The sequence below is a fragment of the Rhagoletis zephyria genome, unplaced genomic scaffold, assembly GCF_001687245.7.
Source record: "Rhagoletis zephyria isolate East Lansing unplaced genomic scaffold, Rhagoletis_zephyria_1.1 Rzeph_scaffold_00017, whole genome shotgun sequence".
NCBI lineage: Eukaryota > Metazoa > Arthropoda > Insecta > Diptera > Tephritidae > Rhagoletis > Rhagoletis zephyria.
Window position 1 is genome coordinate 1 of NW_016157101.1, and position 71,941 is coordinate 71,941.

At 37.4% G+C, this 71,941-nt stretch overlaps 1 protein-coding gene and 1 long non-coding RNA gene across 2 annotated transcripts; both read right to left on the reverse strand.

Annotated features, from left to right (window-relative positions):
• Window positions 1–14,159: 14,159 nt before the first annotated feature.
• LOC108360747 (uncharacterized) lies at window positions 14,160–37,197 on the reverse strand. The gene is made up of 3 exons (XR_001847175.1): window positions 37,074–37,197; window positions 27,924–27,931; window positions 14,160–14,171 (listed from the first exon to the last, which is right to left on the reverse strand). It is a non-coding gene; the product is annotated as an uncharacterized LOC108360747 (long non-coding RNA).
• A 4,070-nt stretch (window positions 37,198–41,267) lies between these two features.
• LOC108360738 (uncharacterized) lies at window positions 41,268–41,975 on the reverse strand. The gene has a single exon (XM_017613161.1). The coding sequence runs from the start codon at window positions 41,884–41,886 to the stop codon at window positions 41,476–41,478; it is 411 nt and encodes a 136-aa protein (XP_017468650.1). The 5' UTR covers window positions 41,887–41,975; the 3' UTR covers window positions 41,268–41,475.
• Between the last annotated feature and the right edge of the window lie 29,966 nt (window positions 41,976–71,941).

Consider the following 71,941-nt stretch of genomic DNA (forward strand, 5'->3'; position numbering starts at 1 on the left):
AATTAATATACCCTTGTGCACAAGTGCGCTCGGGTATAAAAATAGTTACGATGCCAAATAAAACCACAAACAATCGTAAATTAAAAGTTACATGAGTAAAATAACTTTATACGAGTGCCACACACACACACACACACANTCCTGATCATTTATGTATACATTTGTCTATATCTATCTCGATTCGTTTTGGCTGTTACAAACAACCGTTATGTGAACAAAATTAATATACCCTTGTGCACAAGTGCGCTCGGGTATAAAAATAGTTACGATGCCAAATAAAACCACAAACAATCGTAAATTAAAAGTTACATGAGTAAAATAACTTTATACGAGTGCCACACACACACACACACACACACGACGCTAACACTACTAACACTTCTGAAAAGGGTACTGTAGGCAGCTATGTTTTTTTTTCATTCAAATATTAAGAGCTACTTATTTCGAAGTTACGAATAAAACTGTTTAGGCGAATTACCTTAAAAAATGCACACTGTTTCGCAAAAGCTCTTATACATATTCAGTATTTTGCTGGTAATGAAATTTATGATTTCCATAAAGCGAGTATATTTTTTATCATTCGTTAACAAACAGTTCCTCAAACTTTGGACTTGACGATGATTTTTCAAAATAAGTTTATATCGCCACAGATTTACATTTCTGCAATAGCCACATGTTAATATAGGTATGTACCATAAGTATGTGGGCAACAAACAAACCTCCAACCTGTCCCAAACCATTTGCATTTCCACCCTCAGCTTGACCACTACATCCCTTGAATCCCGTGTACTTTTAAACGATGTTCACAAAAATATTATTCTGAATATTCTAAAAATAGCATCTGAAGTTTTTTTTTTTTATGTCTGTGGCATCATGCTGTGCCACCCCCTCCGCCCAATCGGCTTTGACGAAAATCCCGCAGACAAAAATGTTGCATAATCGAACGTGGTGTGGCACATGCCGGCAGACATACTCTTTTTGAAATACCCACATGCATATGTACCCAGTGGTAAAATGGGGAATGCATTACGAAAAGATTAACAACAACTTTTGAACTAAAAAATCGGGTAATGTTTAGCGGTGGTGCTTTCTACATTACCAAACATGCCATTTTCCCACTGGGTATATACTCGGACATATCTACCTCTACGGTGGTTTTTCGTGGTGGTTGCTGAGGCACGTGATGCTACATTTACTATCGCTGCTATTGCTGCTTCTGTCCACCGCTTTTGTTGTGGTGGCATTTGTAGCAAAGCGCATTTCTAATAATATTTTTACTCCCCATATCGCATTGCTGTTGCGCGTCGTCCTTTGGCATTTCTCCTCCCCTTTTTGGCAGATGAATGGAATGCGATAAATTTTTTCCGCGTACACTCGAATTCAAACACATGCAGATTGTTTACGTACATACTTAGATATCTGTGCATCGCAGATAATGAATAGCTCACGAAATCGATAACAGCATGCAAAATATTTATAGCTTACTTTAGCATGCGATTTTATTGAAGTTTTTTTTTTATGTCTTTACTGCGAACGCAAAATCATCGTTCAGACCTTTTAGATATGTGCCTTTCAATCGGCCAATGACCTCTTTGTTTTGTTGATGAAGAATTTGTTGACTCTAAGCCAAGCTCTCGCTTCTGGCACTGTTTTTGAAAGGAAAAATGTCAATCCTGTTGTGCTGTTATTCTGGGTCCGCAAACATTCCCAATTCACAAAAAAAAAATCTTTCAGTAAGCCCCGACTAGAAAGGAATTTGATTCTAAACAGGTGGAAAACTCGCATTTAATTTTTAGTAATTCTTTTCATTCGAGACCTCTACAGTAAAAAAAAGTGCAAAAGACTGTCAGCAAAAAATTATTAAAAATCAACGCCGCACAGTATTCTATTTTCGAGAATATGGACAAAATAATATATCTCGAGAACGTGCAGAGGTGCTGGCTGTTATTTGTTTGCTTCCAGCCGGTTCAGGTTCGAATGCCGTTTATTAATAACGAAAAAGCATCTGTGAAGTGCAGAACCAAATCAAACGACGAAGAAACTTGATTCAAGTTGAACATTTGAAGACACATTTATAAAGCGGCTGTAGCTGAGTGTGTCAGCTGTTATTTGTTAACTTCCCGAAGATGCGCGTTCAAATCTCGTCTGAGGCAACATGTTAAAATTATAACACAACCGTTCGTTTTGTATTTCCGAATTATGAACAAGTATCTGTGAAGTGCAGAACATAAACGTATTCAAACGAAAAAATCGGCAACCAAAAAATTGTTTAATGTAAACAAAAGTGTGTTTAATATTACCAAATCATTGTTGGATATGGCAAAATATCAACCAAGGCATTGTTAGTATTAAACGAAAATCACTTTCCTTTTTCAAGTTTGAATTTGGTGATATTGACCAATTTGCTGTTGATCTTTTTCTCAGTGCAGGGCCATAAGAACCGAAAAACACATATAATTTTTTTTAAGTTACTAGAGTCATTTTTAAGTAAAAAAAGAAAATAATCAAAGATTACATACGTATATATACATAACTATATACGATATCTCGCTGCTTAGATATCAGTTTATATCCCCTGAGATAAATGACCGAAGCGCTTCTGGCATTTCCTGTTCTTACAAAATCCAGAGTCGCGAAACTGATATTAATCGAATCAAGGTCTTTGGCCTTTGTTCTTTATCTGGATTGGATGTGGTAATATGGATACTAAGATCGTTACCAGCGATTCAAAAACCCTTGCGACCCTGTTCTACCTACATATTCGGACGAGAAATATCGCTCGCGAGCTTTATAGCGGTAACCACCTTTACCCGCTCACTACTTCTTCCCAGCTCCCCAATTAAATTGTACCACCTCCTTCAGCTGACTCGAAAACTAATTTGCAGATGATTTCGAACCCTACTCATCAGTTGCCGTCGCTTTCGTAAGGAAATCAATCAGAATATATTAAAATAACTAGCGGTTACCCTTCGTTCACAAGATGACTGAACCACGCTCCATGATTGTGACGAAGAGCTGATATAGCCTTGCCAACGCAGATTAGCGTTGAGTGGTATACTGCTGGAATTCAATAGGGTACAAGTTAAAATAGCGCCATATGCTGACTATGTAGTACTAGCACTTACTGCGGTTCCCATCTGGAAGGGAATAAAATAGATGTCTAGTTGCTGTTAGCGAAGCTAGCTGTATCTACACTGACTGGTCTAGGATGGATTGCGGTGTAGGGAGTGGAGCCTGCTCCGAAGCGCTTTCTATCGCGGCTGGTAAACTACGCCGGCATATCTCAAGTGTTGGGTATCCGTGTTGAATACCAAACAATAGCGCTACAAGGACAAAGTTGAGCTGCTATGTATTTGTTCTGATAGCCGGCCAGCAATTTTTAGCTAGGCTTCGCTTTTCGCTATTGACTTTTGTCAATATACATACATCGACCCTGTAGGTAATTTTTGGCCACATAAGCACGGAATGGTACAAGATATCGGACGAATTTGCCAGGAAAGGATCTTTTTGGGATAGTTCTGTAGCAGGGGATCGGGATATCTTAGGCAAATGTGAACTTAAATACAAATATGCTTTTTCTGAAATATAAAAAGGAAAGTTGGTTAGATATTCAGAATTTTCAGGTAAGGATTAAGCTTCGGTCTGACTATTGCAGAACAAGACCTAGAGTAGACGGAAGTGGTTAGGATTGTAGCAGCTATCACAGGTAATTAGTCGTTAGGAAAACAAGCTTATAAAACCAAAACTTCCCCACAACAGAATATCAGGTAGTTGCAAAATGACTCCTCAGAGGCAACTTAGGAAGCACTACAACCAACCAACAAATGCTATAGTTTAAGCACATCATAAGGTTCTGTCAAACGTGGCAAGTAAGTTAGTTTTCCAAGTACATACTTTTTTTTATAAAAATAAAATTCAATTCTAAGTGAAAATGGCCAACAAGTGGTCTTTAAAGAAAGGTTATAAATTTTGACAAATATAGTTACATATGTAACAAAAAACTAAATCCGAGCTCACACAAGTTTCTTATATCACTCGAAAAATCACTTAAACAGATGAAAAACATCAAAAGGATGAGCCACCACATTGTTGCTAGAGTCCAGTTAAGAAGTTGGATTACTATCTCAATCCTAAAAAACGCGTTCAGTATTTTAATATAAGAAAAGGATAAAATATCATAAGCCGAATTTACCCACAGTACCCGGTAAACTCTCGCATTTTCGAAAAAGTCCTGTGGGGCACCCTTGTAAATTTGTATAGACCAGATCACTCTGGTCACCCTTCACAGGAGTTCAACATTTAACATGTTTTTCTCACGTAAAATATACCCATGGATTTAATTGATTTACCAGACAGCTATAAACAAGATTTTTGATCTTTGTTGTTTTTGTAAGCTGCGTCAAATCTATTCGGTTCGACAGTTTTACCTCTTATTTCACTCACTTTCAGTTCAATTTCAACTAAGTGGTATGAATACGCACGAATAAATCGCCACGTCTAGCGTGCAGTGAAATAAGTGATTCTATTCCGAAACAAAAAAAAAAAAAAAATAGTTACGATGCCAAATAAAACCACAAACAATCGTAAAATAAAAGTTACAAGAGTAAAATAACTTTATACGAGTGCCACACACACACACACACACGACGCTAAGCCTTATAAATCACAAATCGACAAATGAAAAGCAAATCGCCGCCCGCCAGGAAAATCAAGCTCAGCACAAAAGTACTAAATTCGCGCGAACATGTAGCGAAAAGGGTTAAATTAACGCGAAGGGTGGAGAGGGGTGTGTGCCGCCACGCAGACAGGAAACCAAAAATCAACACTCCATTCAACCCAAAACTAAATTGTCAAATTGCAGCAAATAATCGCAGTTGTGCGAATCACCGCAGGGATTTGCTTGCGGAGCATTAAATGGCAAACAAATCGATGGGCGTTGAAAGTAAAAACAATTTCTCAAATAACAGAAATCACACGAAACTACTCGTGGCAGGATTTGTGAGCTACAACGGATTGCAGGCTAACTTCTGTGGTAGGATAAAACTGTCCGCAGGGCACAGCAGCACGAAGCATGTGGGTATGCAAGCCGCCGAGGAGGAGCACCCTTCACGTGATTTCCTTTTCGTTAAATTGTTAGTCGAAAATACGCTTGCCAGCTGCTGACAAGTGTCAACAACTTTTTAAATAAATCAACGGGGTTTCTTTTATTTTTTTTTGTGTGTGTGTTTTTTTGCACGCTACTGTAAGTGTTTGTATTTTTATTTTTTTTGTGTTTATTGTAACTTTTGTTTTAAGCGCAGAGCCCTGACGCACTGGCATATGTGGCATGCAATGACTTTAGGTTGTCATAGTGATTGTTATGAACTGACATTGGGGGAAAAACAATAATGTGTGCGTGTATATTAAGGGGAGGGTAGAGAGATACAGGGAAAGCGCAAGAAATCCCAGCGTGCATAATTGAGACATTAACTCGCGCTGCATGTGCCACAAGGGGTCCATCTCTTGATATTGTCAAGACGAGGGAAGCTGTCGTTGCGGAAGAGAATGGGAGCGGACGTGAGTGAATGTGCTCGAACCTTAGGGTGCGTCATTTGTATTTATGGAGATATGTATATTCTTCAGTTATATCTAACAGCATTTTTGAATCTTTGAATACTTTTTAGTATTCGTTTTATATCCCTAAAGCCCCTTGCTGAAAAGAGAGAAGTTAGTTTCTTGACAAATATCTGGAAATTGCATCTAAAGCAGTATCGATTAGATATAGCTATTCTTCTGTGCGAGTGTAAACCAAAACATATAGAAAACTTTAAAAGTTTTTTAAGCTTATACCGCGGAATTTGTTTTGATCGTTACTGATCTAAAGCAGTCCCGCGAAAGAAGCTTTCTACAGCTTTTCAAAGCTTTCGTTGCCTTATCTAAGCTTTCTAAACCTTTTAAATCCTTCTATACCTTTTAAAGCTTTCTATACCTTTTAAAGCTTTCCAGACCTTTTAAAGCTTTATATGCCTTTTAAAACTTTCTATAACTTTTTAAAGCTTTCTATGCCTTTTCAACGCTTTATATAACTTTTGAAGCTTTCCATACTTTTTAAAGCTTTATATGCCTTTTTTTAAAGCTTTTTATACTTTTCCCAACGCCTTTTATAGCTTTTTAAAGCTTTCTGTAGCAGTGCTTTGGCACGAACTTCCATCATCGCCTATCAAGTTTGGTTTGGAGGCAAAGCAGTTTCAGAGATATCTTATCTTCAGTGTAATTTTTCCTATAGTTTATACATATATAGAAGCGATCAGAGCAAAAGTTTTTCAGCGTTAGTAGATCGACTTTGCTACAAACCTTAAAAATGCACTGAAGCTCACAATTACTGCCGGGGTTCAGGGCTAAAACTGTACTTACGAGCCTATAATAGTTTGTTGGTTGGCTGGTTAATTGCACTCTACAGTAATTATTATAGTACAGCGAAAGTTAGAAAAAGCTTTTACCCTGTGTGCGTCCAAATAAAAACTTTAGAAAGCTTAAAAGGCATCTCTCAGGAGATAGGTGTTGGTTATGACTATATTAGTGCCACAAATATAGTCTAAAACGGTGATGGACATCGCTTTGCACGCGGGCAGGGCTTTTTGGAGCTAATCTTAACTTATGTTAAGTACTTTTAGGTAGTTCACGAAAGCTTATTATCTTCAACTAGCGACGAGCTTTTATAAGCTCTCTCTGGAACTGCTTCTTAGAATCCTCGAAGAAAGATTGCAGACCAGATTTCTAGTAACTTTAAAGTCTAATCCTTGCCTGTCTATTTGAAATCATTAAAAAGATCAAGAATTTGATTTGAAATCACACTATTGGTTGGTCTAAATGGGATCTCGTTGAATAAATTCATTAAACGACCAAGATGATTATAGAACAGGTAAGAATAGGATTTGGGAGAACCGCCTTGCCCATGCTTTTTTATAAATGTGCTTTATTAAACCAACGTATAAAAACTTTCCTCAAACTGCGACTGTTTTACTATCTTCATGACCACAGTGACTTAGATTAAATTATTGGCCATACCACTCGTTGGGTGGCAAGACCGATCTGACCAAGAACCAATCAAAAGATTGTCACCCTTGAACATTGCTTAAGGAAGAAAGAAAGCAGAAGGATATATGTGGTTGTTCGGATGCATCGCCTACTTACTTAAAATCTGTGGTCACACAATATCCTCAAAGCTTCGTGAAGAAGACTAACTGCCATGCTCCGACGAAAATTCAGACAAAAATATGAGTGATGTTTGTATATTTATTTTAAGACGCACCCTAATGATGAAACCCCAAACGATGCGTACACACACTTGAAGGGTAACCGCGGTAGTGTTGAGTGGCCGGAGTGAAATGCTCTTTGTAGTTGTTTTTTTTACACACATTCTGCATGTATTTTATTTTCACTTTTTATTATATTCGCACACATAAAAAAGATTTAAATTCATTAAGTTAGCGGTAGCTACTTTAATGCCACAAAGCAAAATGCCACACTTGTTGTGTCATTGTATGGGTGGGGTGGGGTGGGTTGGGGGGGTCAGAAAGGAAACTCAGTATGTAATAAAAAACGAGTGTAGACAGATTTCAATAAAATGAAAATGAAAGCAAAGCGAGGGCAAAAGCTAAAGGGAAATGCTCAATTTATGCAAATTCTATGCAAATCTGTAGAGCAGCTTGATTTGCAAAAAAAAAGTACGACGAACACCAGCAGCGCCCGCGTCAGCGACAAAGTCATAGTCACTTGTAACGGTAATGGTAACAGCCATCAATAACGGCAACAAAAATAAAATGTGTAATAAAAAGTGTATGTATGTATGTATGTAGAATGATTATGCGTATGTTACATACATCAGTTTCGCACCCAGACACACTGGGAAGTAGCCGACGCGCTATAATGTACATAATGTAATAATGGGGGCGTTGCTGCTTAAGACCCCAATTTTTTCTCACCCTTCCGCCGCATGCAGTTCCTAAATTGCTTTTGGCAGAGAAGGCAGTGAGATTTACAGACAGCTAGACAGACGTGGCCATTAACCCAATGCTCGTTTATGCTCGTCGTTCTAGTCAGTGTCAGTTTCCATATGGAACTTATGCAAAGTGTCAGCACCGATTTATCACGCATCACTCGCACTGGTGGCAAGTACATACCCTGTGCCATTTAACGCATTGCGGAAGTACTTTAATGCGCTGTTTTGGCTCCTCATCGCATAGAAATTTTCTGCGCCCCGTGTTGGTCTTAAGAGCACTGAAAATTGTGTAAAATTTTTTGTGCATTTTTGCTTTCATATTTATAACAATTAAAAATTCGGTAAAGACTCGAGTTTTTAGTTAATAATTTTATAATGCTTTTATTCAAATAGTGGAAAATCTTAAAGCTTGGTTGTGATATAATTTGGAGGCTTAACATTTTTAACATTAAATGGAGTTCAGACACAAAAAATATGGAACTCTTTTAAAGTGGAAGTAGTTTCAAGGCCCTTGATCCTAAAAAAATTTCAAAACGGACGAAACAACCCGCAATACGAACTTATGGGTAGTTAAACATAGTTTTTAGTTTTCTTCTCTTACGCCAGGATTTTTTTAAAGGCTTCGAAATTTCAATGGTATTGTGAATTAAAAAGATTATCTAAAAGATTCAGTGCAATGTACAATACCAATATGGGTACCAAATGAAAGAGAAAATTTTGTAAAACTAAAAGAAAATTAAAGTTTTTTGGTTCACAGGGACGATTGGGTATTGAAAATGCTCCTTTAATTAATTTTATTATTTTAAGTTAATAAAGTTGAAGGACGAAATTAGAGAATGCGTTTGGATGTATATTAGTCCTGCGTATATAATTTTTTCAAAAATAAATATTAGAAATTTTCAAGGATATTCAAGGATAAACTTTGAAAAGGACATTATCATTACCTATTCGTCATAAGCACCGAAAATATGTATCTTTTCTTCTTAATTTAATTCCTGTTATTAATCATATCATATCCTTTAAATATATATGTATACATCTTCGAGTTCCGAATTCGGTACTATTTGCAGCAGGACGAACTATTCAGAAGTCATACTTATCCTTGTTGCAACTCATCCGTGGTACTCATAAGCCTTGAAGCTTTTTTTCTTCACAGAGTGTCCTTAGCTTAAGTGCATTGCGTCTGGTCAAATAACGTATGCGGCGGCATGCACGTATTTTGCGCTCTTTTATCGATCCATGCGTTCTTTTATCGATCCATGCGTTCTCGAAAAAATGTTACTGCAACTGTATTATGCATCAAGAAAGAAGTGGACGCATACTGCTTTTATTGACTGCTCAAAAATTGGATTGTGACGTAGGGCCGAGGATTTCTTCAACTGACCTCCAAATTGAAAAGTCTATTCGTCTACTAGATTCCACGAGTGTTTTTCTGGTAGAAGTCTTCGCTAGCAGAGAGGCGTGTATGCCGATCTGAGTTCGTATTTGCATGCAGATAGAGGAACGCCGGTGCCACGCACAAAGTTAACTGACTTTAGGCTGGTACCCAACCTCTACTACTCCGCAAATTCAAGAGATTTTGTTAAGCCCAAGAACATATTCGTTATAATTCGTTCAGTATTTTCCTTAATTCGATTGCCGTTTTGAGAAGATTTTGTTCCACTCTACATCACCGTATTTGTGCTAAACTTTGTGCTGTCGGTAAAAATGGCAGTAATCCATGGATTCATTTCTGTAGGCCTCTTCTATTAGCTCACATTTGGGATACTGGTGAAAAACCTATTAAGCAATATATGTATATGTATTTAAGTATAGTGTATAATTCAGCTCTCGAAATGCTTGAAGCATAACTTTGAGAAGCAGGCGCTGAAGACCACCAGCGACTGGGCTAAGGAAGTGACACTCCAACTAGGAGTCAGATTTAAATTAAAGGGCACCACTTAATGTGGAAGTGTGGGTAGCGAAGGCCTCAATGGAATTGTATGCACGTAAAAGAATGTTGGTACGCATTTTGGGCCTTTCTCCTGGTCTTACACATTGATCCCATTCCAAAATGAAGGGAAGAGTGGTAGTTGCGTTTTGCTGTTCTGAACCGGAAATTTGCAGGTCTTTTAAGCTACTGGATCGCTGTAGTATTTTCCAGGCTGAAATTTTGGCAATAAGGAAACCGTCAGATATATCGAAGGAAATAAATTCGCAGGTAGCCACTCGAAGACCATTGCAGACTTTAATGCAGCAATAGGAAGGCTAGCCATGGCCAAAACCATCCACCTGTATTGGGTCCTAACAAAGAAAGTATGAAAGATAAGGGCAGATACCTCACTAGCGGCGGAAGTACCGATTCATAGGGATGTAGGGTTGAAAGGGCTATTTTGAGATCGTACGATTTCTTATTACCAACAGGAGGAGCAGACTCAAGGGTTTTGGTATGACTGCTAACGGGGCTCTGCTTGCCTGGAGCACATGCCTTCAAACTACATACATAGATCTAGTGGAAGACAAAAAGTCTACGAGCTAAATTATCACGAGTAAACAGTGGAGCATCTGATTTGAGTGTGTGGGTGCATCTTTCAGCAGGCAAAGGCTCTTGGTGAAGTCCATCTCCAAGACCTACAATCAGTAACCGGCCGATGGCCAAAGTGTGTAATTCGATTCGTCAAACGCGAGGCAATCGAGCAGGTTCTGCAATTCGCTTCCGAGTGAATTTCAACCGCTGCCAATTTGAATTCAAAGCGAACTTGACTCAAATTCAGTCGGAAGTGAATTGAAGAATCTGCCGGAATCTTCTTTAACGTTGCCCAAGGTTTGTGAGCAGCGATGCAATTCCTGTAGATGTATCTGGAAACATTACGAACGTTCTCTTGGTCTATGAGAGCAATTTAGTGCCCAGCCAGCATACACTACCCTAATCTAACTTTTGGAAAACTTTTCGAGCCTTACTCCGAATTTCACTTGGCATTGTTACATTCAAAACTTTGTCATTGATGAAATGAAGTGTGGAAATGAGCTTACCAATGATTTCTTATTAACGTTATGAAAAATGTATTTTGAATGCCCAACTTTGTCATACAAAGTTTTTGTAATTTAGTGCCCAGTAAAAATCTACCATTAATAAAAAATTATTATTAAGGAAATGGAAAAGTTGAAAATTTTGAAAATCATGCTTTTTTGTTGCAAATCCTCCACCTCGTTAAAAAGAAAAAAAAAAACACAAAAATATAAGCCCTACTTAGTACCTGCAAGTAGCCATAATTCATCATGCATCACCACCACATAGCGTCAAAGTCGCTGTCAGCGCCAACATCAAATGACTAAAAAAGCTGGACACGCGACTAACGAATTAATGTGGGCAGCTGCTAAGGGTAGCTCGCAGGACAAAGGACCGGGCCATCCTCATGTAATGCGGAAAAATGGCAGCAAAACGAAATCAATTGCATTTGCAACACATTTTTCTAAACTGTACTTACAACATAAATATGTATGCATGTATGTATTTAAATTCAAAGCTTTAAGTTCTTCGGCCAAGTGGTAGGTAGCAACTACTATATGAAGGAGGATAGAGACAACTGCGCGCGCTGATTTGCAAAGTCACTGCTGATCGGAGCGGTGGCGGTGGTGGCAGCTTCCATGTGGCACGTGTCTGCACTTTTGTAACCAACGAAGCAGCAATCAGTCCATTTAATACGTTAAAACGTGCACACGTCGGCGGCTTACATACATACATACATACATACATATGTTTATGTATAGTAGGTGGATGCGGCTGCAGCTGTGGCCAACAACCGCAAACGTGGCATGTGAAGCTGCAGCAAACAACCCTGTTCGACCTAACCGAAACCGAAAAATGAGTACTTGTAACCATAAATGAAAAGAAGCATCAAAATGAATGGAAGGAAGTCGTAGCCAAAAGCGTGGAACACATAGCTCTGTCCGCAGCTAGTCAATGTGTAGCGCTCGCTACCACCAGCGCACTCCCTTCGCATATACAAATCACTGATGACGACGACTGTATGTAGTTGCCCCAATTCGCATCGCGGGAGTCTCCGTACAGTGTTTTTTTTTTTAATATTTGCAAAGTTTTTCGTAATAAATTTGTTTCGTTAATGTTTAAAAGAAATATATTGCATCAAATGGCATATAAATTAATATTTCAAAGTTTTTAAAAAATTTCGGAAAATTCGAAAAAATTTCACCAAATTTTTCAATTTTTACACGAAATTTTCAACTTTTACACAAAATTTTCGACTTTTACACAAAATTTTAAAAAATTTGTTTGAGTATGCAGTTTTGTTGATTTTTGAGAATTGTTTTTTCTCACGCTCTTTTTAATTTTTTCACATACAAAAAACCTATCACGCACGCATTCGTTATAAGGAGACAATGCGCAACATCATCTGGAAAAAAATCTCAAAAATCAACGCTAGGTTATAGCCCCTTAAAACTTGCACTTTATTATATGAAATTGAAGGAACTACGAAACTGCATCAAAAAAAAAAATGCACAACATTTTGTGCAAAAGTTGAAAATTTTGGTGAAAATTTATCGAATTTTCCACAAGTTTGTAAAAGCTCGAAAACATTAGTTGATATGCCATTTGAAGCAGAATGAACTAAATTTCTTTGAAAAATTTACGAAAAAAATTATGAAAAACATTCCAAATATTAAAAAAAAACACTGTACGGGGACTTATTCTCCTGGGTGTATGTAATTGTATGCGGGAGCATAGAAGCCTAGTGAAGTGAAATCTTTAGTGCAGCTCCGATTATGACTGCTGCTATGAATGTGTTGTCGGTGAGTGATAATAAAAGCACTGAATAGTGGGCGGGCAAGTTGCCTAGGGCTCTCGTCTTGTTCAGCGCTTTTTAGCACTTACTGACAGTTAAACGCATTTACTGATTTTTACGACCGCCATTACTACACCGACATTCACATCATTTGTTTTTTTTTTTTTACACAACCATTTCAAATGTTAGCTGGTTGATTCTTCAGGTGGCTCTTTATATTTTAAGCATTGTGCACGCTCCTTCATTGGGGGCCAACCTGCATATGCAGTACCTTGCCACACAGCAGCGAGCATTTAATAACGCGTATAAAAGCCATAATCTGCTTAGATCTGCTCGTAGTTTGTTTTCTCCATAAAACATGAAGGTGATGGTATTTAGTAGTCTTCTGAATGGTTAACTTCAGTTTTGGCGGTACCTCGCAAATACGAAATTTCAGTATGTATTTATTTATTTGTTTATGGTTTGCGCTCTTTCGAAGTCAATAGCGCATAGAGGACGCCATTTTGCTTCCTTTGAAGTCGTCTCAATTTTTGGGTATTTGCAAATCTAATCTATTCTAAGCTTTATGTAACTCCAGAGCTTACGTTATTATTTCAAATGCCTTTTTGGTGTATAATTCCTTTTATTTTGAATAATATATGTCATTGTTTCTTTATGACCTTAAAATATGCTTGCTAACACTTCCCTGACGCAGCCACGCATTTTAACAAGGCGCTTCCTTTGTGAAAAGCGCAAATTTTGTTTTTAATTTCAATGCATATCAGAAGTTCGACATACATACATATGTAAGCCCCTTTCCTGCCTAACCTTTGACAAATATTGACTTTGAGGTCTCGCAATCACTTCTTTGACTTCATAGCTCATCTGTTGCGGCTCAGTAAATTATCAGACAGTTCGGATCCATTTCTAACAATCTGATATAATATCTCGTTTAATAATTCAATTCCTTTGATGCCACGCGAGAGCAATGTAAATAAATAATATAAAAAAAAACTTTTTAATATACAACGCTTTTATAAATGGACTAAAAAGTAGAAAGTAATATTTCTCAGTCTCATAGAATTTGTTTTGATAACTTTTGATTTTAAAATTTTAGCAAAAGTCGTTATAACCAATTTATGAGATTGAAAATGAAAAGCGTGGGGCGCATATAATAGCCACCTGAATTGATATGAAGGGTGATATATGTTCATATGTATGTGGATATATGAATAACGACCGCTTAAAATCGATCTCAAATTTGTACTTTCGCTGAAGAAATTTTAGGTCTATGTTATGTAGTTTGCCTATTGTCAATTAAATCGAATTTGTATTGCATGCGCCCCACGCTTTTCATTTTCAATCTCATAAATTGGTTATAACGACATTTGCTAAAATTTCAAAAGCAAAAGTTATCAAAACAAATTCTATGGGACTGAGAAATATTACTTTCTACTTTTTAGTCCATTTATAAAAGCGTTGTATATTAAAAAGTTTTTTTTATATTATTTATTTTCTACTTTTTAGTCCTGTCTGAATAAAATTTTGCAATAGATATTAAAATAATTCAACGATATTAATAGAAAGGTGCACACACATGCATTTACATATGTATGTACATACAAACGAGCACCAATTAATTTTATTTAAAGAAATGGCGTGTCGTCTATTTCCGCTGTAGCGAACGTAGTACATAGGGCGACATCTAGATGTCATCTACCTCGCCCTATTCACTACAGATGTCGCCCTATGCACTAGACTTTTTTATAGGAACCTTGCAAAGCAAAGGTTTTATGGTGTCGGACACACAACATTGAAAGTTTCTGGATCCACAACATTGAAAGTTTCTGGAGCCACAACATTGCAAGTTGATAAAAGCGTTGTAAAATGGCTCAAGTGGCGCCAGCAACGCATATCATTTCATAGGTTTTGATTGAAATTCTTATACTAAGGATTGAATCCAGGGCTGTCTGACTTTCAACGTAGATAGCCCCCCTTTCAGATGTAACCATACCCATGTGTAAAAGCTTAGTGCCTTTTTTATACTATAAATCTCTGACAAGAAGATATCGNACCCATGTGTAAAAGCTTAGTGCCTTTTTTATACTATAAATCTCTGACAATCTCTGCCGATATCGCACCGGTTCTATAGTCGAGGCCAACTGCGTAGCTGTTACTTTAGCCTTCTCGATCCTAATGAATGCCTTCTTGTCTGTCATTGAAATCGGTGCTCTATATTAACTTGGATTCGAGAACAAGTTAATGTATCTACCTCTGAAAGAGTTATCCTATTCAATTTTAGCCAACAAATTTCAGTAATGAAAAGCTCCGTTTGAAAAAAGCAGGCATTCATAGTAACCATCGAAGGCTTTAATACGCAAGGCTACGCAGATGATCTGGTAATCTGCATAACAGGGCTTGATGACAAAACTATCACCAACCGCATGAAACAAGCCCTACGCATCACACACAAATGGTGTGAGGATAAAAGCCTAACTATCAATCCTACGAAGACTATTATTGTTCCATTCACAATTTGAGCGGCACAGAAATAGAAATTTCCAGTGAAGCTAAATATCTGGGAGTAACTCTTGATAAAACACTTCACTGGAATGCATATTTAGACACTGTTATCAGCAAGGCGATGAAGGCCTTCTTTGCCCGTTCACGACTTTTTGGTAAAACATGGGCCCTTACCTCCAAAATGACCTACTAGTCATTTAACACTGTCGTTAAGCCAATAGTAACCTATGCTCCCTTAGCATGGTGGACTAAGGCTACACAAAGAGGTGCAAGCAATAAGCTATGTAAATTGCACAGAATAGTTTGCATTGGCATAACAGGAGCTATGAAGACCTGCCCGGCCGATGCACTCAGCGCCCTGGTTGGAATACCTCCCTTTCCTATTTTAATAGAAAGGGAGGCTACCACAGCGGCACTGAGAATCCTGAACACCTCCGACCTGAAAATCGGAGATATGACGGGTCACATGAAGGTCCTAATGAAATTCGCTAATGACCCCATACTACAAATGCGCGATGCAATGGTTCCAAAACTAGAAATCTCTAGGAAATTTGAGGTACACATTGCAGATCGAGCTCTCTGGAATACAGGGAACCCATACACCAAACCTAATGGAGAGGTTTGGTACACTGATGGATCTAAGCTTGAAAATGTTAAACTGGGGCTGGCATTTTTGGGCCGAACTTTAAAAAATCGATACCAATGGGTAGCTACCCCACCATCTTTCAGGCGGAGATTCATGCAATAGAAATTTGTGGCAGAGAATGTCTTAGAAGGGGAACGTCATCGAAATATATCTGCATTATGTCGGACAGTCAGGCAGCCCTACTGGCCCTGAAGTCCCACAAAATAAGTTCTCAGCTAGTATATGATTGCCGCAATGTCCTAAATGCTCTTGGTGACAAGAATACAGTTTTACTAGGAATGGGTACCAGGGCATGAGGGACATGATGGCAATGAGGATGCTGACTGCCTAGCGAAACAGGGAGCTGCCGCAGTATTTTATGGTCCGGAACCATTTTGTGGGCTCACCAAAGCACATATAAAGGGGACCATAAATAACTGGGTAGACAAAATGTTCAACAGGCATTGGATGGAATGTCCAGGGCAAAGACAAGCCAAACGATTTATCTGTCCTTCAAACGAAGTTTCAAAGAAACTAATCAATTTAGGCAGAGAGGACCTCTGTTCTTTTCGTTACCACCTCAGTAGAATCAATCTTTCAGAAACAAACGTCTGTCGCTTCTGTGAGCTGGACGAAGAAACGCCAGAACACATTCTCTGTGAATGTGATGCTCTCGCTAGGCGCAGACTAGCCCACTTTGGTGGCGCTACCCTTAATCCATTTGAAATTTGGAACAAAACGCCCTTGGAGGTACTAGGCTACATTAAGAGCCTTCCCATATAGGCCGGGGGCCACGAACAAAAGACCACTTTAGAGGTCGCGGTGCATATGGCACATAATAATAATAATAATAACCATCGAATACTTTAAGAGGTTTTATCTGGTTAGAAATAGCCTATAATATTTGCTTTTTACGTTTTAGGGATTCATACAGAGATATTTGTAATTAGCCTCAAAGTTCCCGAACAATTCTACATAGAAATTGGATAGTGGTATCCCATGAACATTTTTGCTGTAAACCAGAGTTATTTTACAATAAAAGCTAGTCAGTGGGGTGCCCTTACAACTGCCTTTAACTGCAAGTACACACCGCGCTACTAATAGGTCGTTTCAACAAACGCTGCCTTTGATTTTTCGTCGGTGGGTAACTGCTGCGCCCTTACGCTTGTTGCATGAAAATTCAGAAACTACACACGAGATTGTTCATCAACTGACCTACATACATACCTCAATCACTATATACTCGTGTATGTAGATATGTATGTACTCGCTTAACCTTAATACAATTTTCCTAAGCACAAAAGTTCATGAATTCTTAGTTAAAGTTCGCTATACATATAGACATATAATAGTTTCTAAAGAAATTCGTGTAATGCTCATCAAAAATTTAGGTTGCACATGACATAATTTCGCTTCACCAAAGAAGGTCCAAACATAAATTGCAACAGAGTTTTGTGTTGTACATACGAGAAAGTACATCCCGAGGAAAACGAAAAAAAAAAAATATTCTTGCAAACCTACCTTATGCAAGAATTTACAGTAAAAATCATTTGAATTTTTCATGCCTTGGCAGAAATTTGCTGATACCTTTACCCGTTTGCTCTTTCAATTCATTTAGTGTGCCAGAATTTCGTATTTGATTGCAACTTGATGATGCTGGTTTATCCCTGCTGCCTGTGACGTTGTAGGTGTCTATGCAGACTCCTTGTCTTTTCGCCATTTTTTCTTTAATTTATTTTGTGCTATGCTGAGAGAACGTGTGCCATGTTTCCCTTTAGTTATAATAACGTTCATAATTTATGAGCTTTGTAGTGGAGCAAACTATTTGTCACGTTTTCGGTTGTTTCTTTTTTTTGGATTTCTCGGGTATTGTTGCTTTTGCTATTGTAGCTATCACTTGGTGTATGCGAGCAAAACCAGCGTTGTAGCACTTGCAATGACAGTTCTATGTGAAAATGATACACCTACACCTGCAGCAAATATTTTATTTAGATTTTTTAAATTTGTAGTTATTTTTTTACTGATATTTTTTTTCTCTTCTGATATTCTTATCCCTAGTTTTATCCTCCTAACCTTTTTAGTAGCACACGAATAAAAGCTCTTTATAATTGTCACATTCTGATATGAGGATGAAAAAGAAAGCGCGGCGTGCTACATCTGGGAGAGCAATTGTGTAAGGGAGAGTTAAAGAAAATAGCTTAAAATTCGCTGATTTTTTACCATTTTTTCACGGGTTCACTGGTACAAGTTGCAGTTAAACAAAAAATGTGTGTGAATTCATTTTATTTATATTATTGCTATTTATTTTATATTATCCTATTTTAATTATATGCAGCAATATTCAAACTTGCTTCCATATCTTTAAATACTCTTTGCAAGTGCATATTTAAATTGAAATGCAAATTAAAATTGATTGATTGAAATGTGTACATAAATTCTTTGCAAATGCTTTATAAGTTTTCTGATTGACAGCCTTTGATACTCGTACATACATATATGTATATGTATTTGTGTAAAGCAAAATCTCAATTAGAATTTCATATTTTTGAACAATTTGCAAATTTGCACAAGCGTTAACGAGAGTTTGCATAATTTTTAGTTAGCATACCTAAGCCCAGGTAAATATTTGTGTATAAATTGTATTTCAACTTTGATGTTTAATACTAAAGTCAAACTTCATCAAGTGGCTAAAATCGTCTGCCAATATCAAAATGCGAAAATATTCCATTGAATTTTGATTGCCTTTATACATACATACATACGTCCTTATGAACATTTGTATTGAAAAGAAAACGCTTGAGAAATTCAAGTTTTGCAATTTAGAGATATTTCAGTTAGAGTTACTTTATGAAGCAAAGCATGGAAATGTTTTTAAAATTATTTTTTTTCTTAAAAATCTTTTTTAACTAGTTAACTTTTATACCAAACTAAAAGGTAAATACAAATGCAAATATGATTATGGTAATGAAATATATTATCTTAAAGATTGTACAGAAAATTAATTAAAACATAATAGTTTCCGAAACTTGCAAGTCATATTAGTGCCAACGAACTATTTGTAGAAATTTGTATTTCTGAATAGCAAACATTTTGCAGCAAAAAAACTTGTCAATAACCTCAAAGCCGAGATTGCCATAGCTGTTATACAAGAAGCGGCTGTCAACAATTTGAATGGCCATCCTACTGGCCGGCTCAACGCTTTAGTGACGACTACATTTTATCCCGGCTGAAAAATAATATGAGGCAAAACTATTTAAGCGACATTTTGTAAATATCACCTAACAAGTAAGACTACTTTCGTAAGACTACTTTCAACCTTTCAATGCCAGGCATAACTATCCTATACTATTTTTACTTCATATCACATTGGATTAGACTAGATAAGCTTAGATTGAATGATTAATTTTGAGGAATTGGCAGATCAAGTACCTGCCGCCACGAATGACATCTATAACAAACCTGTATGTGGTTACAGGTCTTTTATAGAATTTCTATTGCGTCCGATTTTTCGATGAGCTTAGGTAGAAAGTTCTTGATCATGGCAATGTTCACCGTCAACAGTTTCTCAGTGGCCAGTTAAAAAGTTTGTTACCGGTTTTACATCGTGTCTAGTAAAGTGAAGGAGACTACATTTTATCCTCCACTTTATCTGGCATCTTTCATATTTGTTCAGCAATTTTTTGTTTCCTCATTTATCCAATTAAGAATTGAATAAAAAAGTTACTTAACGCGAAAATAGTAAGGGAATCGTAACTACTTTAAAAATATATACTATTAAAATTTTACAGAAGCAGGTTTATGTTACCCAGAATACGGTTTAGCGCGTTATTAGACCATTTAAAACTGACCTACATGTTAAATAATCAAAAGAAAGCTTCCAATTATAAGAATGATCGCGAAAAGAAAATTGGGACAACACTAGTACCTCAGGAAAAAAGGGAACTAATGTTGACTGCTGATGGACTTCTGTGCATAGAACTAAGAAAAAGCCGGGCTGAAGACCTACAAGGGGCAAAAAGTTTCAGATAAAAAATACTGTAAAAAGAAGCCGCAAAAAATAAATAAAATTGCTGACACCAAAATTTATAATGGACGTCAAGACCGACGTTTTAGCGATCATTTCTCAGCTCCTTGGACAGGAAATGTGTACAACCGATTCCCTAGGTAATGTCGTTGAAAACTTCAAGGGTTCATAGGAATAACGTAAATTTGGTGCCAAATTACCAAATTATCTCCAACCAGGATTGAATGAGAGATGCTGAGCTTTCGTTAAAAGTGAAATGAAGGTAACACTGTCACCGAAACTCCAACGTACGGGGTTCCAGAAGAATTTAAACTTTTTATTCAAATTCTTTGTTTTTATTTTTTTTAAATTAATTTTATTTATTTTTTTTAATTAATAACCGAGATTGATGGCAGACCAACGAAAAAACTCGGACCTTAGTACATATGAGTCAGTAAGCAGCCACTTTCTCGTCGAGGTTCGGTATCCTAATGAGGAAATTTGGATGCGCGCACAGGTCAAATGAATCAACAAGTCTACATATAAGGGCCAATTCTTCTTCTCCTTTATTTGCACTGTAACTGTCTAAGCGATTTTGGCCAAGTCGAAAACAGCACTCCACCCAATTCAGGCACTAAAAAAGGTCCGTTGTTAAAATCACCGGAAGTAGTCAAATCGGTATTTTTTTTTTGTTATACTACTGACTGATTAAGCTCCGTTGGGTCTGAACTTAGTTAGCCTTAGAACGTATTTTCGTTTCAGGGAAACCTAGCACTCGGATGAATGTGAAAAAAAGAAAAATATAAAATAAATAAATTTCGGCCATTTTTAAATGGTTAATGGAGCACGATGGAGCAGAATTACTATTTCAGATCTTAATAAATTCGCATTGTAGTTCTTACTGGAATGTGGTTTTCATGAAATCAAGGTCGAATAAAATATGTAGTATGAGTAATTTTTCTGCTTTCTGTTCTTTTCTACTTACCCTTCTTAAGTCAAAATGAAACTACTCTAAAGGTAGTCGAAAAAAGTACACTTTTGCAACACAATAAAATCCAGCTTATTTTTCCAGTCTGTTTTCAATGTGGGTGCCGGTGTCCCCTGAGCCTTGCACAATAATCGAGTTGTTAGCCTCAAGTGTTCTCTGCATGCCTGAACGGAGGGGTGAATCATTTTGATTTTAAAACCCCTCTGTAGGCTCAAAATTAAACTCCAGAGTGTGGTCGTATGTGTATATAAAAAAATGTACGCACTGTGCGAAGTAAATCACTGTCACAGAATGTGGTTCATCAAAAAAAAAAAATCTAAGAATGCATAAGTCGTAAATGCATATTTTTGTGCATAAGTGCCCAACCAATTTGGGGACTAGAAAGAACTTGGAGAAAAAAGTCAAGCTTACCACTCATGGCATGGCTTGCCTATGCACGAGTGCACTTCCACTTGAGCTATGAGTACTTAACTTTTATTTTTTATTTTTAATTTTATGATTTAAAATATTTCTACATTCAATGCTTGCCATTTTTCTCAATTTAAAATATTTTTTTTTTTNAAAATGAAACTACTCTAAAGGTAGTCGAAAAAAGTACACTTTTGCAACACAATAAAATCCAGCTTATTTTTCCAGTCTGTTTTCAATGTGGGTGCCGGTGTCCCCTGAGCCTTGCACAATAATCGAGTTGTTAGCCTCAAGTGTTCTCTGCATGCCTGAACGGAGGGGTGAATCATTTTGATTTTAAAACCCCTCTGTAGGCTCAAAATTAAACTCCAGAGTGTGGTCGTATGTGTATATAAAAAAATGTACGCACTGTGCGAAGTAAATCACTCTCACAGAAAGCGGTTCATAAAAAAAAAATCTAAGAATGCATAAGTCGTAAATGCATATTTTTGTGCATNGTCACAGAATGTGGTTCATCAAAAAAAAAAAATCTAAGAATGCATAAGTCGTAAATGCATATTTTTGTGCATAAGTGCCCAACCAATTTGGGGAGAAATGTCAAGCTTACCACTCATGGCATGGCTTGCCTATGCACGAGTGCACTTCCACTTGAGCTATGAGTACTTAACTTTTTTATTTTTATTTTTAATTTTATGATTTAAAATATTTCTACATTCAATGCTTGCCATTTTTCTCAATTTAAAATATTTTTTTTTTTTAATTTTATTTTTACCACTTGCATTCCACCATGATTCGCATGCCACATCACTAGCTTTTCAAGTGGGCAGCAATACAATGCATTAATTTTGTATGTATGTATGTATATTTTTTTCATACTCGTACTCCTGCATCTTTTATTACTCTGTGAATTTTACGCAAATCTCCACGTGAAGATCACAATTTGCGCATAACTTCACATTGCAGTAGAGCTAAAAGCTTTGCACCACCGCCTGCACCACCCACCTATCCACCCACTTAGGTACGCGTAGCAGCTGCATTGGCATCTTTTGGACGTACAGCATAGCATGCGACATTCATTGCTTCACCGCAACCTCGAGCCAAGATTCAAGTGCACAGCATAGCCAGCGTCATGCTTGGCTAGATTTGCTCAACCACGGAAATGCAGACAAAAATCTCGGAAGCATACAATGGTTGTGCAAAACGGCAATCGAGCTGCAGACAACCTAGAAATNGCCACAACCTCGAGCCAAGATTTTCAAGTGCACAGCGTCATGCTTGGCTAGATTTGCTCAACCACGGAAATGCAGACAAAAATCTCGGAATCATACAATGGTTGTGCAAAACGGCAATCGAGCTGCAGACAACCTAGAAATATTTCGCATATGCTGCTGGTGCAGTTTAAAAGTATGCAAAAAAAAAACAATTACACGTACATACCTAAATATGTATGTATTCGTACATATAATGAAATGAACAAAAACAAAAAAAGTTAGAGAAAAGAAGAATTAAAATGAAATGCGTATACTACGGTGTGGATATGCCGCTTCTAACGCGTGAAATGCACCATACATTTCTGTTCAACTTTAAGTTTGCAACGCTTAGGCGTCATTCATTCATTCAACAGCAGTTCAGCTGAGTTCAGTCGCAGTCATAAACCAAAGATTGCTTGCCTCACATAACGCTAAGCTGTTGCAACGCGCACACACTCGTCGCCTAACAAATCCATGTGGTAATGTGCATATGCTTGAAGAATTCACGGTTACCTGCACGGCATTGCTGAGTGAATGAGACTTGAAAAGCAGCTGTTGCAGTACCACAAACTTCTGGCATATTTTCTTCTATGTACATGTGGAAGGGGGCTGTCATATGTTGCTTCCCTCACTATTCGTCCTTTAAGCTCAACTTCGGAGCGGAGTATATGAATATGCGCTTACTTCTTAATGGCAGCTTTAAACCCTACATATTTTGCTTCTTAGCTATTAGACTTGTTGCTTTTTCATTTTTATTCTCCAACATGAACGTCGCCATTAGAGCTGGGGTTAAGCTGTATCTTAGTCCATAATCCTCTTTAAGAACGTCCATCGTAATTTTTGAATTTTTTGTTTAGGTCTGCTGCAACTTTTCTAACTATATTGGCCGGAGTTCTCTCACCCTTTCCTCGGATCGTCGTGGTAAAAAAACATCATCGTCAGAGGAAAGTTTTTAGACACTTTGTACGATCCGATGCAAGGGTACGTAAACGTACGTGGCGAATTGGTCAGCTAGCTGCCTACTTGCTGTTAATCATGGAAAGACGGAGCTCGTACTACATACTTGGCGGAAGATACAAAGTGCCTTATACCCAGGTTCATTCGCCCCCTGCGTTTCACTTGTGCTCAGTGCCAGGCTCAAGGTCTTGGGCGTGGAAGCCAAATGTTGAAGAGCGAGTAAAAAGGCATCAGTGCGGGTAAAGTTACCGCAGTTTTAGGGATCTTTCTCTACTCACATATTTCCATGAGGCGAGTGGGAGAATGACAGCGAGGTGAAATCATCTCAGCACTTCCGTCTCAGTTGAACGGCTTCCGCTAGATTAAAGTTTAAACTCCTTGGCTTGAATTTCATCAATAGTCCGGCCTATCACCTTAACCCAATCTAGCAAAAATGTAGTACTAGAAAATCTGATACGTGAACTTAAAAGTGCAGATAATCTGTATTCTGGTGCTGAGTGTCAAGCCAAGCTATCCTCAACTGCCCAAATAAATGCTGTAAATGCCTGGGTAGACAAACTCCTCGGTTAGGTTTGGCTAGGTTGGAAGGATACTTCCCCACACATAAGACAATGAAGTTTATTTTCATACCATATGAAGTATTGGTAGCTCGTATTTCGATATTTGTTGACTCTATGATCGTTTCTGAAGCTCTGAGATTATTTGCACGGCGTTGAAAAGTCGAACCGCCAAGCAAGTCTAATCTTCTACTTAAAACCGTGTAATGGCATTAATGGTTTTGTCTATTTTCTTCTTCTTCTTCTTCTAGGTCTAGATACTAGCTTCATTTAGCATTTTAGCAGGTTAATAGGTACCGTTCCTCGCAAGAGGATAACCAAAGAGGCTGGTCTTTCTAAAGCGCCTACCACTCCTCAGTACTTATGTATAGAGTTAATTCACTCAAACAAACAACCTCGAAGACTGCGACCTGTTGTTCCCGGCTTCATTAAAGGTACAGAATCCTTACTCCCCATTTCTTCGCCTGCGCTGTGCTGTGTATGTAAGAGATCCTCTGTCCAGGTTGTTTCTGCCTCAGGCCTAGATTGCCAACATCTTGCCCTGAAACATAGTTAGCCATCGGCAGAGTCCATAAATGCTTTACTTATAATTTTAGCTAGATTGAAGCTTTAACTCAGCCTCTTAGCAGGGGTAATATCTAAACATTTGGCTTCGCTATATTCAGGGTTCATGCTAGGGCGCTCATTGACACACCTGTTGTGACATCATAGAAGAGTTGCACTCATAACGTCGGAAGCAATACTTTCAGAACTCTTTGCTTTATTAATACTTACTTTAGTGCTACAGATGTCTATATGACTTTCAAGTGGAATAGTGTACATACATACATACATACATACTTTCTAGTTATAAAAGTTGTAATAATTGAAAATAATTGTCTACCTAACTGGCTTCTATTTACATGCTTCAGTAAAAATGATTGTATGTATTTTTTGTTGGTTGATTGCTGTCATTTATATCTCTGTTGTGAAATTGTTAGCTAAAAGGATATGTTTTATGTATGTATATGCATTAGCTTGTTGCACATCATGTCGGAGCAACATACATATACTATCGACACATTTTGGCATAACGATTATACACAACACATTTTGCATAAATTAATGATTGCTCTTATGGCTGAGTGTTGCATATTAAGAGCATCTATCTTTCAATTCTAGTTTTTGTCGAATGCGGGGAAAATTGCTGCTGTACGTAGGGTGAAAATGTTTGGAATGCATTATTACTGGTTGTACTCTAAATTAAGCTAATGTTGCACAAACATATATTTATGTGTGAATCTGGCAGTTGTCATTGGATATGCAAATGGTTCACTGAAAGCTTACTTACATAGATGCGTATTAGGGTTGGTAGAGGCACGTTACGGCAATTGAGAATGAAGTTTAAAAAATTTCAATAACAATGTAAAGTGTGTGGGAAGATTGATAGTCTGACTAGCTGTCGTCAGGAATTTCGCTATTGCGACTTCTCATGCGGATAAGTATCTTAAAGTGAGCTTGAGCTCTTCCAAACTGCTTTTACTGATAACACCGTGCGACAGTAAATTTTACACACAAAAAAATTTATATATTCGCGAAACTACATCAGGATTTTTTTAAAAGGACTTTGAAATGTAAAAAATATGATTGTTTCAAAAAATTATTTTAAAAATTCGGTGCTATGTAGGTTAACAATAAGGGTGTCATATAAAAGAAAAAATTCTGTAGAATTTTAACAGAATAAATTTTTTGGTGCATTAGGACGAATGGGTATGGAAAATGTCCTCTAAAAATTTTGTGCTTAAATATCCTTGAAAATTTGCAGTACTGTTTTTTTCTTTTTAAATAATTGTTTAAGGACTAATATGCACAGGACCTCATCATCGGCTTTCGTCCAGCAAACTTTATTAGCTTAAAAATGATAAAATTTATTAAAAGCGCATTTTTAATACCTATTCATCCTTGTAAACCAAAACACTTTATTGTTTTTAAATTCTACAAAATTTTCTCTCTTATTTGATACCCATATTTTTATTTTACATTGCACTTATTTTTTAAATAATTCGAAAAGAGTTGAAGAGGGTCAATTTAATTCATACATTTATTTAAAACATTTTAATATACCCGCACATGCAGAAAGGTGTCACTCGAAAAGAATTTAAGAAGACCTTTGTTCTTTATTGATGTTTTGGAAAGGGGCTGCCACCTGTTGAGAAATTCAAAACAAGTTAAACGAAATGTTTTTATATGGGTTTTAAACCAGAAAGGAAAAAATATTTCCCGAATGGCCATATAAAACGTGTTGTGTAAATTTTAGTAGCCTAAATACTTGTGTCCCTATGCGAAATTTTCAGTTTTATGACAGATTTTTTTTTTTTTCATTTATATTAAAGCCTTTTCTTTTTAACCAAGAAACTCGATGGATAAATAAAAAAGTTGTGATTGGTCAAATGAAAATACTTATAATTTTTTTATTTTTTTTTGTATGAAATACGAGCAGGAAAGAACAATGTTACTCATACGCCATGTACGAATATGTCATTACTTTTTTTCCCTGTTATAGTTTGAATTTCTTTTCATTCACAATGAAAATAAATAGATCCGTAATCTATGTCCAAAAATAAGTTTACGCGTATCGGCGTTTTTTTTGAGCATTCCTGCAGTGCTATAAGAACCTTTAACTCGTTTTGTTTTGCACGATGACGATTTAAATTTGCTCTAAAATGTTCCTGGAATGCCCTCCAAATTTGGATAATTTCTTTTCCGTTAAGGACCAATAATGATTGGCATGACTCAATGAAACTGCTTAAATTTCTATTTTAAATTTTTATTACGTACATAAAATCTAAGAAAATTAATTAGCAAATGAAGAAAATACAAAATGGAAAATATTTATAATTTTTCTTCTGCTTTTTTTTTGCGTTTTATGTTGGAAGCTCAGAGTTAAGTTGCGAAAGATTAACGTTCACTTGCACCCTCCCTAACGCAAGCACTTAAATTTAAAATGTATTCTCTTTGTGTATAAGTGTATGCACCTTTCATACTGATTCTTATATATATTGTACGTATTACATAAGTGCACAATTTTTTGTTTGCAATTTTCCACAACCACTTGTAATAATTGCAATATTTCCGACACAAATTGGACCAACTGTAGAGTAGAACATTTTTAAATTGAAAAATATGAAAACAAAATATTACTAAAAAAAAACTAAAAATAATAAACTTTAATGCCCCCGTACCAGGCAGTACGTACTTATTAATTTCATTTTATGGTCAGTTTTCCATCGTAAGTAAAAGTTAATTTAATCAATTTGTTGCACTCGCCAGCGCTGATTTGGTCAGTGAGCTACATATGTATGTGAACAAGTCCGACAAATAAATAAGTCAGCCAATTTTCCAATCTTTTTCAAATTCAATTATCCTAATGTGCCTTCAGTGAAGTTGCTACTTTTTAACTCACTGCCTGGCAGTGCACCAGCAGTTCGCACTACCTCTCTCTTCCCGGTTGTTACCTTGCAACTTCAGCGCGCTTGTTCCTTGCAATGAGCTTTAACACAGTTCGTTTTATCACAACTGCTCCACTTAGGTATGCATATGTACATACCTACATACGTTTGTATGCAAGTGCATAGCCCAAAAAAATTAAGTTACTAAAAGTTTTCATTCATCATCACAGATATACATTTATTCGTTTTTGTTGTCAGCAGCTATTTGTAGTTTGTTGTAATTGTTTTTGTAGTTAAAGTTAGTACTGTTTGCGCAATAAGTTTGTCCTATGTCACTGCTACTACAGAAAGTTTTCTAAAATTTGTAACTCTTCCCCTCCTGCTGCCAATCTTCACTGCCACAAAGTGCGTGTGCTTCTTACTTTACACTTTCGTGCAACTTCTATTTCTTCACAGATTTTGGGCGCTAAGCGTAAGTTCGTTAGAGCAGCCAGTTACCCGTATTCTCTAAACTGCATACTTTGTAAATCTGTTTGCAACTTGTTTGTCGTCTACGAGAAACTTGCACTCTGCGCTGTACCCCGCACTCGCCACTTATCTTCAAAATTCTCGCTGTACTCAAAGCAGTTTTGCTTTGCTTTCGCACTTTTCGTGAATTTACTACTTCCTTAGTGATTTTGCCAGATTCTTCTTTACTCTTTGCCATTTGAAGTCTTCAATTTGTAGCTAAAAGTGCAGTGCTTTGATGGTATAATGTCTGCTATACCTACGGTGACCATCCGTTCTGTTTTTTGCAGGACCGTACTGTTTTTCAAAGGTCGGTCCTGCGTAGTTTTTCAAATCTGAAAAACCTTAAAATGTACTGATTTTTTCCAAGTGTCCTGCATTTGTCCCACATTTTATTCGTTATTTTAAAATTATTTAAAATTATGGATGGATTTAAAAAAAAAAGTGTTTTTTGGTACTTTTCGTAGCTTTTCTTCAATATCTCATGAAAAAATCTGCAAATTAACGTAAGCGACTTACAGCTCGAAAGGTATTGATGTGCCTCTTACCAAAATATATAACTTGTGGCGACTTCAATGAAAATTATTAGTGCTACAGGCGAAAATAGTGAGATTTTCAATCAAATACGCAGTTTCATTTGATTATGTTTTTTCATTATTTAAAAAATTCGATAAAGAAGATATATCATTACAGTAAACTTTGAGCCAAAGATAATGAAAATCGGATTAGAAATGTGGATGCTATGGCGCGCAATCTGCACAAATTATATATTTTTGTAAAGGGCATTTTGTAACTCGTCGTTTACGTCGATTCATGACNTTATACTATGTTTTACTATACTTTTATAAATATTCATGTAAAAAAAGATTATTATCAATGAAGAAAGCGTGATTAATATTTGAAGTTTAAAATGTATTAAGAATTTAGAATCATAAATACTCTTTTGATATTTTTATACTACGTAAATATATGCAGGCATATTTTTGAAAAATTGTCCTTCATTTTGAATCCATATTTATGGTCACCGTAGCTATACCTGTATGTATATTTATCGCATTACTGTTGCGCACAACTTCACATTTTCATCTTTTACTGCACCTTAAGACAGATATTTGCAATGAATTACGATTTGGCAACTTTGCTATGCCAAAGTAAATTTTACTCCCGAAAACTGCAAACGGCATTGAATACATATTTTTCTTTGCTACTTTTATCTAATTATTCATGTTGACATATTCATTTCATGTTTACTAAGTAATCTTTTTCTTTTTCTCTCTTTTCAGGTAAGTTGCATTCTCGATTATTGCAAGGCATTTAGAGTTAACTTAATCGGTATGGTAATTTCAAAGGAAAAGTTTTTAGTTTGCTTGCATTCACAGGTAATTTAAAACAATCAAGGAAAGCGCTGTCTTCGGCTGTGCCCAAGGCCTAATACATACCTTTCATGAATACATATAAGGGAATAGATTTTTAATCAACCAGTATTTTTGCATTTTTAGCGAAAAAACTATTTAACTTTAAAGTATTTTAGCTACTGGAAGGCAGACGTTTTATCACAAAAATTTATATATATATATATATTAAAATTTATATCTCAACAATCAGTTGTGCGGAAGACTTAATTAAGGGTGCACCGGTCTTGATGATTTTCCTGTTTCCTGTTCGCTAGAATTTCGAGCTTTTCGCTTGGCCCTTCTCTTTACGGAAAATATTAAGTCTCCCAAATCTATACCGTACTGCTCGGGCTCTGCTCGATCGCAGCTTAGGCTGCGTTCACACAGAGTGCCGAGTGAGCGTAGCAAAAAAGAGCGAAGTGGAGCTCATGATGTTCACGCTGAACGAAGCGGAGCGGAGCTTTTTGCATGGAATCGGTTGTAAAGAAATCACAAAACTGGCGTTCAATGAAAAGCGGAAAAAATATTTGTTCAATTGTTTTTTTTTTTTATTATTGTAGTTTTTTGTTCGCATCAGTGCCATGAAGCTGAAAAATCAAAAAGAAAATTGAAAATCAAAAAATTATTTGCTTTCAGCTCCCAAACGCTTTTGTAAAAGCTTGCTGTATGAACACTTCGCTCGTCTCGGCTCCGCTTCATGTGTGAACGCACCCTTAGCCCTGTAGACAGCACCTTTTTGACTAAAGCAGTATGCAGTTCCTCGTTGTACCTCGTTGTCCTTTCGGGCTCGCTGAAGTCCCGACTACTTTTACGGCGGCAGCAGTAAATGAGCGGGAAATTTGGTTCAAATGAGGTTGCGACAGCATGAAAACTCCTTAAAGTGTTTTAGGAAACGCGTTCGAGCCCTGGTCCGGGCGACATTTCAAATTAGAAAAAGTATTTTCGAACAGGGGTTGCCTCTAGGCAGGCAATGGCAATCCTCCGAATGTATTTCCGCCATGAAGAAGCTTCTCATAAAATCCATTTGCCATTGGGTGGCGGCGTAAAATTGTAGGTGCCTCCATTTGTTTTACAACCAGCCTCATTGTGTAAGTCGCAAATTAGGCTAAATTGTACGACTCGACAACATTGGCATTGTCTACTGTCGTGCTGAAATAAATAAACGATGAAAATTGTACAGTGCTGCCAAGTTTTTCCGTTTTGACGTGAAATTTTCGATACGATTCGACTCTCGAAAAACGACTTGCATTCGACACGACTCGCGCAATGAGGGTGAACATCAAGATGCCTACGACAAATTGGTGGAGAAGCTTGAGCAAATACTAAGCTAAAGTGTAAGCGCGAAAATATTATTATAAAATTTTTTTCTGAAAGTTTATGAAAATATGCCCATTTGCTACGTCAAATGCCAAAGCATTGCATATATTTTTCAACATATGCACACACCTACAGTCAGTACCATAAAATTGCATACCAGTGCTGTTGACAAACTCACTGATAAAAAAAAACTCCCACAATGACGTTTTAGATATGAATTTTGCATTTGCAACCTAACTGAAATATTATCAAAAACATTGATAACTAAAAAACCTGCAAAGGACACCATGCGAACATTGTCGCTACTTGATTGAAATTGCATGCCAACGTGTGCAATATTTTCACTGTTATTGCTCGTAATTTTAGTGAAGATATTTTTAGAATTTGGCAAATTGCAATCGACGATTGACTAACAGCCAGGCAATGCTTTTGTGCAGGTGTCCGCACACAAAACTCCAAAGGTATTTGTTAACAGCTTTCAATTTGACTACACACTATTCGTTTTGTATAATACAGGTATGTAGATGTGCATATATATCCAGATGCCTGCAATCAAATGCGATAGTAAATATGAGTGTCGCTGCATGCGATATGACATATTCCAAATTTTTTTGCAGACCTGTCTTTCCCCATCCCTTTTCCAATTATGTACATTAGTCCGCTATGCAACTCTGCAATGCTGTCTATTTCGGTTGCATTTATTTGCAAATCCTGCAACCAACGGCGGCAGTTATGTCACATATTGTAAAATAACTGGCGACCCAACGAAAAATGAATTTAGCAACGTGTATTTCGCATCCAAAAAATGCGCGCAGAGTGTGCAACTAATGACCAAGAACAATGCGACTCTGTCAATGCAATTTCTGTCGCCCGTTTTTATATGCCTACACACATACATATACGCCACAAAGAGCGTTTCGTTGCAAGCAATTTCCGTGTCTAATTTTAGTTGCAAAAACACGGCTGCATAAACCATACCTAAATGCCGCGAGCCTTTCTACTGTGTTTTGAGCATACGAATACTTTGAAGTGGGCGGTAGTATCAGCTACCGTTTTAATTTTGTCCACCGTTGCCTGCAATTTTTGTGTTGTGCGCGCCCCATCCACCACGCTGACCTCCAACCACATGATTGTTGCATGAATGTTTAACAAGCATTAGCGAGATTTTCAACACACTCTTTAGCATAGTGTGGACTCATATTTAAGCGGCAACCCCATGTGCCCATACACAGTTCCTTGCTGCGCCACATACGTAAACAGTTGCACGCCGCTTGCTGCTATTTCCTACCTGCCACAAAAATGGTGTTGCTTCTTGTTTGATTTTTTTTTCGTATTGTTGGTTTTGGTCTTTCGTTTGACTCGCACGCTTCTAGTTCTGCTAACACCGCATCGGAAGCAGCTCCGCTATAACCAGCAACCAGTTCATGGCAGTCATCCAGGCATGTACGTTGTGCAAATTTTATTAATGCACTCTGTGTTTTGCATGTGTGGCATTTTATACATAAGTGGATTAGAAGCACAATTTGTTTGTTCGCTTGCTCGTGAGCTTGCATTTTCTAGATTAGTTTTGCATAACAGAAATTGGAGAAATTAAATTGTTCATCCCACCGCACAAATGGTTAGGCTAGGTGTCGCTTTGGAAAGCAATGCAGGTGTTGAAGAATGCTACATAGGTGCGGCTGGCCATTTTTCGGATGACAGCCGCTGAAAGACCGAGCTGCCTTTCAAAGATCACTTTGTGGGCCCGATTAGGATCGACGTCCCATACTAACCATTGTCCACCGCTGCTTTTGAAAATAGTTCCATAGCCAACTCACTAAAAACCATTGGTGCCAAGATTGCAGTCTGCATGTAGATGAGGTTCGAATATCTATGGATCTTAGGTTCTCTCGCATTTTCGTCTATTGATCGCTGTTTTTCGGAGATATCCCTTGTCTCTTTTAGCGTATTCTGACTTTAAGCCATTTTCCTCTGCTTCTATCGAAAACCTAGTGAAAAAGATCAGCTTAGAAGTTAACCGAATGCCCGTGCAGAACCCCGTGCCTATTTCTATAACCTGTCCAACGTAAAAGCTCTTATCTGGCCTAATCCATGATCTTTCCAACAGGATCAAATCTCCTGCAAGGGGTTTAGTCCTGACTGTATGCACAACTAAAAAAAAAATGCTTCAAGTGGTTCATCCTCGCCCACAGAAAGTGCGAATGACGGAAGATTAAGCAGAGTTTTTAGCCGTTTACACCAATGGCTAAAAGATTGAAAAAGGAGTCGAATCGAGTCTGTACTCCCTCCAAGGACCTTCAAATAATTAAATCATATCGCCTGGCTGATAACTACAGTGTCTTTCAGGGGGAGATATTTGCCGTAGAGAAGGCAAAAGGGCAGGTAAGCCTTTGTCAGGAAACTTGACTATATTCGTTGACAGCCAGGCGGCATTGAAAAGATTAGGCTCTAGGGTTGTAAAGTCGAAAGCAGTTCGGAAATGTCGTGGCTGTCGCTGGCTTCACTGAGTCAAGTCAAAACCTTTCTTCGCTGGGTTTCTGGACATAGCGTAGACACGGCTGGGAAATGTAATTTAGCTAAGCGGATAACTCCCTACTGCCAGCGATTTCTTTTCTGCTAAGAGGTATTGAAGAATACCTTTGTATCAATCGGGACGACTGTGAGGTCTCAAGATCCTACTGCTAAACTAAACCAATCTGCAGTAAGGGCTCTTACCGGTGTCATCACAGGGCACCAATGCTCCATCGATGGCGTACACCAACAAGCTCCCTCTGCAGAAGTTGTCAGGATGAGCATGAAGAGGAATCGATTCACCACTTCTTATGTCGATGCCCAGTTCTCTAGAAAAGGCGTCTCAAGCATTTGGGATCACGCTTTTTCAATAGATTCGGGGAGATAGCGGAGGTTAAAATATCGAACATCCACGACATAATCCGGGATAGTAAGTGGTCTGACAGGCTTTACACTAGCAATATGGATTAACTTCGGTTAGAAGGATGATGTGCCTCGTCCTGGCTCTCACAGAGGGCACTCATGACGGGCAAATCTTTCTCCGAGTGGGAGTACGACACATTCATATTCACCTTCCTTATCTAACCCAACCGTTGAGACGTTTAGATCCTTTCTGCTTCATCATTGGCTTTGCCAAAGGACTTACTTGTATCGGCGTTGCTTGAGTCATCTTTCGGTCACTTACTTAGATGAAGCCTTTCGGTGACCAGAAAATAAGGCAAGGCGAAAGAGTAGCCGACTACTGTGGAGACCTATGCTGCAGCAAGTCTACCTTTACATAGTACTCCCAAAGACCTACCGGTATTCGAAATACAAACGGAAATTTCTTGATGTCACGCTCGATTAGATTCAGTGCTTGAAAAAACCGGTTAAACGAGTACCCAAAAAAGCTCTAGGCGCTTTATTTACCTAACCTCATTGCATTGCCTTCGTAGGCTGATCTTGCAAGTGCGGTTATTCGAATTCATAACCGTTGCTTCGTGGCACTCAACACAAATTTTTGCCGAAGACTGGACTTACAATCTTATTTGATTTTAATACATACATATTTTTGTTTAGATATGAAGCGCAGGCTTTTATTAGTTTTGAAAGGCAGCTTGCTAAAAAAGTAATAATAATTTAGCGTGAAGCTCTGCCGAAGCCTGTCAAGAATGCTTGCCATTATTATTAGTTTTACAACCCTTACCTGCTTGCCCAGCCGCTGTTGCATGTAACTGTGTAACTACTGAATTTTGACGCTACATTTTTAATGAATAGCCTAATGGCCCTCTAACAGCCACTACTGTACTATACCACTTCACTTATTAATTTTTTATTTTTTTTTTTAATTTTTGCTCTCCATTCTCTATGGAGTTTTAAAGCGAGTAAATTGCAACTAAATTAATATTTACAACGCAGAAGCACTAGAAGCGCTAAACAAAATGCATTAGCACTTAAAAAAAAAGTGAGTTGCTTGCTCAAAAATTTTGAGTTTCATAAAATAGCAGTTGCGTGATTATTGTACTAGAAAAAATTGGATTGAAATTGCCAAAATCTGAAAAGAAAGTAAAAACCAGCGAGTAAATCTATTCCAGCCTATGGAAACTTCGGTGATCTTTCTAATCTATTTATCATGCTGAGAGTACTTTATTTGATAAAGAAAACGGTATAGATTTGCTACTGAATTTCATTCTTTTATTTTCATCTACATTTCTGCCTAAAAAGTTATGAGAGTAAATAAAAAGTGGTCTTAACACGAACGGTGAATCCGTCTTAAGGGTTGAGTAGGAGAGTGGCAGGCTCTGGAGCAGCAGTTCAGTATACATATCTATTATTGGATGGGTTCTAGTGGGCTGATTGAGTTGGAGAAGGTGTGTCCCTACAGGAACTATCCGTTTTAATCCCAAATTGTAGCTTTCGGATTTCTGTGCATTTTTCAAGCACAGCTGGACGCTACAAAGTAGGCGGTAGATCGGATAAGTCCTAGTGTTATACCGATTAGAAAGGTAAATATCTATTCTGATAGCCAAGGACACTCAGGTCTTAAGGATCGCTTCTGGTCTGATAAAAACTTGCAACGGAATGAGTGGCCTCTCTCTCGGTTGCCTTGGCATACTTCCAAATGAGGCTGAAACGGCCTGGAATGCCCAGTGCCCTAAACTACATGGCCGATGAATTGGCCAGGCAAGTTATCCTCGAGATAGACAAGGTACGTGTGTCGAGTAGCGAACTGTTCTGGGTAGCGTTTTGTTAACAAAGCGAGCGCTTGGTGAAAACCCTCATTTCAAAGTTATAAAACCATCGGTCGGTAGCCAACCGCAGCCTGTCAAAGTATCTTAAGCTGGTTGAGCGCCTGTTCTTGGTCCCGGCTGAAGTCTTGACCGAGCACTACCCAATTGGGAAGAGTTTCATTACGATTTACCATCGATTTGGACCCATATTGCCGTAGTAGTTAGAGGGATGAATTTTAATCAAGTGCTCTTCTGCCGCCCTGTTTTTGCAGTGCTAAGATTTAAACTAGAAAGACGGTCAGAGGTTATTTTACTCATTTTCACGTTTGACGGCCAATATTTATTTTGCCAGTTATTTTTTTTTTTTAATTGATATTTCGTGACTTTTATTAAAAATGCATATATTTAATTTAAAAGCATTCCTATTTTATTGATGGGTTCCAAACTTATTTAAATAGTGCAAGTACCTAAAAAGACGCATCGGGATCATTGCGCCCTATTGGCAAACTCATACACATACATATATTAAGTTTAAGTAATTAAAAAAATAAGAAAATTAAAATGAATAAACAGTTTTCAATTTAAAATTATAAGTTTTTTTAATAAAATTTAATGTTAACGAGTTGGGTAAATTACCCCTGTCCGTGTTTCAAGGTATGACGATTTCTCGAATTTCATCAAAACTCCCGTTGAACTTTTAGGGTGAACATTAATTGCTTTTGGAACTTAATTTTGAGCAGGCAGCGTTTTTCTTAGCAACCTTATGGGAATTAATCGCAGTTAAAGTGGTAACACAATGGGCAACACAAGACGTGTGTTACAGTGATTCTCGCGGGGCTGCCACCTAGTCTCACCTAACCTAACTTTAGCAAAACAGTAAAGAAGGAATTTTCTTGTGATCCTCTTAAAAGGGATCAAAGTGAAAGTGTTAATGCCAAAGTGTTCAGTACAAAAATCTGTAGTTAACAACCAATTCTGCAAATTGTTTTTTAGTTTCTCTCACTGTATGTAATTTGGTTTTAATATTTTTTTATGATGCATTATAAATGCTCCCAACTGTAAAAGCTGTAAAAATAGTATGTGCACCTCCATACATACTCGGTAAGTAGGAAACAAAAATGAAAAGTGTTGCACTATAATGTGCTTAGAAAATCGTTTTAAATTTTATGCGCCACACAGAGGTGTAACGGTAAATGCAACATGTTTTAACTGCGACATTAACACTTTTACGTCGTTTGGTGGAGCATTTCGCACAAATACACAAACGTAAACATACATACTTATATAGGTATATACATAGGTATATTTCCCGCTTTTAAAGGATATCAGGATGTAGAGGCCAAAGGCAATGGGCTTGTGTACGGGGGCCGGGTCGTCATTGTGCACTGTTTGCACCCTTTGGTTAGTTTATGCATACATTCACGTTTCGCAGAGCATTCGTGCCAAGGCATGTGTGTATAGGAAATCCTTTTTGCGCTACCTGGTGGGTGTCACATATGCATTCAAATGCGCATATCTATACATACATACATAGTACATACCAACGTCCTGTGTAAGTGTGCATTTGTTTGGCGGCGACCATTTAATGACCACCCTGCAGGCAAGTTGACGCCATTTACAAACCCGGTCCAGATATTACATATGTATGTACATATGTACACTAGGGTGGTGCTTAAAAATCAAATGAACCATTTGTTTCAGTCTCACCCTCTCAATCGGCAATACCAGGGTCACAGATATCACATATAAATTTTGGTCCCGATTGGAGTCGGTTAAGACGTCTTCATAGGTTAAACTGAACTTTGACCCCTGTGCGACACGCCTTAACCGTCTCCAATCGGGACCTAAATTTTTGTGATATGTTCGACTATAATAGTATCGACGAAGGGGTTGAGACTTAGGAAATCTGATGTAAAAATTTGCTTCATACATTTAAGGACCACCCTAATGCACACACACAGTGCACCGACTCGAAAATTTTCTTAGCTTTCTTTTCTTTATTTTTGTGTGTTTGTGCGGTTGAGTGGCGTCAGCAATTTTTTCCCCATAAGTGCACTAGTAGTTTTGCCCACATATGCTTTTTTAAAGACTGCACATATATTAGGGTGATTCAGAAAAAAAAATTTATTTGTCGATTCCCATAAGAATATTTAATACAGCAAAAATTGTTTTACTTCAGATTTTTATATTTAATGAATGATACGTTGTACTGTAAAGGTCTTGGAGTGTGTTTGTAGAGAATAGACAATCTACAAAAATGGTCTGAAGTCATTTTTCGATAAATCAACTCGGTCAAAAGTTATTCAAGGTCAAAGTCCAAAATCAGAAGTAACAAAAAACACTTCGATTTCCCATAAGAATAACACAGGATTTTTTTTTTTTTTACTTCCGATTTTTATATTTAACGAGTTGACTTATCGAAAAATTACTTCAGACCTTTTTTTGTAGTGCGTTCAATTCTCTACAAAAATACTCCAAGACCTTTACAGTACAATGTATCGTTCGATAAATATAAAACTCAGAAGTAAAAAAAAAAAAAACAATTTTCCTGTGTTTTTCTTATGGGCAATCGAAAAGTGCGATGCGGATATTCTTAATATTAATATTAAGGACTAATATTTTCCGAGACTTATTTTGGCGTCCGTGGAAAAAAAATAGTTTTTTCTTTTGAATCACCCTAATACATATGCATGTATGTATGTCCATGGGTGTGTATGGCCGTTGGGAGCTTTGTGAGGCGAAATCGAAAAAGCTGTCGCTGCAACTGCTGAGCAATATGCCAAAGCGTCATAGTTGAAGTGCAAAGCAATCAAATATGACAAGTTGCATTGATATGTAGTCGTAGTGGTTGGTTGGTAGTGGTGGCTCAGCACAAAGGCTGTCAAATGCAAGGCGGCAGGTGTTAAGGTTTATCACCGGCGGCGCTTAAGGCCGTAATTTTTAGCCGACGGCTACCTCAACCGCGCAAAGGAATCGTTAAGTGGTAATGAAGTTTAAAAAAGTGATTGTCTGATAACACTTTTTTTCTTCTAATGGTTACATTAAAGCTAATGTCTAATGGCAAAAAGACTTACTTATCACAAAATTTGTTTCACTCGATTAAAAATCCGTCTTCCGATAATCTCTCTCTACATAAGGCTGATGGCAGAGTGGTTGGTAGAAGTGATAGAGCTTTAGCAAGCTATTGAGTGTTTTCGTATGACTTCCTCGAAAGGTGTCTGACAGTGAGCGGATATAGAAGCGAGTTTCAGCTACAAAGCTTGCGTTGATAAAGCATGTCATCAAATAATTTGTAGCAAGTTCTCTGTCGTCAGCCTTAGACTTTAATAACCATTTTATCAAAGTAGGCACATTTTCGGATTCTTCAATTAGCCGGGCAATTTATATGGTACAAAGTCCTTTTGAATCATTTAAATCGTTCGTACCAGGGTCCAGTGTTAATATACCTGTTTGTGATCAATTTTGAACGCATAATGACCTTCATTCAAATTAACAGAACCAAGCAGTACCCAATTGGCGCCCAAAGTTATTTTATCATTAGACTTTTAAAACAGAGACTTGTCCACGATAATTCTTCTGCTATTTCCGGGCTATGACATATGTGTATTTTAATGCTTCCACGCTGTAAAATTGGCTAAAGCTGGCTCTTACATAGACTTCTCGATTTAGAGCTCAGTCGAAAAGATTCCCGCACCTGCATCACAGTTTATCCATGCAAATAAATACTCCATGAAAAATTACTCAGCTTGAAATGGACAACGATTTTGCTCGAAAAAATCATATTTTCTGATGGAGCGCTTCAAAAAGGTAATGCATCCTCAGAGACTGACAGTTTGGTGCGGATTATTGGGCCATTTTTCTTTGAAAATGCTGGTGGAAATGCCATTTCGGTCAACGGTGAGCGCTACAGGGACGTGATAAACTATTTTGTGTGATCGGCAATTAAATACATGGACGATCTTTGGTTTCAGGCAGGATGGCGTGCCATGCCACACAGCCTATGCAACAATCGATCTTTTGTGCGCCAAATTTGGTAATGGCGTTTCAAGCCGTTAGACTTTTTCAGTGGGCGCCGTAAAGGGCCGACCTTATGCAAACATTCCATTAATGATTTTGGCCCTTAGGGCAAATATCGAACAAGCCATTCATGAGATAGAACCAGAAAGCGTCCCCAAGATCTTGAAAACTGAGTTTATAGGATGCGCTACTGTAATGTCAGCCGAGGCAGCCACATGAACGAAATCGTGTTTCGTAAATAACTGGAATGTTTGTTCTTTCGAATAAACCAATAATATGAAGTCACTTCGAATTCAAATTCAATGTGAATGAAATTCATTCGGAAGAGAATTACACGACCTGCCTGAATATATAAAAAAAAAAAAGTGATTTTTCTTAATTTCATTGAATTTTTATGGACCATCCGTACTTGTCTGCATGTTGAGAAAGAAAGCACACATATTTGTGAAAATATATGGACGGACTTGTTCACTCATTCCTGCAAACAGGTGTGCAGGCCTCTGTTTGTCGCTTGCCTAGTCTTTGTGTTCACTAGTTTTCATCATCGCCTATACATATCCACATACACACTTAAGATTGTTTCTCTTACTTTTTTAGTTTCTCTCGATAACCTTTGATGGAGTAAAGGGTAAACTAAAAACCTGGCACATGAAAATATGTGAAACAATGTGATAAGCATTTTCCTTTGCGCTCTAGCCTTTTAGCTAAATCGTGTATGAAAAAATCGTTCTTTCTTTTTCATACTGCTGTTTACTTTCTTCCTTTTAGTTTCGACTTTTGTGTGAAAATTTTTTTCTACGTTTTGTTTTTTTTTTGGAGGTATACCGCTTTGTGCTGTGATTTTGTGACAGTACTTTGTATATATTTTAGTACTTTTGCTATGCACTCTGTCATTGTTTTTTCGCTATGGTTTTGTTAGAGGGTACTTACCAATAACTGTGTTTGCGTGTTAATGCAAGTATGAACTTTTCAGACGCTAAACTTACAGCAGCACACTAACAAGTTACGTTTACATGAATAACTTTTATTTTTTTTTCAGCAGCAAGTCAGCTTGTAAGGAAGGAAAAATTTTTGCCACAGCTTAAAGCAACTAAAGCTTGGAAAATTTTTATCCACACCTTAAAGAGTTTGTGCTTTTGTAGAAAGGGGTTATTTGACTCCTTGCCAAGCACTTGTAACACCCTTGCAGGTTAAAGTTTGTCAGCCTCTCGGAGCGCACACACAGGTATGCACATTATTAGCGCATATGTACATTAGGGTGGTCAAAAAATTCATGTGAACAAGTAAATTCGGAATATTGATTTTCAAGAATTCGCTACAATTTTTACGAAGTGTTTTTTTTTTCATATAAAATACATGGAAGACTTTGATCTCTTTGAGCGACCCGTACATATTTTTGGATTAAAAAATATAACACGTAATTTTTAAGCAATAAACAAATCCGACTTCAATTCTCATATAAAAATTTAAGAGTACCGTTAATTTCCTCAGGATCCAATGATCGGATCTAAACAAAATTAGAATGGGACCACCATTGAGGTACACCCTTTTCCTAAAAAAAAAACGAATTATAAAAATCGGTTGACGTGGTCCAAAGTTTTGCGGTAACATACATAAAAAATATTCCGACGAATTGATAACCTCCTCCTTTTTTGAAGTCGGTTAAAAATAAGCGTATATTTTTTTCGATATTAAATATTCGTAGAGCGTGAGAGCGCATTAAAATTCCGACTTAACTTTTTTTTGGACTACCCTAATTTACATACATAACAAATTAGCTAAAGTGTGAAAAGTTTTCACCTTCGCATAGTAATATTTTACTCAGAAATTTCTATATTTGCTGTTTATTTCAATATAGCATTCCTTGCCTATTTCTAGTAGCTAAATGCTATAAACATATTTGGCCTTATTCATAAAAAATAAAGTAGGTTTAAAGAGAGTTTTCATAAATTTTTCTGTTTATAAACCTTTTTTATTATTTTATTATTTTTATTATTTTTTATGAATAAGGCCATTATTTATTCTTTTACTGCATTTTAACCCTTGAAATGCCAATGACCCTCCAAACCACCTTGAAAATCATTTTGATTCCAATCGTAATTACGCTTGCCCTGTGCATAAGCATCAACACTATAGCTGCCATCATCGCTTTTCGCCAAATTGTGATTGTACTTGAAAGTGGCTTCACGTCCACGCTCCGGCGTGTCTTCGTATTTCAACTCAACTCGACCTCGTTTATTTTCTTGAGACGAATCCTCGCGTGAGTCAGGAGAACGTGCATGGCGCACCAGCAGTGCAACCGGTTGAAGTTCTTCTATCCAGCCTTGAACATCTACTAGGCGATTAGCTGCATCATTGTTGTAGCCTTCCTCCTCCAGCAAAGGGTGTGCGGCGGCGACTAAAACCAAAAATCCACAAAGCGCGAGGCCCAAAATAAACTTAGTCATTTTACTCAAATTCTATTCGAACTAAATATATTCGCTTCCCAAAGTAATGCGATGAAACTTCTTCAAGCAAGGCCGCAAGTCAACTGTGCTGATTTGTAGGGGTTTCTCTGATATATTTATATTCTTAGTGTGCGCTTTGTTTTGCATCGCCTTGCTTTTTAGGTAAAAAAATCACCTTGTGGGCTTTACCGAACCGGCATGATAAGCCATGCAGTTAACCTATGGAAAACAAATCGAATCGGTTTTGTAAAAGATTCTGTGAATACCCTAGTTGTTTACGCAAGTTTTTGTGATTTTTGTAAAGATGTGCAGTACCATGTCTCGGTCTTAGGAAAATCGAAAGCAATGAGAGTTCTGATAAGCTGGCGAAAGGAGGAACCTTTATGGATGAATCAGACGGGTGGCATTGAGATGACATCATGGAATATTCTAAAAATAAGTTTATCTACACTTCTTTGGACATGCCAAAAAGAGTTGGTCACATAAATAGACTTGTCAGGAAAGTCTGGCTTGACTATTACAGAACGAAGAACTCAGACCTGCTCGATACATAGATCAGGGGTATAGATCACCGGGCACTATGGCCCCTAGGCAAAACCCGACAAGAATACGACTTCCCTATCATATAAGGTACCGCGGCTGTCAGCTAGAGCAGAGCGGAAAAATGTGTCCAGATTTCATGTCTGAATGCGACTATTAAGTACAAAATAGTAGGAATTGACATAGAAAAACAAAGAGCGCATCTAACAGGAGCTACTTTAAGTTAAGTAGGTAAATTCATCAGGAAATCCAGATGGTTCAACCTAGCAAGGTACGGATAATACATTCGCTGCTTACCGCTGCTTCAAATTCGGCGATGCTTGATTTTTCGGTTTCAAAGTCGCGCTGTCTCCTGCGAAGACGATGGTACTTATGCATCTTTGTAGGTAGATGTGTCTGCCAATGAAAGGCAGCGGTACTCTTATTTGCCTGGCATCGGACACTTAAATGAGTTTCAGACTTGGCTGTCATTGAAAATGTAAACATCTTTACCACGTTTATTTTATACCCACCGTAATAGCTTAAGCCTCCGCCTAGGAAACAAGACCGTAGTCCGGTAATCGAAATGAGGAGTTAAGGCGCGCTTTGTCGAGACTTAAATGTAGTGTGGAGTTTTCTACAAAAATTTCAATGTGTAGTTCCACGCGGAGTTCAAAAACTTACCCTCATTCTTTTCTGCTTGGGAACTCCATTATGAAAGTTCTATCTAGAAACATAGTTTGAGCACGACGGTCGTTGCAGCCCGTAAGAAAGTCAAATTATTGGCTCCGTTACTTATTGCCCCACCAGATACAGTGGTAGGAAATCTAAAAAAAACATTTAAAGCTTATTGAGTAGTGTCTGGATTGCAGTGTTGGCACCTTTCTACCTTGCTAAGTGTTTAGTTTAAGATTGGTAACCTTATGTAAGGCAGGTTACCATCCAATAATTCACTATACGCTTGGACCACCTCGATGTGTACCATGTTGATGCATCATTAGTATAGGCGGAAAGTGTCGAGATCGCGCCACCTTCAAACGTGCCTTTGTCACATGCAACGAAACTTGTTTCTCATTCATGCTCACTCTCACCACCTGCTTTAAGGCACTTGTCTTATAAACTCCGCTAGAGCATTGACTACTTTTATGTCCTCTCAGATCACTTCGTATCACCTCAGATATTATGTTGTTGAAATCTGCTTCAATGCCTAGAATGGCTAGAATAAGGCCTTTTCGGTAAACATGACTAAATCGGCGTCTATTTTGATTTGATATTGATTATTAAAGAGCAATCGATTCTCAATAGTGAGAAAAAGGTATGCTTAGTAGGCTTGCTTAAAGAGCGCTTCACTCCGTCGCTATGTAGATAAATTTAATGCTTTGGAAGTGGTCTAAAGATAATCTGTAGAAGTTTCGAGCGCTACAGCATATAGGAGTTCTTAGTTCTTTTGTCCACCAGTATGCGCCAGCCCTTCGTCTTCAGTGTCGTGTGGTTGGCAAAGATTTATTGCAAGCATGCGGTGCCTGGTGATGGCGCCCGTGACTGGGTACGATTAAGAATAAGATTAAAAATAATACTAAGATTAAGGCTAATGTTGAGATTAAGAATAATATTAAGGTGAAGACTACGATTAGGGTTAAGAATAAGATTAATATTCGGATAAAGATTGAGATTAAAATTGAGACTGATATAATAAGGTTAGATTGCGATTGAGATTAAGATTACGATTAAGATTAAGACTACGATTTATATAACTATTACGATTGAGATTAAGAGTGATATTGGAATTTACGATAAGACTAACATTTGGATCAAGATTAAGATTAGAACTAAGATTAAGATGACTAAAATTAAGATTGAGATTTGGATTACGATCACGATTAAGATTAGGATTAGGATAAAGGTTAAGATTAAGTTGATTGGGCATTATTTTACAAAAAACTACTCATATAATGTACGGATAACAGGAAAAAGTTTTCGCGTGGTAACCTCGCACAATTTTTTCCCCATAGTTGCGCTTACCGTACTCTTAGTCTCGTTAGTTCTTACGACTTCTGCGGAGGGCAAGACGACTCGAAGGCAATAGGCTCCATAAAAATCAAATAAAACAAAATAAATGGCTACTCCGCTGACATTCCGTAAAGTGTAACCTATGCATATGAAATCTCCAAAAACGAAATAAAAATTAAATCGAAAGACAATACGTTTGCAGCGAAAAAGAAAGCAAATTTTTCCTCTTCTACAAACTTTTCAAAAAACTTTTGTATTATNCGAAATCTCCAAAAACGAAATAAAAAGCAAATTTTTCCTCTTCTACAAACTTTTCAAAAAACTTTTGTATTATTTAAAAAAGTTTGTGTTTTCTTGGGTAATGAGCGGAGCTCAAGGGAAATCTGTAGTTGCTATGCACGCATTCAGACCAAAGCCACATAGATCACAGCGAATAAAGCAGATTTATTGCACAGCTTTTAAGGGTTCACATCTCTCTCTCTCTGTGTGTGCATGAGAACTTTAAGTTAAACTTTTCATTGTCAGCGAAGTACACTTAAGTTCAGTGCGCGTGCACTCAACTCCAGCCAGCAGTAAAGTAAATACATGCGAGTAGTTGCTGCATCAAATTTTAATTAAATTTGTTTAAGTGTAAAACATTCAGCAATTTCGCAAAAGCGCGAGCGCGTAAAGTGTAATACCACCTTATAAGGGGTTAAGTTTTTTATTTTTTATTTTTTTTTAATTTATTCTCATTTTGTGAAATGTGCGCCCACTATGCCTTTGTTGCGGCGAATATTCGCCAAATTTCCCCACAAAGTTTTCGATGTTTTCAAGTGTTTTAACTCGTAGTTGAAGTACGATTTAGTCATTAATTTGTGGGCGTAATGATGATGCTACAGTTGTGCGCGTGTACACTCGAATCTGCCACATCCCATCAAACCTCTGTTGAGTATTTGTTGCTACATAGCACCAAGCTGCACTTGAAAAGTTGCCATTGTTGCAAATCGTCATCATAGATTTTCGCAAATAAATCACGTTCGTACGGTGTTGACGCTAATGCGTCGAGTGTTGAATTGTGTTGCATACTTTTGGGCGCATAAAAGTCACATACTCNCATCATAGATTTTCGCAAATAAATCACGTTCGTACGGTGTTGACGCTAATGCGTTGAGTGTTGAATTGTGTTGCATACTTTTGGGCGCATAAAAGTCACATACTCGTTTAGTTGCGAGTTGATACGTCGATGACTGTCGCAAATTGCAGTAAATACTGATTGTTTGCCACGCACTTAATCGCACACATCCAACAGAGACACACACCCAGATGAATGAATGGAAACTCTCCTCACCCTCGCACGCACAAATGAAGCATTAATTTACGAACCGAAAAATATTGCTTTTATTTGCGATTTATTTTCTTATTGTTGCTTTTGATTGTCTTCTCGTACTTACATCTATCATGAGCTCATCACCAGCTCGCCCTTACCAAGTTTGATTGTTTTTTTTTTTTGTTTTTGGCACTCGTTGCTACACAGCCATTCCATTTTATTCGCCATTAAGCTTTTTGAGTCATTATCACATTAAAAGTTGTTTGCTATGCGAGTAATTGAAGTGAAGTGAAGTTGTCTGCTGTTGCTGCTGCTGCTCTGCTTAACTTCCTTGCGCTGCTGGCTTAACCCGCAATCTACCCGCACCCGCACCCGCACCCGCCACACACTCGAAAAGTACTCAACTACAACTTGGCTTACACTCGAAAATTTCATTTCCTGCTTAGATACTCCCTTTAGTTGTTGTCTCAGTGGCAGTTGCTTTTTTTGCAGTTGAGTATATATGTTGCTGCAATTTTACTGTACATTTTGTGTTGTTGCTCTTTTGGCATTTTCGCAATTTGAAATTCAATTTCTACTGTACCTACTACGTTTGAAAGTTTTCGAAATTATGCAATAATAATTTCAATTAAATTGTCAAAGTACTCAAGTGCGCCCTATTATATATGTAAGTTCAAAGGCGCATTACTGTGCAGGTATGCCTTGTGTGATGGTATGCTAGATATGCCTATGTGTGTGTGCATATGTATGTAGATTTCGCTGTACTATTGGCTGCGTAACTTCGTCAAGAAAGTTTAATGCGCAATCACTACCGTTGGCAGTTGGTCTACAATTTTGTTGTTGGCCATACCTGTAAGCTTTGAGTAACGAGTTGCTTGCTAGTGGCAAACTGTTTGAACTTTTACCTAACCTTCGTTTCTGCTCAATAAAGTTATTCACCTGTGCGATGAGTAATCGCTAACTTGACTTATGGAACACTTTTTGGCTGTTGGAAATTGTGATGTGATTGCAATGTTGATAGTTGATGTTCAAGAAAAAATGCTTTTAGTATCTTAGAAGTGGTAACTAAGAAAAGTTCATTTAAAAAGTTGATATTTTACTTTTATTAAAATGATCTAAATCTCGGCTGTTACTAAACATTTCCCTCTTCTTGTTCACTTAATTATTCAAAATAGCTCCCAAATTAACGAATAGTTCTCTCGAAACCCTCCAAAGTCTCCATCTATGCTCGTCATCGTCCATGTTTCTGCGACATGTAAAAGCACGGGTATGATGAGAGAAATTTGTAGAGCGAGAGTCATTGCTGAGCGCAATACAGTACATCCAGTTTCTGAGGGTGGCCGTAGGTGGGAGCGCTATAAGTCGTTGTCGTCCAAGTAAAACCTACTCGTGAAAAAATGTCCGTTACAAATTCGTTATGATGATCGAAGTCTCAGTCCTAGTCTCGATGAACGTAAAGTAACCATCTTGCCATTAGATTAACTTTGCTTGGCGATTTTGCCCCTTTTTAGAACATTTATCAGACGGCTAGATCCGGTATTCTTTAACTCTGCTTTGATTGCCTTACTGAAAGTTGCTCAGAAGATATCCATAGGTCTGCGAGACATATGTATGTATCATGTTTTGCTTACCTTAATTTTACGCTAGTACGTTGGCGACATGAAGATTTTGCTTGAGAAGACCGCTAGTAAAATTTTCCAAAAAATAATTCTCCAGAACATTTTAGTCCTCTCGCGTTTTTGCAAATTTTGTTTTTTGAGGTATTTCTTGAAGCAAAGGTCAAAACGACCCCTTCATACGAGAGCTAATGTGTTAAAATGCCCTACAAATATATTTCTCATGAAATTTTACTATATATGTATTTACGTCTTAACCCTTAGTTTTGCTCAGATATTTTGTAACCATTTTCCTCACTTATGTATACATGAAAACTCTAGTAGGCCATAAAAAAAAAATACGAGCTAACTTTTGCAAATCTATCGAGTGTTTTATTACTGAATGGGTATACTTTCATAAAATTTTAACAAAATCCGGGCGGGTTTCGGCTGTCGCACAGTGTTATCAAAGCAGCGTTAAAGAGAACTCTTTTCGCGAGCCGAACCAGATTCGTTCTTTGCTCTCTCAGTACCGATAACTTCGCATTTAATCTCATTAATAGTTTAAAGGATCTTGTTACGAAATTTCGTCGAATTGCTTTACAACTTCTGAGGCTGTTTATTCCAGCAGGAAACATGAGTAAGGCAGAATGATATTTTATATTCTATGTGGTGTCCATGTGACACATATTCTAGCTGCTTCGATAGACAAGGGCCGCGACTCCTCCAAAAGCAAGGTATTTTTTGTTTTAATTTCCCATATTTTCTAAGCTCAAATTCGATATACCTTTGATGGAAAAGTGAATCTTCGCTATAGATTCTCCAATTAAGTCTCCCTTTCATATAAGACAAGATGAATTGCCTCCCGTTTCTTGGGGCTAAAAAATTTGGTAAAAATCCCCATATTCAATTACACAGACTGTATCTACTCGAAAAGACAATATGCCCCGCGGCGCATGTTCTCTTTCCGGAGATTTTATACTGGCCATTATCATCGCAGTAAAGGATCAATCCAACGATACTGTGTACGTAGGATTCCACAGGGCCCAACGTAGTTAGGGTTTGCTCTGTCTAAACAGTTCTTACAGATATCGGCGTATTTGCCTTGACTAAAAATGAGGCACAATATCTCATGGGGCAGTGCAATAAGGGCCGCGGAAATAACGCTCCTGGGCTTTATTTCTCTTATTTTGGGAAATAAAGCACATGGGCGTTATTTCCGCGGACCTTATTGCACTCCACCATATCTCATCTTAAGGAATCGCTTTCAATGCCACATACGGCAATAATGCCAAGTAGATCGCAGTAATTTTTCTCCTCCTTATTTTACTTAACGAGATGGGATCAAAACGAGCTCTGCTGCCTGAAAGAGAGCTAGTGATTTTTAGTCTCAAACCAAGTCAGCGAAATCTGTTATCTACACATTGTTCTGCTAAGTATGGAGGCATATATCCAAGTAGCTCGAACCAACGGCCGTTTATTGCTTTATTATTTTAACCCTAGATTTTTGGCTGTTTTAAAGGATTAATGATATAAAAATTTGATTAATTTGCGGAATCGACTATTGAGACTTATAGCGAAAATTAGGCCATAAGGCGTTCATACTTTCGCATATTCACCCATTGTGATTGAGGTCATTGAGTAGCAGTAGGAGGCATATGCAGTTAAACGTTTTAAACCAGCATTGCTTTATTATTTGACTGTCACCTGGAATGATACTCTCTATTCTAATTTCACCACTAGTTACATTTAACCTATAAATAAAATGTTTTCTTAGTGTCCTCTGCCTGGGAATCCTCTACTATTTGTCCATTGTTGCACTTTAAAGTTCAAAGAATGTACTCGACACGCTAGTGACTTCTGCTGTGATAAACTCAATTTTACAGAGGTTTCGAAAACTTGATTCAAGTAAAATAGTGGAAACTCAACAACAGAAACAAGTTGAAACAAAACTGAGAAACAATTCACTCGTTGGTCGCACCATTGCCTTGCGGATACTTCAATGCTGCTGTTGCTGTTGCTGTCAATGACACGTAAATTTGAAGTGATTTTCAATTGTTTTCTCCTTTAACCAGCCAAACAAAAGTAGAGTCAAGTGGGAATGGAAGTACTTTAAAGCGAAGGCGCTGATGTGGGGGTGAGTGTAAAGGATGACGAGCAATGTGCTACAAAAATAAAAGTCGCTGATTTAATACAGAAAATATTATTCGCATCGGGACGCATACGCACTGTGAATTTTTTCGCTTATTAGGCTTTTAAACTTATTTTCGTAAAACTTTAACTAAATTATTTTCTATGTACCGCTTTTTCGGGATTGATTTTTTATTTTTATTTTTTTTTTGTTAATCAAAATCCTCATCAAAATTGAATAAAACCCCTATCATCGCCTGCAAAAGTTAAATTGGGTTTTGCGTATTTTTTTATTTATGATTTTAAAATTAAATATTTTGTACTTANTCATACGCACCGTGAATTTTTTCGCTTATTAGGCTTCTAAAATTATTTTCGTAAAACTTTAACTAAATTATTTTCTATGTACCGCTCTTGCGTGATTGATTTTTTTTTGTTTTTTTTTTTTTATTTTTTTCTATCGAAATCCTCTGCAAAATTGAATAAAACACCTATCATCGCCTGGCAAAGTTGAATTGGATTTTGCGTATTTTTTTATTTATGATTTTAAAATTAAATATTTTGTACTTACACCCCAAATAAGTATTTTCAACTGTCTGAGATCAAATTCATATCCAATTCCATTCATCCGCTCGCCTCCTTTTCACATTTCTTCACTTACTCGCTTGGCATTTGCTCGAAATTCCGCGTCAGCACAACTCATGTACGAAAATCCCCAATGATTTTTGCACTGGCAAATGTTGCGCGCTAAGTAAGGGCGGTGAGGGCGTAAAGTGCACATGACAATTTTTAATATTATATGCCTTCCACCTGCTATATCCGTAAACGAAATTAAATCGCCCTTCCAATTTTCAGCTGTGGCATTTATAGTAGCTTTTTCGCCTTTTGCAGTCATACTAAAATATTTATTGAAATTCGAATTTTTATTTTCGATTATTGACACTTCATTGTGTGTGTGTGTGTNGCGAAAATCCCCAATGATTTTTGCACTGGCAAATGTTGCGCGCTAAGTAAGGGCGGTAAGGGCGTAAAGTGCACATGACAATTTTTAATATTATGTGCCTTCCACCTGCTATATCCGTAAACGAAATTAAATCGCCCTTCAAATTTTCAGCTGTGGCATTTATAGTAGCTTTTTAGCCTTTTGCAGTCATACTAAAATATTTATTGAAATTCGAATTTTTATTTTCGATTATTGACACTTCATTGTGTGTGTGTGAGTGACGACATAACCAGCCTTTGGAGTTGTGTTCTTTTGTTGGGTTTTCCACAACTGCGGCTTAAAAATTGTGAAAATGCCCCTGTCGCGTCGCCTTAATGTCGTTTGCTGCTGATGTTTGGTGTATCCAGGCATTTTGCTTGTTGTCCGTTTACCTTTGTGTAAACTTTTGAATACACATTTACACTTGTAAACTTATACATATGTATGCATCCAATATTACACTATCCTTTTGGCCCTTTATTGACAATTTTGTTCAATTCGTTTTGGTGCGACGGATTTTCGATTGTCAGCCTGTCAGTTTCCGTTTGTGNCCTGCTGATGTTTGGTGTATCCAGGCATTTTGCTTGTTGTCCATTTACCTTTGTGTAAACTTTTCAATACACATTTACACTTGTAAACTTATACATATGTGTGCATGTATGTCTCCATCCAATAATACACTATCCTTTTAGCCCTTTATTGACAATTTTGTTCAATTCGTTTTGGTGCGACGGATTTTCGATTGTCAGCCTGTCAGTTTCCGTTTGTGTTGGCCAAAAAATCTCATTTACTTGTGGTCGAGTGTGCTTGCTGATAGGGGGGGGTTGTTTGTGTTGTTGTTGCTTCATTTTCTATGTTTTTCTGCTTGGTGATTGCTCCCCAGTAAATATGTATTGTACTACGCCCGAACTGTGTGAGAAGGCAGGATTCGTCGATTGCATCGTTGAGGACTGTGGCATAGCTTCAGGCGCTTTTATGTGCTTCTCTTTTGAAATTGCGGAAATGTTGCACTTTTGGTTTTGAGTTTCAATTTCTGTTAAAAGCCATAATCACTTAAATATTTAAATTAATTTTCGTTTGCTTTCAACAAGGGTCATCTTTCTACCTATTTTTTACACACATATAATATACGAATGGAGACGCTTGTGTATATGATAGAAGGAATGCATCTGATGGGGGAAAAAATGTTATGCGATTGCTGCTGGAAATTTTAAGGTTCATGCAAACTCATTTATAAAATATATATTTGGAATTTTGAATTGAAAACAAAATTTAAGTGGAACTGTAACGAGGCGTAATTTTGGACCTTTATAAATTTGAGCTACAAAATTGTCAATTTTCGGTTTCTGGAAAGCAAAAATAAAATGCCAAAATTTTACTTAAATTTTTGTTTGCCCAGATAACCAGTATTTTTTTGCTTTTTGTCATTGAAGTTTTGAGATTTATATCTACAAATTGTAAAGGTTTGAAAGATTAAATATAAAGTGTATCACCATGTTTCCATCAAAATTCTCAGCTGGACAAAGAATCCATTATTTTTGTATGATCCGATTTATTCGATAAATAGTTGCCCTTTTGGAAGGTAATTCCACTATACCTAGAAGTCTCTCAACGCGCCTAGAGCTTCTGGTGCGTTGTTGTTGTTGTTGTAGCGTCACTACTAAGCCCCGCCTTTTTCGGTTCATCCTTCAATCATTGTTGTCAAGCTCAACTAACGGTAAGCCCAGGAAACAGCCAGTTTCAATAGGGTCGGACCAAAGGGAGACGGGTGTTAGTTGAGTGGGATTGAGCTGGCATTTGAAGAGGTGGTTGGTGTAGTGCGAGGAGTCTCCACATGGCGGACACTCATTGGGGATATTGGGGTCGAGTCTGAACAAGTAGCTCTTGAGGCGGCTACAGTATACAGACCGTAACTGAGCCAGGGTAGCGGAGGTCTCCCTTGGCAATTGAAGCTCCCTATCTGATTGGGCTCCGATCGCGGCATTCATAGGCCGGAAGTCGGCGTGCTGATAAGTCCGTAGCTTCGTCCACTGCGTGCAACTAGTCCCCTGTGACCAAAGAGGCGCAGCTTAGTTAACCACAGAAAAAGGTCATTATCATCCTTAATAGATTGCTATCTTATATAAAATCACTGCCCATCGACAATGTGTTAGCAAATACCGGGTTCTACCACAAAACCCGCATAAAACTCCCAAGCCGTAGTGACTAGATTTTGGGAGGGACTGAGTGCTTGTGTGTCATGGCTGTCTTTGCAGCAGAATAAAGCATCTTTGTTCAAAGCCATTTCTTCGTCTACCAGACCGAACACGAGTTTTCCAAACGGAAAAATGTTCAATGAAGATGGCCGTAACAACTCCAGGCGGCGATTCAGGCCAGTAACATAGGGGAGAGTATGATTTTGGGGATTGATTCCACCATGAAGATGGATAATGAAAAGCACAGGCCTCTGAAAAAGTAGCTTTTTGCAATTATGATAGAATTATCAACCATAATTCGATAATAAGTAATCAATTCTCTTGATCTCCATAAAAGCACAGAGGTATCCACGCCTTCTATTCAACTGCTCTTCTTTTCCTCGACTAGGTCGAAACTTGTGGGGGACCATACAAAAGTTGGGCTGAACTCTCTATACTAAATGTGTGCTCCACTGCGGACAGGCAAAATCAAAACCAGAATTACAAAAGTTTAATACCCGATCTGCATAGATATAGTGCTCCGTTAAGAATGTTCAAGAAAAATACGTATTATAACATTCCCAAAGGTTTGAAAAACTACAAAAAGTTGAGAACTTGTTTTGAAATCTGTAAGAGTTTATAGATTTCTTTGGTAGTCTGCTATTTCTTCTACTTGGCATAGAAATAGTTTACTGTGGGTAGAGTCAAGTGGTCATACGACGATTAAAGTATTTCATTTAATGCACGCATTGAGCTATAAATCACACGGTATTGCATTAGGCAACCCTACTCAAGCTAAACACACTCTAACATAACAGACTTCGGGTCTAGGGCTGGCAAACTATCGATAGTCCGAGCCATCGATAGTTTACGATATCATATATAATATAAGAGTGGAGATCCATACCAAACCTTTCAGGCCTTCAGCACTTTATTAAGCTTATTAAAATTACCGTAAAATTCAATAAAAAAAAAAATTGTTTAAGAACACAAGCATGACTTGTCCAAGCAGAGAATTTTATTTTGGTTTCGGTTCATAGTGTAAGAAAGTTTTGTCTTCTTCCATTTTTCTCTCTTATGTCCTCACTCGGAAAAATGAGGCGATTTCGCCATATAAGGCAAGCAGTTTGATCAAACATCAACATACCGGCCAAACCGCTTGTTCGATTCGATATCTGCTAAATACTTAAACGTTTAAATCTTCAAAAGAATCGAAAGTGTTATTTTTGTTGCGAATTGCCGTGTAATTGATTTTATTATCAAGAAGAGTAACTCTCCTGGATTCATAGGAAACCCGCTTTGATATGTATAACGTCAATTAATTGCTAGACAAGCGAGAAAAAGATGAAATTATGGTTTCTGTCGATAGTCGATAGTTGTTCGACCATCGATAGAACTATCGTCAGACGGAAACCATCGATATTCGTGACGATAGTATTGATAGTTTGCCAGCCCTATTCGGGTCGCTTACAAATACTGGAAGTTTTTTGCTTTGCCATATGAAAACAAGCGCTAGCTGCACAACTACTTATAGTCATAGATTTGTATGTTTTGTATGCTTGCTTGCAACTCATTTCCATTTCACTCAAAAAGGCAACGCAAGCTAATATGCATTTACATTTAACATTAGTACTCTTTNTTGCTTGCTGATATGGGGGGGTTTGTTGTTGTTGTTGCTTCATTTTCTATATTTTTCTGCTTGGTGATTGCTCCCCAGTAAATATGTATTGTACTACGCCCGAACTGTGTGAGAAGGCAGGATTCGTCGATTGGATCGTTGAGGACTGTGGCATAGCTTCAGGCGCTTTTATGTGCTTCTCTTTTGAAATTGCGGAAATGTTGCCCTTTTGGTTTTGAGTTTCAATTTCTGTTAAAAGCCATAATCACTTAAATATTTAAATTAATTTTCGTTTGCTTTCAGCAAGGGTCACCTTTCTACCTATTTTTTACACACATACAATATACTAATGGAGACGCTTGTGCATATGATAGAAGGAATGTATCTGATGGGGGAGAAATGTTATGCGATTGCTGCAGGAAATTTTAAGGTTCATGCAAATTCATTTGTAAAATATAAATTTGGACTTAAGTGGCAGTTGAATTGAAAACAGAACTTCAGTAGAACTGTAACGAGGCGTAATTTTGGACCTTTATAACTTTGCGCTACAATAACTACCAAGTTTCGCTTTCTGGAAGGCAAATATAAAATGCTAAGATTTTATTAAAATTTTTATTTTTTGTATTATTTGTATTTTTTTGCTTTCTTCCATTGAATTTTTGAGATTTATATCTACAAATCGTAAAGGTTTGAAAGATTTAATCCAAAGTGGAGAATTATACATCGCTTGATCAAAAACCATATTTCCATCAAAATTCTCAATTTGACAAGGAATCCATTATTTTTGTATGAAAGCTTCATTTAGCATAGTTGGAATAATCCGCACTTTTGAAGGTGATTCCACTATACCTAGAAATCTCCCAATCAGACGCCTAGAGCTTCTGGTGCGTTGTTGTTGTTGTTTGTAGCGGCACTACTAAGCCCCGCCTTTTTCGGTTCATCCTTCAAATATTGTCGTCAAGCTCAAGCGGTAGGCCCAGGAAACAGCCAGTTTCAATAGGGTCGGACCAAAGGGAGACGGATGTTAGTTGAGTGGGATTGAGCTGGCATGTGAAGAAGTGGTTGGTGTAGTGCGGGGAGTCTCCACATGCCCGACACTCATTGGGGATATTGTGGTCGAGTATGGGCAGCTAGCTGTTGAGGCGGCTACAGTATACAGACCGTAACTGGGCCAGGGTAACGAAGGTCTCTTTTGGCAATTGAAGCTCCACATCTGACACAGGTAGTGATTGGGCTCCGATCACGGCATTCATAGCCCGGGAGTCGTGGTATGTGGTGACCGACTCCCTATGAATGCCATTGATCGCTCGTTGGTACGTCGTCGCGTCCAGTGGTCGTTCTGACAAGTTTGTAGCTTCGTCCACTGCGTGCAACTAGTCCCCGGTGACCAAACAGGCGCAGCTTAGTTAACCGAAGAAAAAGGTCATTATCATCCTTAATAGATTGCTATCTTATATAAAAGCACTGCCCATCGACAATGTATTAGCAAATACCGGGTTCTATCACAAAACCCGCATAAAACTCCCAAGCCGCAGTGACTAGATTTTGGGACGGACTCAGTGCTTGTGTGTCATTGCTGTCTTTGCAGCAGAATAAAGCATCTTTGTTCAAAGCCATTTTTGCGCCTAACAGACACGAGTTTTCCAAGCGGAAAATGTTTCAATGAAGATGGCCGTAATAGATCAAGTCGGCAATTAAGGTAAGTACTAGAGGGGAGAGGATGATTTTGGGGCCTCTAAAAAAGGAGCTTGTTGCAATTATGATAGAACTATGAACCATTTCTTATGTTTTTTACTTTGCCCAATTCGGATCCGGTATCAGAAGTGACCACATGTTTCCACCTAAAAGTACGATTATTCATTGCTGAGTCTATTTTTTTCGTTCGCTCGGTGACGGTACAAACATCATCCTTGACTAGGTCGCACCTAGTGGGGGACCATAGAAAAGTTCGGCTCAACTTTTCAGCTATTCGAAATTACCCTTTTATGGGTCCTGGGAAATAAGCATAAAAGCCTCGCTCAGGGAAATCAAAAGCAGAATTATAAAAGTTTAATAACCGAACAAGAAGCAGATATGCTCCGTTAAGAATGTTCAAGAAAAATACGTATTATAATATTCCCAAAGGGTGGAAAAACTACAAAAAGTTGAGAACTTGTTTTGAAATCTGTAGAAAGAGTTTATAGATTTCTTTGGTTGTCTGCTATTTCTTCTACTTGGCGTAGAAATAGTTTACTGTGGGTAGAGTCAATTGGTCATACGACGATTAAGTATTTCGTTTAATTCACGCATTGAGCTATAAATCACACGGTATTGCAGTCAGCAATCCTACTCAAGCTAAACACACACGCACATAACAGACTTCGGGTCTAAGGCTGGCAAACTATCGATATTCCGAGCCGTCGATAGTTTACGATACTATTGCCTAAAACCGTCGATAGTTTTTCGATAGTATCGGTTTAATGTAAGAGTGGAGCTCCACACAAAACGTTTGGGGACTGGATATTTACTCTAACGGCTAGGCCTACTTGAAATAGGCTCGGGAAATTGATTGATCAACGAATTTAAATAAAATTACCATAAAACTCATTACAAAAACTGGTTTGAGAACACAAGAATGACTTATCCAAGCAGAGAATTTTTATTTTTTTTCTGTTCATAATGCAAGAAAGTTTGGCCATCTTCCATTTCTCTCTCTTATGTCCTCACTCGGATTAATGAGGCGATTTCGCCATATAACGCAAGCAGTTTGATCAAACTTCAACCTAGCGGCCAGCGGGAAATTTCGTCATGTTTGACAAACCGCTTGTTCGATTCGATATCTGCCAAATAAACGTTTGAATCTTCAAAAGAATCGAAAGTGTTATTTTTGTTGCGTATTGCCGTGTAATTGATTTTATTTTCAAGAAGAGTAACTCTTCTGGATTCATAAGAAACGAGCTTTGATATGTATAACGTCAATTAATTGCTAGACAAGCGAGAAAAAAGATGAAATGATGGTTTCTGTCGATAGTTGTTAGTTGTTCGACCATCGATAGAACTATCGTCAGACGGAAACCATCGATAGTCGTGTCGATAGTATTGATAGTTTGCCAGCCCTATTCGGATCACTTAGAACCCGAGCTGGCGCTGACTATTAGCAACTACTAATAGTCATACATAGATATGTATGTTTTGTATTGCAACTCATTTCCATTTTACTCAAAAGGCAACGCAAGCTAATATGCATTTACATTTAACATTAGTACTCTTTAGCTGAGTGCAAATTACTTTCTTTTCCGCTTCTCGCGGCGCATGCACGTACGCACACATTCTTATCTTCAACCCTTTTGAAATCAATCTGCACACTGTGCTGTCAGGATTTTATTTTGTTTTTTACTTGCTTACGTTTGTAACGGATTGATAAATGACAATCGACGCGGGATCTGCAATATTCTGCCTGTAGCAATCCGCCTGTAGCAATCTGCCTGCAGCACACCAGGTGTTAGCTACCCTCAAAAAATCCACACAGACAAGCGTTTACCATTCACCAGGAGCTTGGTATGTAGCCGGGGAGATTTTAAGTGCTGGAACATGTTGCGCTTGCACGTGAATTTATGTATGTAGTTGGGGAAGGGGCACATGTCGAAGCATTTAAAAGCAATCATGACTTGCGGCGGCATCTTTTGGTTGACTCTGCACCCACGGCATTCTTCCCCAACTTTCTAAGCGCACTTGAGTAGCTCATAGCTATTTGGTTACTGTGGGTNAGTGAATGTACATTTGTATGTAGTTGGGGAAGGGGCACATGCCGAAGCATTTAAAAGCAATCATGACTTGCGGCGGCATCTTTTGGTTGGCTCTGCACCCACGGCATTCTTCCCCAACCTTAAGTCGTCAACGCTTGTCTAACCGAACTTTCTAAGCGCACTTGAGTAGCTCATAGCTATTTGGTTACTGTGGGTAAGTTTACGCCAATGATGCTTAAAGCGCTTCTGTGACTCCCAACAAAATCAACTATACAGGTAATACATTTTAACATTAAAGAGAATTGAAAACTGTTTCGAATTTAATTCACAACCATACTCACACTTCCTTCCGTAGATCACAAGGATCACCGAGGCTTGCCATATATGTTTTCTGTTATCTCTTTTCGCTCGATATTGCTATATCTAGGAGCGCAGCAGGGATCGGCATTGGCGTGACTCAACGAAACTAGCGATGCGCGACATTTCCACACAATTCCGGATTTCACTTCTTTGGCTGCTTACGCGTGCACTCTCGCTTCAGTGACAGANTTCCTTCTGTAGATCACAAGGATCACCGAGGCTTGCCATATATGTTTTCTGTTATCTCTTTTCGCTCGATATTGCTATATCTAGGAGCGCAGCAGGGATTGGCATTGGCGTGACTCAACGAAATTAGCGATGCGCGACATTTCCAAACAATTCCAGATTTCACTTCTTTGGCTGCTTACGCGTGCACTCTCGCTTCAGTGACAGAACTTTTGCCCATATCTTTATAAGGGAATACACAAAATATTAGAGTAATCGCTTTACTTTAACGAGAAAGTCCCAACATAACCTCGAAAAGGCCTTAAAAATGCCATAAAATGCGCATCGATCAATATATGGCTCCGAAATTCGTCGGAATATTTTTTTGTTTGTTTGTTACCGCCAGTTTTGGCACTAATCGATTGGTTTTTTTAATTAATTAGCTCATTCGATTAAATTCAATCCGATTACAGTTAATCATGATTAGGTTTAATCTGAATAAACAGCTAATCGTAACCGCGATTAAAAAAATTAATTTTTAATCATTAACACTTAATTTGATTAATAATTTAATTAATCGTAATCATAACTGGTTACAGCACAGCTTTGGACCACGTGAACCGATTTAGATAGCTTTTTTTTCTATCGGTGGTCCCATACTAATGGTACTCCTTAATTTCTATAAGATAACTTAAATCGGTTGTGTTGTTTGCTTAAAAATTACTTATTTATACAATAAGCGTCAAAAATACGCATACCCTGATGTTTTGAAGATTTTATTTGTTTATATTTTTCATGCGAGATTTTATTAAAATCGATTAGTATCTGCCAATTTCACCCTTCTCCAAGCCTTCATCTTGTGAACTTTTTTTTCGTAGAAATGGTATAGAATCCTGGAAAAATGTATAGTTTTCAATCGCCAAACTCTTTTTTCTCTTGAGGAGACTTCCAAAAAAAATAACCAATCGCAATTAACAATTTTTAATGGTTCCCCCAAATCCCCTAAAAAATGAAATGGTGCGACCAATAAAAAATCTTTAATCATAAAAAAATGGTTAAATCAACAATTGGGTATTATTATGGAAAGTCTCCTGAAAAGAACCAGGGGTTTCCGATCGAAAAATATTGATTTTCAAGAGTTCCTATACCATTTCTACGAAAAATTGTTTTTATACCCGAGCGCACTTGTGCACAAGGGTATATTAATTTTGTTCACATAACGGTTGTTTGTAACAGCCAAAACGAATCGAGATAGATATAGACAAATGTATACATAAATGATCAGGATGAAAAAAGAAATCGATTAAGCCATGTCTGTCTGTCTGTCCGTCCGTCCGTCTGTCCGTCTGTCCGTCTGTCCGTCTGTCCGTGTACACGATAACTCGAGCAAAAATTGAGATATCTCAACGAAATTTGGTATGTAGGTTTCCCTTAATCCAAGGTAGGTTGGTATTGAAAATGGGCGAAATCGGACTTTAACCACGCCCACTTCCCATATAACGGTAATTTCCAGAAATACGAAAACTGCGATATTTTAGTAACTACTGAAGATAATTCACTCAAAATTGATATTTACAATAACTTTTAGACGAAAAATAAGAATATTATAAATTTTTGGAAAATGGGCGTAGCCACGCCCACTTATGGTTACATGTGTATATCTTGGTAACCGCTGCACCAATTTCTTCCAAACTTGGCACAGTTGTTGGCCTTCGCACAACATACCATATGGCCGAAAATTTTTAAAGTCGGACAATAACCACGCCCACATCCCATGTAACGGTAATTTCGAGAAATACGAAATCCTCGATAAATCAGTAAATATTGAAGCTAATTTATTCAAAATTGATGCTTGCAACAATTCTTTACCAAGAAATACGATTATGGTAAAACTTTGGAAAATGGGCGTGGCACCGCCCACTTATGATCACATATAAGTATATCGGTAACAGTTCTACCAAATTGTACCAAACTCGGTATGGTTATTGTACTTGCCACGTGTAAGCAAAACGTTGAAAATTATTGAAATCGGACTAAAATAACGGACGCTTCTCATATAACGGTAAATTTCAGAAATGCTTGAAACTTCAATATTTCGAAATTGAAGGACGCTAATTTACTCAAAATTACCATCTAGCGGAAGGTTTCGGAAAGGTGAAAAAACATATATTTAATACTTGCGCCGGGTATTTAATGTTCGGCTTCGCCCGACCTTAGACTTTCTTACTTGTTTTTTTTGCCTTATAAAAATACATGGAAAACTTTAAGCGCTTGGAGCGACCTCTAAATATTTTTTGATTTCAAAATAAAAAAATAGGGTTATACTTTTTTCGATATAGAACAATCCTAGTTGGAGAGAGCATAACAATTCAGACTTTACTGTTTATGGACCACCCTAATGTACATGTGTATGTAGTTTGAGCAAAAATTGCAAATTTTTTTGTTTCACTTAATCGGATGTGCCACCAGTGTAAATAAAATTTGCCTGAAATTACTGCATACATTTTATAGAGCGAAATACAACAACAGCGAACAGTTACTTGTGTATGTACATAAATATGTATGTATGTATGTATGTATCTACATGTGTTGCATAAGTAAGCAAAAATGAGCTGTGTTTTGTGTTAACACCATTCGCTACACGCTCAGTTCGATTCCCTCGCCTATTTGACCGCACGTACAAGATACCCAAATCGAATATTGATGTTTTTTTGTGTGATTTACACGCATATAAAATAAAGTGCATAAGTGAATGGTGGGGGGGGGGGCGTAGCAGCAGCCAGCCAGACGCGTAGACGGAACACATGTAGACATGCTTCAAATATTACAAGCATAAATAAGTAAATATGTACATGCGCATACATTTTCCAACTGTCACTGCGCTCACTTTTGTTTTTCTTTCTTTTCCTGTTTTATATCCAACTTCTATCGAAAGTTTCTCTATAGCAGCCATGGCGTATACGCAACTTTACGGGGTAAATCATTCACTGCTACTACTCACATTTTGCTTGCTGCTCGCCGCAGGCATTACAAAGCATCGAACTTCTACTTTCATTAATTGTTACTCCCCCAGCGTCAACTCGCTTGTTAATAAATGTTCATTTGTATGTATGTATATATGTATGTATGTATGTATGTAAGCCGGTTGTGCTGCTTGTTTCCTCTTTTACTCCGCCATACAATTCCGTACAAATTACATCCGTTTGTCCTTATTTCGTTGTACATTTCATAACTGTCTTAAACAATTTTTTAAAGCCTCTCTTCTTGCCAGTTTAGCGATAAAAGCATATCTATAAATATCTGGCAGTGTATCTAAACTTATGTACTTAGGCATCGACTTGTATTCTAAACTCGTATCGTAAACTTTAATTGCTGTAGACATTAACGCCATTGCTTTTCCACTTCAAGTGTTTGCCTTCTCTTGTTTTTTTTTGTTCTGCTTCCCCGCCAAGTGAGAAATTTCCTTGCACCAGCGGCGTCGCTTTTAAATTGAATTGAAAATTTTCGTACACCACAAAAGTCACGCCAACTGTAAAATTTTTTTTGAGTAAAGGTTAAGATAAGCAAGATATATGTATGTATGTAGCAATGCTCACACCAACATATGCATGCACTTACTTACTTACATATGTACGTATATACATATGTACGTATGTAGTTATGTACGTCCTTAAATCTCTGCTCGCTAGAATATGGAGCAAAATGAATTGTCTTCTTTTATGCGTGACTGCCAAGTCTTCAGCTGCTGTATTTCATTCAAAGTTTGCGAAATCACGTTTTCATCCAAGGACACACACACCCACGCGTTTAATTCACTTCTTCCGTTTTCGTTCGCATGCGACATTTTGCACTTAATGAATATGTATGTATATACATACACGAGTTTTAAAGATACAAATCTTGCGCCATTGTTAGAACATTAAGCGAATAGTACGGACTTGAATAGTCTTAGTGACTTTGTGGAACTTTTTTGGGAAGTTAAAATTTTTTAGCGGCTTTAAGCTTTGATACGGATATGTATGTTTTTTTTTTTTTTAAGATTAATATTGACGTGAAATTCTCAAGTTTAAAAGTCTAAATAAAGTTTTATTTTTGCTCTTGTCTTGGCGAAAAACTTTAGTGGAAAAAGAAAATCTAATTTAATTATTTTTGTCTGGCTGTAAAATGAATATCTTTCATAATTGTGAAGACTATGTTCACCCTAGATAAAATAATAAAAAAAGATTCCTAAAGTAGTAGTTATACCGTGGAGTAAAAATTACCACTTCTGAACTATTTAGCATAGAAATAGGTGTATAGTTTTCTCCTATTATCAACTATGGCAATGTGCTAAAATATATCAGCCTTCAACTTATCACCATCTACAAATAGATATGTCTACTAGTCTATCGCTGTGGATATATAGTAGTGGTCAGATAGAGGTTCGGTTAGTTAAGGTGATTGCACCTTGCCAAAGGGCTCACTTATGCCCTGAGCGTTGGTCCATTGTGATAACACTGTGAGGGTAACTGCTAAGTTAAAGCGAGAATCGCCGTGTACTGAGAACGAAGTTTCATAGGCGGCAGATACCAGTTCGGAGAGCTTCTCCGCAATTTAGCAAAAGCCATGCAGTCAGAAAAGGGAGGTGCTAAGACGGCTCCACTCGTCGTCCTCCATGCGGCTGCGACAGATCGAGTGTGGTATAAAATTTAATCTCTTCGCGTGGCTAGGAATTTGGTCAAACGTTTTCTGCCGCTTCCGTGACTCGGCCAATGTGGTAAAAAAAAGTAGCTACTCCCTTCTGACTAACTCGTCGGCATCTCCATTCCAAGTGCTCAAATTTTAATTACTATGATGGTTTTCGAACGCTATTTAATTATACTTATTATTGGTTAGACGAACTGAAACCTAACACTCCCTGTTAAAAAGTAGCTTTACCATCCTGTAGATTTGCGTTTCCGTCTATATGTAATCAGTGGATGTGGTGATTTGCTTTACGGTTACGTTTCAAATCAATGAAACCTTATTCTCCGGCTTAATTTTTCTCGATGTTCTTGTATATACTCCTTCTTGTCTACTTTCACCACTTCGCTTCCATTTCCAACACCGAAAAAGGAAAATGTAAGAAATCTTATAGTTTCGCAGCTCTTATTTAATTTTCCACGTAAATTAAGTTTAGACTAACTGTATCTTTAACTAGAGATTTGTCATTCACAGAAAATTTGAATAATTATTTTCTCAAAAATTAAGTAATTTAATGCCGCTTACCTGCTCAACCACTCACAATCATTACGTCGATTTGGCCTCTGCTTGCCTGGCAAATTAATAGGAAATACAATATGTTTAAGTAGATAATACCAATAATGTACTGATGTCACAGCAATGAAGTAACTGTTGCTGCTCCTGCTGCTGCCGCTAACATTTGCAATAATGAAATTTATCAATATCTACACAGAAGGTACTCGTATATTGAAGTTTATTCCCTTGGCGATTATGTTGCCGCCGCCCAAAGACAGGTGTGTCCTGTCAGCTTGGAATTAAAAAATAAAAGAAAGAAAACTCCAGCACACATAAACACTTTTGCCACGTCAGCTTATTTTCTAAAGTAAATGTGAAATATGAAGCTTAAAAGCAATTAATTAAATGAAAAACTAACAGCAAAGCAACGACGTAACGACAGCCGCCAGAATAGTAAACATACTTATAACAACAGTAAGGAGAGCAACCGTGGCTGTGGCTGATATCTAGTGATGTGAGGTGCCGAGTATTTAAAGCAGCGGTGCTGTCGAATACGGTGTCAAGGAGAACCGGGATTTTCGACCGCTTCCGTTTCTCAAAAAAGTAGTATCGGAAGTAGGCCCTATCGAAACACTCAGAAAAAACATTCCTTGATGCTAGGAAAAAAGTATATAATTCTAAGGAAATATTACCTTGAAATGGCTCCAATGACATGGCTGCCTTAATATGAGTAAACGATTTGATTCAGTTTAAGCAAAACATAATTCCTTAGTTTTTAGGAAAAATTTACTTGGCATTTCATATCCCGTGAAAGGAATAAGTATGTAATTTTGCTCGCGACGCTCAAACAGTGGCAATGGCCGACAGAGCACAGCTCTGGAGTGCTAGTCGAGAAATGCAAGTTTCGAGTCCTAGAGCAGGAAATTTTTTTTTCTAATATTTTTATTTTATTTTTTATTTATTTTTTTTTAATTGTATTTTTTTAAATTGTATTTAAAAAACAAGTTTATCTAATTTATTTTTTATGGCATTTGAGTATTTAAGTTTTTCCTTATATGAAATTAATTTGACAATTTGTAATTTATATTGAATTTAAATTTAAGTTGATATAATTGACTTACCTTACCCTAACCACCTCCAACCGGATTCGAACCAGCGATCTCAGGACAAGAAGCAGTAGTCTTCACGCGACGCCACAGCCGACATTTGCCAGGAAAGCGATTAACTTTGTTTAAGAGCACTGACAAAATTCAAAATTATTTAAGGAAATTGTTACTTATATTGAGGAAATTATTACTTATATTGAGTAAATTTACTTCTTCAAATAAATGACGCCCTATTTTTAAATTAAGGAAAAATTTCTGAAATTTAGTACAATTTCTTGATTTAATGAAATGTTTTTTCTGAGTGAATAGCTAAACAAGAGATTTTAAAAAGTTTTTATAAAAATTAAATTTTTTCTCAATAAATGTCTAGCTCTAACCGCCAAAAAGATGTAAGCGACATTTTTTTCAGCGTTTCGAGAGCATCTAGATGCATTTTTACATCAAATAAAATTTTTCATATCTTCGTGGTGTAATGTGCGTTTCCGGCCCGATTTCGGGTTCTGACCGAAACCATTTTCGGTTCTTTTAAAATCGATTTTCCGTTCCTTTTACTTATTTTTTCGTTTTTCTGAGACCATTTCTTTTGGAACCATTTTTGGAGTCTTTTGCAATGGAGTTTCGGTTCTTTCGGAACCGGTTTTCGGGCCTTTTGGAATCGAGTTTCGGTTCTTCCGGAACCGGTTTTCGGGCCTTTTGGAATCGAGTTTCGGTTCTTCTGGAATCAGTTTCTGGGTCTTCTGGAATCGAGTTTCGATATTTCCGGAACCGTTTTTCGGGAGTTCTAAAATCGAATTTCTGTTCTTCCGGATTCAGTTTTTGGGTATTTTGGAATCGAGTTTCGGTTCCTCCGGAACCAGTTTTTGGGTCTTTTGGAGGGACTTTGGTAAACGTGTTTCAGTTCTTCCGGAACCGTTTTTCGTGTCTATTGGAATCATCTTTCGGTTCTTGCGCAACAGTTTTTCGGGTCCTTTGAAGTCGAGTTTTGGTTGTTCCGTAACCGGGTTTCTGATATTTTGGAATCTTGTTTCGGTTCTTCCGGAACCGTTTTTCGGGGCTTTAGGAATCCAATTTCGGTTCCGTTAGACCCGTTTTTCGGTTCCGTTAGACCCGTTTTTCGGTTCCGTTAGACCCGTTTTTCGGTTCCGTTAGACCCGTTTTTCGGTTCTTGTGAGAACCGGTCCTGTCAGTTAATTAAAAAACCCGCTTCAGGTTCCTCGGTTCTGTGCATCACTAGTGACTGGTAAGAAAATAATGAGTAGTGTGTTGATGATAGTGGTAGCTGCTGGGGTGAAAGGGGAGAGCTATTAGAATTTGAGCTACACACACTTAGAAATAACTGTTTGCCTTTGTACTTACATATGTATTTATGTATGTGTGTATGTTTTTGTAGGTGCAAAGGATACGTGGCGCTTGCAATTAAGTGAGTTTGCAAAAACTGTCGTGTCTTGCGAATATTTTCTGGATGCGCTGTTGTGTTTAACTTTGTGTGTGTGTGTGTGTGTGTATGCTATGTATGTGCGCATGTGTGCGATATGCCAGCGTTAAACCTCAGCTAAAACCTTTTGTAACTTTAAAATATAATTAAAAATAGTGGCGGTGAAAACGCGCACAACTGGCAAAAAAGCCTAGCGCTTTAGGGAAATCTGTTCTCTGTAAAATATCTAAAAAAAAAAATGCCGACAATATCAACAAAGCTGCAAGTGGCAACAGTTGCGCCATAATGTTTGTCTTTCTTTTCTAACCAGGAGCAACTCTTCCAGGTAGGGTTTTGAAGCTAGCTGTGACTCTTCCGTGCTGCACTACTCTTTATAAGGCATACTCTTCTCAAACTAAGGCCCCTCGAGCTTTTTTATCCGTCTAGTCCATAGCATTTCGGACTAGTTTTAAACGATCTCCTTGACAACTATGTAGCAACTTCTTCTGACTGGGTTTCTTCACTTACACACGCACGCATCGTCATGCAAAAAATATCCAACTTAAATTAAAATCTTAAAAAAATGTGTAGCCAGTGAAAGGACCGCTGGCAATTTAATGCCTTGTTTCGCTTTTTTACCAACTAAGCAAAGCATAACAAAGAAAATTTAATTTACACACGCTCCACGCTCCAATTGGAGATGTCGACTTCATTGTAAAAAAGTTGTAGACAGGCCAGGTGAAAAGTAGTTGTGTTGCCTCTTGGCACATTGAATGGGCTGGGCTGCCCCTGCAACATTGTTGGCTTTTTCTACATCGCTTGTATGTAATTGGAGCACGTTAAGTGGCGTAAGGAGTAAAGTGCAATTGAAAGTAATATGTTTGGTCGCAGAAAAAAATGTGAGCAGGGCGTGTAATGTGGGGCGCAACCAACCAATTTTGAAGTTGGCGCCGCTTTTGCTTTCTTAATTTTTCTTAGATGTAAACTGCCAGACTGGCGATAAGACATGTGCGTTCGCCTTTTTGTGGCACCTTCTTTGTACTGGGCTTTCATTTTGCTTCGAAGGCTTAATTTGTATTACTTTGTACGCGATTTTCCCTTTAAATATGGCTTGTTTCAGGTACGTATGTTTGTATGTATATGCAATTACAAAGAATTGCTGCACCAGCTGCATTTGTCGGTTTTAAGCCTATGTTAAGTAGGTGGCGCTTTGGTTCATAATTTTATGAGTTCCAGTTTTTTTTTGTGAAAGTTCTTTAATATTTTCATAAAATTTGTGAAGGACGTGTGAGGCAAGGAATGCTCTGGCTGGTATTATCACTATAAATTGGTATTATCAATTCTCCAACAGACGTAACTATAAAGTTTGGTGTCCAAATATGGTAGTTAGCATCGATATACCTCACCATAATTATACTAATAGCGATAACCATTTCGATGACGGTATCGGTTGTGACGTCGATAAACATTTTAACATTTTTAGTTCTCACCGATGTTGCCAGATTTATTTTTAAAAAACTGTGAGTAGCCAGAAAAAAAATTGTATTTGCAACAACATTTTTTTTTTATCTTTGTATAAAAATATCGTCTAAGCTTTAACCAAAGCCGTGTAAATGACAGTTACTAACTTTATACAAAATTTAGGAAAATTCAACAAATTTTCTTCCAAAAATTTCAATTCAATTATTCAGAATTTTTTAGAAAATTTTTAGGTATCAGTTTTATAGCACATACAATTTCAGTCCGATGATGTGCAAGTTTCAAATTGAGAATTTTTTTTGGAGGCTACTTTTTCGAGTTGAAATTTTGAAGAAAATTTTTTTAATTTTCGTAAATTTTTTTTTATAGTTAGTAACTGTCATTTACACGGTTTAGGTTAAAGCTTAGCTAAAGCTTATATGAAGATAAGAAAAAAATTTTAAATTTTGTTTATTTTTAATTTAATTTTTAAAACTTAGATGATATTTTTATATAAACATAACAAAGAAAATTAGCTGGAAAAATATTACGAATATTAAAAAAAAAAAAAACAACACGTGGTCATTTGTTTGAGTCACTGTATATCCAATTCATTTGATTATATTGAATCCTTCTTTACTTTTCACTTATTTTCAAAAATTTTCCCATGTTTTTAATTGTTTTTTTTTTAGCTATTAAATTTTAGTGCTTCTCATTTTGTGTGCCAGTCAATACTGCAAAATTTACATATTTTCGTATCTTTAAATTTGACCATTTACTTTTACAGCCTGCAAGCATACTCTAAAAAGGAACAAACATTTTCCAACATTACTCCTATACAACAGTTGCTTGTCCAAAGCCATTGTCCAAAGCCTACTGAGAATTGATAAGCCAATTGTTTTCATTTGCATCGCTTATCATCGACCAACTCCTCATTCGGCGCGGCATTCATACCATAACTACATACATATATATTCACCTCGTCGCCATGTTTGGACGATTGTTAGCGTTGACGTTGTCCTTGGTCTTTTAGGTTCATTGGTGCACATAACGTTTTAATTGCTTAGCCTGCTCGTCATTTTTTTATGGTTCCACCCATATCGTACGTCTACATGCATTTACCGTACACATACATCCATACAAATTCGTGTGCGCTCGCTCACTTACCCTTGATAATCGTATGCAAATTATATGCGAATGCCAATCACGTTAGGCGCCAAAAGCGCCCCGGCTTTATTGCTGCGATAGGGGTTCGTTTAATCCACACTGGGAGTGTCGTGGGTGACACTGGGCGGCGGTGGAGCGTGGGCGGTTTATGGTTTATTAAACTTATTGTCTACTCCTCACTCAATGGCGTCGCTGTGCTGCCAATTTGCAAATTAAAAATTCACGAATAATTTATAATTAAATTACAAGAGAAAGCAAATATTTTATTGTTTGCCATTTGTCATTTTTTCTGCATTGGTGAAGCTATTGAGTGGATTTTAATTTTACCATAATTGTCAGCATTGTTTGCGGGACGCAGCCTGTGTTAAGCGAGATGGGCAGAGGAGGCGGCGTATGTTTTCAGACTGTACTTTCACGTTAAGAAATAGTTTAATTTCTTTTCTCACCATTAACCTCTTTCATGACCAATTTTATATTCGCTTGATTAACGTTCTATTATACCATTTATGTTGTCTGAGTATTAAAGCTGCGCGCTGCGGAATATATAGTTTACATTTTATTTCGGAAATATTACTTTCAGCAGTTTTTTCCCGTACCATTTTTCTGCTAAATTGTACTTGATCCTTTTTTATTAGCCATTTTCTCCTTTTTTCAGACAGACAGTATTTTCGTCAACAATGCCATTATTTGCCACAGACTGAAGGGAAGCTTTCACTAATTCGTTTATTGAGGGTTGCTAGTGATTGAGTTAGGCAGATGGCCGGTAAGAAATTTCAAGCGAAGGAAATGAGTGCAGAAACACTGAAATAATAGGATGACAACAGCAACAACACTCAGCGATCAATTAAGATCGATAATCAGGTCGTTGCGGTTATCGATAAATACGCCGATAAGAGTTTATTGATAATATATCGAAGATGGCATCGTTGATATACCATAACATTTATTGATAATGTTATCGGTGAAATTGCCAGAGGTTTTTAAGCTTGAAATAGTCACTTAAATATTTTTTTCGATAATAATGTTAAATTGATATCAATAAAAATATCGGTAGCATTCCCGATATATTTACCGAAAAAGGTACAAGCATAAAATCTTCAAAAGATATCATATCTCCTAAAACAATAAAATTGTATTGACCGATTCCTGCAGGCTTTTCATATATGTAATTTAAGAATCACTATCGATTTCAGTTCTGATACTAAACTCCTAGCAAAAAACCATCACTTCACTTCACAACCTCAGCTCTACGTGACAATTGTCCAGCCAAATGCGCATCACTGTCACAACTCAAACTTTCAGGATATGTATTTTGTATGTATATACCGACATAAGCAGGCACTCAGAGAATGAACGTATGTATGTATATTGCCAATTTTCTATACCGAATATTGTCGCATTAAGATTTTTTTGGCTTGTCACTTCCAGGCGGCTAATGCGCCACTATTGTGTCTGGAAAAAAAAACTAGTGCCACAAGGCACATCAATATTCATACATACTCGAACAGCGGCAACTTATGAATACATATGTACATACTTTTGGCGAAAGTGTGCTTGAATGGACGCCTAAATGTATGCTTCTAACAGATATAGCCGTTTTTTTTTTGCTTTTGCATTAGTATGCGTGTGGTTTTCGCACTTCATTTCCTTTGCTTTGTAAGTGGTCAACGTGCAAAAGTGTTTGCGGCATTAGAACCAAAGAAAAAAATCCTTCGAAACTACTTCGAAAGGGATGAGCTGAATGCATAGTTCGTAAGTTCGTCTGGTGCCTTAATTCAATTCTTTCTACAGTAGTGATTTTTTCATAGCGTTTTTACTGGCCATTTTTTCCGTTCAGCATTGCTCATTTTTCGATTTTCAATGCGTCCTTTTTGACTAAATTCAATTTATTGCTTGACTAAAGATATTAAACTTCGTTCTTGTCGAATTACATTCACATTTTTAAGTCCAAAATGTCATCAAACTTACTAAAGAGCTACTCAATTTTATATTCCAAAATTTATTCTGTCAAATTAAAGATTTATTTTAGTGCAATTTTTTGCTAGAATTGATTTTTTGATCTTACTATGCTATATCTGCATTATGTCTGCTTGATATTTGCAGCCTCAACACCCCTTCTAACATCGTCTTTTTTGCCTAAAGATTTTGCTAAGATTTTGGAAACGTTGGTTTGCTGGGCATGTAAATATGTATGTATGTAGGTATGTGTTGGGTGTTATCTACATTCTAGCCACTTCAACTTATCTTCATTCAACTAAGAATATAAGTGGGAGCTATGTGGAAACAATGCAAACTAATTAATCCATTCACTCGAATATTATTTTTCACCCCTAAACTTTGCTGCCCTTCATTTCGACACATAAATTGCCTTATTAGCCTATTTAGTGGTTGCAAAGCCGCACATCTACATACATACATTACTTCGATTATATTCGCGTATGCGTGTCAATGCTGAATTTTATAGGATTTTCATTAAGATTTTTTTCTCGGCAATACAGACAATTCAACCGCACATTTGCAATATGCTATGTTTATAAATAAGGTTCATCAATCCCAAGACAGTACTATTTATGTGTGTGTAAGCGGTATGTGTGGTTGTATGACATGTGCTCAATAGCAGTCAAATAACGCTAGATTAACGCTTTTATGCTTATAAGCCCCCGAAAGTATTTCCGCTGCGCTTTGAGCTGGCGACGTTGGCCAACCAACCGCCGTAAGAAATTGCAATACAAACAACCACTTTTACGATTTTATTGTAGTGGGCTCGTGCCGTCGAAATAGGCAAATAAATTGCTTAATCTAAATAAATCGCTTATTTGTGCGAACGATTTGTAGTAATTTGCTTGTATTACATATTTACTATGCTATGTGCTATTCTATTACTTGTAGCTACATATATGTATTTGTGTGTGTAACCACAAAAACACAATTCACTTTAGTTGCACTGACTTCTTTCACAGTTATTGCTTTGTTTGTAGCTGCTGTTGTTGTTGTTGTTTGATCCCTGTGGTTTTTACATAAATCTGTTAACGTGATCCCAATTGACTTTTGTTCATTTCCGCTCCCGCCCCCCGTTTTCATACAGCGTGTGTGTGAGTGTGTCGTT

What these genes read in the sequence shown, in the direction of transcription:
- LOC108360738 (XM_017613161.1), bottom strand. Translation starts at nt 41,886, where the DNA reads ATGACTAAGTTTATTTTGGGCCTCGCGCTTTGTGGATTTTTGGTTTTA.